The sequence below is a fragment of the Conger conger genome, chromosome 6, assembly GCF_963514075.1.
Source record: "Conger conger chromosome 6, fConCon1.1, whole genome shotgun sequence".
Lineage (NCBI taxonomy): Eukaryota > Metazoa > Chordata > Actinopteri > Anguilliformes > Congridae > Conger > Conger conger.
This window is the reverse complement of record NC_083765.1, coordinates 8,792,224-8,863,719: the sequence shown is the minus strand read 5'-3', so window position 1 is coordinate 8,863,719 and position 71,496 is coordinate 8,792,224. Positions and strand designations below refer to the sequence as shown.

Sequence of the window (71,496 nt, the reverse complement as noted above, 5' to 3'; positions counted from 1 at the left end):
TTTTAGTCTTGTAATGAGACTGAAAATCGTATTAGCTTTAGTTGAAATCGTCCTACACCATTCACAAATCACACATATCACAATTCATATAAATAAGATTTTAAGTCTTAATATAAAACTAATTTTTTTTTTTTTGCAGTGTAAGAAAAAAAAGTTTAATTGTGAAATTTAAGAATTATATTTTCATACACACACACACATGCACATGCACGCACACATGCAGGCACGTATGCACACACACAAGCGCACACATACACACACAGGCACACACACACAGGCAGGCACACACACATACATACACACACACACGCACACACACACAACACATGCACACACACACGTGCGCGCGCACACACACACACACACACACACACACACACACACACTCCCTCTTCAGGTGAGGGCTGGACTGATACATGCATTCCCAGACTAGCTGCAGCTTCCTAGAATTATGGATTCCTCCTCCAGGCTTAAATTCCTAATGGGGTTATTGGCATCTCGGCTTGACTTATGTGCGCTCTGTGACTCAATGTTCCATATTAAAAGAGACATTGCCTTTAAAAAATGGGAGGATGGTGGTGAGCAACTTGTTCTATTTTCTCACGCAGGCATTGCGTTTAGAATTAATTCTGGACATGAAATTGTTGTATAAAGTGTGCAAATCTATTTATAAAATGTTTTACATAATTGTATGGAATTCAGGTGTTTGTGCTGGTTTTATTAAATTAAGGGAACATAAATATTGTATTATTAAAACAGGCCTTCATCATTCACTGCAATAAAACAAAACTTGAGAATGTGCTTTGTGATACGCAATGAATACATAAAGTGCATTAATATGACAAATTAATATTTTATTCAACCTTGCAATTAATTTCTTCTGATAATGCATCCCATTCTAAAGCGGAATAAATTGTATTTTTAAAGAAAAATGAACTAACTAATGCTGCTTACATTAGATTTACCTCCACTGCAATAAAATACATTTTCTGAACTCTGAACATTTTCTTGGATCTGTAATGGCACTGATTGGAGCACATTTACACCAGTCGGTTGTTGAAAGGGGCAACTGTAGACACCAGTTACAGAGCATTGCTGCCACCTAGGGGTATAATAAAGTATTGTTCACCTAGACAGTCGTGGATTAGGGAGAAACTGGGGAGAAAGTGAAAAGTAGAGTGGATGAAGCTTAAATAGCAGTACATGCTGTATATTTATCATATTTACACTATTGTGACCTCACATACTTCACAGTCTGAAGTCCCTTTGGAAAAATATTTTATTCTATGGACATATTTTGAACTAAACTGGCCAGTAAATTCATATTTAACCATTTCAGATGTAAGATCTCAAAATATGTGAGACTTTGACTTTTGATGTTCTGTTTTTTAAACAAAAACTCTCCACAAATACTTTCAAAACCCACCCCAACCCCCTATTTACAAACCATCTCTTCTTCGTCAGCTACCGCACTAACAACAAAAAAACAAAACACACCTTCCAATATTTTCCTCACCACACACACGCAGCCCTGCATCACACCGCATACTATTGGAATTACAACCATATAATGTCCTCTGGGCTTTTGTATCTAGTCTTCCACATGTGGGTTCTATTTCCAAATCAGTGCCAAATGGGGTTACGCACACAACGCAGACTGTTCTTTTTTTCTGTTAACGTAGACTGTTGCCAACTTCTTGAACGAGGAAGTTGCCACTCCCAAAGTCGATTATGGCAGACAAAAAATAGCAGCAATGCTCAATGCTAAATATTTCGCTTATTGACAGAATTTTACAGGAACATACAAGTATAAATATACTTGATTTACTTTGTCAAAGAAAATAAATGAACATGAATGAATTGTATCCGTGGTGGATTTCCTCGTCAAGCAACACGTGCTGGAGTTAAGTCGTAAATACGATCGGACGCGTGCAACGTAGCCTAGTAAACCAATTGAAAGGAAGGTTGGAAAACCTATCGTCCAATCATACAGAAAGGGCGATGCTTGTGAGTAGGCTGCTGAAGAACTTGTAACTAAAAACTGTGGCGAGGATTACGCTAGTTAACGCTAGCCTGCCCACTAAACTACATTCTTGAGATCATGTGATACGTTCATATCACTGTTGAATTTTAGTTAGCTACGTTGTACTGTTGGCAGTTAGTTTTCGTCATAACGAACTAAATTACGATTAAAGTTGAAGTAGTGGACAAATCATGGCTGCGCCTTAAACTAGAAAATTAGCCGGCGGGTTCTGTTGGATCTTCAAGGCAATGATTGATTCTGACGACTTTTTTGTGCCAGGACAAGGCTAAATGTAAGTGTCAAAGCTGTCAGCTAACAGCTGTTTTCTGATTTCAAGTGTTTGAATTGTCTAGTGAAGTTATCGAACAGAAATTACACTGTCTGTGTTAACGGGAGGAATCGTTAGCTCGTTAGTTTGCTGATTACGTTGCTAAGTTAAGTGATCTATGTTACCTATTTGGCAAGTTCAGCATCTATATTAAAAGTGTGGGCGAGGGAGGGAGGGAGAGAGAGTTGGTTTAACTCTCAGTTCTTTATGCAATCGTTTTAAAGACATCGTCTAGCCAAATCCACATTAACCCAGTTTTAATTTAATGTGGCTAGCTATGTTGCGCTTACGCGCTGCATCTACCATTTCTACCAGCGGTTTCTCTGCATTTCAGAATGGCCTGAGGAGCAGCCAGCTGCTGCGCTCGTCCTCCGAACATAGTGTACTGCACAGCATTGCGTTTTTACCTGTTTTTGAAAGAGCTGCTGCCAAAAAACACGGCAAGCGATAAATAACCAGTATATGAATTGTTCATGCCTCCACCCCTCAGTGTGCACCCGTGAACCAAGGCACTGTGAACCAAGGGGACGCCTGACTGCTGGCAGTAACGGCAGTGTGTTGCGGGCAGGGCAGAAATGTCAGCTGCCGTCTCCTCATGGGTCCTGCATTCTGCCAAGAGGAAGGCGCGCCACCTTTTCTCCCCTCGCTGCCAGCACAGACTGCTCCCCACGTGCTGTTGGAGGGTCCCTCTCTGGCCCAAGAGGGCCTGGCTCTCCGGCACCTCCGCCTGCCTCCAGGACTCGTACCGGGGCGGGGGCGTCACGCCCCAGGGCCGGCGGGTCTCGTCGGCCAGCGACGACCCGGACTTCCAGCTGACGGACGCGCAGGTCACTGCCATCCTGAGGGCCAACGAGCAGGCGGTGCGCTTCCCCGAGGGCCCCGCGCTGGGCTTCGAGAGCAACCAGCTGGCCGCCAACGCGCCCATGGAGGACCGGCGCAGCGCGGTCACCTGCCTGCGGACCCGCGGCGCCATGTTCGGCGTGTTCGACGGGCACTGCGGCCACGCCTGCGCGCAGACGGTCGCCGAGCGGCTGCTGTACTACGCCGCCGTGGCCCTGATGCCGCGGCCCGGCCTGGTGGAGCTGGAGGCGGCCATGTCGGACCTCCGGCCCCTGTCGCCCGTCCTGCAGTGGCACAAGCACCACAACGACTACAACTACCGCCAGTCCACCTCGCTGTACCTGCGGCACCTGCGCGCGTTCTGGCGCGAGATTCTGGCGGGCGAGGAGGCGGCGGGCGGGGAGGGGATGAGCCCCCGCGACGCCCTGGATCGCGCCTTCCGCAGGCTGGACTCCGACATCTCGCTGGAGGCCCAGGTTCCGCTGCAGAGCGACCCGCTGCGGAGCTTGGCCCTGGAGGTGGCGTTTTCGGGCTCCACCGCCTGCGTGGCGCACGTGGGCGCGGACGGGGTCCACCTGGCCAATGCCGGGGACTGCCGGGCCGTGGTGGGGGCGCAGGAGGGCCACGGCGGCTGGAGCGCCCTGCCTCTGTCCCGCGACCACAACGCCCTGAACGGGGCGGAGCTGGAGCGGCTCTGGGCCCAGCACCCCGAGGTGGAGCAGGGCACCGTGGTGGAGGACGGCCGGCTGCTGGGCACCCTCATGCCTCTCCGTGCGTTCGGCGACGTGCGCTTCAAGTGGAGCCTGGAGCTGCAGCGGAAGGTTCTGGAGAACAGCCGTGACCTGGACTCCCTCGACATCTACGAGTACACCCCCCCCAATTATCTCACGCCCCCTTACCTGGAGGCCACGCCGGAGCTGACCTATCACAGGCTGAGGCCCGAGGACCGCTTCCTCATCCTGGGCTCTGACGGGCTGTGGGACATGCTGGACGATGAGGGGGCGGTGCGGCTGGTGGCTGAGCACCTGACGGCCATGTACCACCAAGGGGGGCCGTCGCCGCCCGCCCTGGACCCAAACGCCGCCACGCACCTCATCCGACACGCCATTGGGACCAACGATTACGGCGAGATCGACCCCGAGCGCCTGGCTACTATGCTGTCGCTGCCGGAGGAGGTGGCCAGGATGTACCGAGATGACATCACCGTCACTGTCATCTACTTCAACCCGGTCAAACAGCCGGACGTCTAGCCCCAACCGCTGAACTGTGCTGTAGCTGTTGTACTGGGTCTGCAGCAGGTCCTTCGGGTTTTTTAATGCGCACAATATGCAGTGTACTGTAAGTGGGGGGGCTGATCAGCACACTGAATCCATTTTGCCTTGAACTGAATTTTTTAATCCCTGATCTGATTATTTTTTTAAACGAAATCTTTTTTATAAAATCCGATTCATGTGTTAGAGTATATTAACCTTCATGTAAATGTAGCTGTGGGGATGTCCATCAAAGATGAGCATGCACGCTACTCCAAAAGTTTGGTTTGAAAAAAGCAGGTAGGCTAACTATTCCTATTTTTAAAAAAAAAAGGAAAATTTAACAAAGCATTCTGCTCAGCAGAATTTGCATTGTGTAGCCTAAATAGCCAAGCACCTTAGGTCCGGACTGTACAGTGGATACAGTGCAAAAATATTTTCAAAATGTACTATGCCACCCTAAATAATATTCCTGTTGCACCTGTGAGACAAGTTTAGTTCAATTTATTCTTATCAGTATTAATGTGAAATCTGCAGTTAAGGCTCTTAAGTCCATCACAATTCTGTCTTCTGAGACGGATAATTGGCTGTCTCATGTAAGATGGAAGTCCTCAGTACCATTCCATTGTGCCCCATGAATAGGAATGCTTTTCAACTCTATACTGTGAGAGATTACAACCTTTGAGCAGAAGCGCAAAGTTGGTCAGCTAGAGTCGACGGAACTGAGCATTTCCCCGTTGTCGGCTAGGTTACAGTGGAGCGAGGGCATGAGTGTATGGGATGCCGGTAATGATGGAGTAGAGTGGACTGGAGATATGTTGCCTTTTTCTTTTCTTTTTTTCTCTTCATTGATTGTTCTCCAAGGCTTCATGAAGTGGAAGTAAGTTTCTAATATTTAAGATGTTCTTGTCAAATCAAAGTATTACTGCATGTATCTTGTTTGCACTGTGAATTCTACTACCTAACATGACCTGTTCATGGTCATGATGTCAGTGTGGTTGAACAAAGTTAACCCTGCAACCCAACATATAATCTTGGTAACTTGGTAACCAAGATACTGCCTCATAGCTGTCTAGCGAACATTAGCCGGCGATGTTGTGATTGATCAGTTTGAGTGATTTTGCCCACCTGAAGGTAATTTCCCCGCATTGCAACTTGCTGAAGGTTAATTCTATCAGCAGCTAGTGTGCGCACATTGCCACTTAAAGAGAGACATGAGGGGTGCCGAGTTGCGTTAAATGTTCTAAAAAGATCTTCTTTGTTACACAAGCTTGTCAAATGTTGAAAATATGCCATCCTGTGTGCCTTAAGTTTTGTGCAATGTTTTGTTTTCTCTGTGCTGACACGTGTTTGACCTTGCAGGCACCAGTGCTACTGCCAAAATAGTTAAAGTACAACCCTGCCTTTGGCGTGTTCTTACCACAGTGTTTTCTTTTACAAGTTATCCAAAGAACCAGACTTTGTTAGATGACATCACTCTAGTTGAAATGTGTTTCCCTTGCTCCTTTAAGCTTTAAGCAACGCGTAAACAAGTGTTCTTTATGTTTATATAGATTTTCATTGACTCGCATTTTTTGTTGGTCATTTCAAATTATATTGGTCAGCGGATGTTTGTCATTTGTTTATCCATGCACCTTGTCTACTGCACCTTCATTTCTGAGGTGGTAATTGGTACCCCATGATTCAGCACTTATTCAAAATAAATAAACATATTTTTTAATTTAGGGGCGGCCTGTAGTGTAGTGGTTAAGGTACATGACTGGGACCTGCAAGGTCGGTGGTTCGATCTCCGGTGTAGCCACAATAAGATATGCACAGCCGTTGGGCCCTTGAGCAAGGCCCTTAACCCTGCATTGCATTGACACATTTCTTCAAATAACTGTACGTCACTCTGGATAAGAGCATCTGCCAAATGCCATTAATGTAATGTAATGTAATTTTAAGAACAATTACACATTACCGTGAGAATGTATTTTGTATGTGCACATATGCAGCTTTTGATAATGGGAAAGAGTGGCAAGCTGTTTGACATTATTTCACTCATCATTGCTATTCTGTTTAGAGTATTATCAATATTGGACACTCTTTTAAATGTACAACACACCTGACATACACTCACTGAGCACTTTATTACATGGGCCCGCAAATATTTTATCACCCAAATAATGTGGCAGCAACTAAATGCATAAAAGCATGCAGACATGGTCAAGAGGCTCAGCGGTTTTTCAGCATAGGGAAGAAATCTAATCTGAGCGACTTTGAGCATAGAATGATTGTTGGTGTGGAGTGGTTTGAGTATCTCAGAAACTGATCATCTCCTGGGATGTTCATGTACAACAGAGTTTGCAGAGAATGGAGTGAAAAACTAAAAACATCCACCGAGCAGCAGTTCTACAGGCAAAAACAGTTTGTTAATGAGAGCAGTCAGAGGAGAAGGGCTAGACTGCTCCAGAAGAGCATCTCTGAATAAACAACGTGTCAAACCACTTAAGTGGATAGGCTATAGCAGCAGAGGACAAATGTGTCCAATAAATGCATAATTAAGTGCTCATTGAGTGTATATTACTACCTCCTTTCACTCCATATAAGTTCTTTCAATTGTTAGTTTTAAGAGCATAGGTCATTTACAGTTAGGTAGTGCTAGTCTTGTGGAGCATTTCACATCAGCCAGTGTGCATAAGCAATGTGATTATGTAACAAAACCCTATAGACATTCGGAGAGACTATTGTTATTAAATGGTGTTACTTAGTCTTTCAAGCAATTTGCGTCATAACATGTATCACTTACTCGTACAACATTTATAGACTTCTTTGTTTCACTGCTGGTCATGTATGTATTTAGTGCTGAATTTTGTGTCTGGAGCCTTGAATTTGCGAGTGAGTGGATTCGGTGCTGATTATGTGAAATGGACACTTGCTGGGTCCTCTTGTAAAATGAAAATGATGACTAACTGATTTCATTCTCACTTCATCCAGTCATTAAAGAACTACATCAAGCAAACTTTTTTGTTTTGCCTTTAACATCAGTAATTGTGTGTTCACAAACTTTGTTCCTCACAAACCTGCCCCCTACTCTCCCAGGCTGTTGGGGTTAGTATATTCCAGGGGTTAGTATTAGTATGCAGCTGCAGGCTAAAGCACAACCCAACAATAAACACACATGGAAGAAAATGGGACAAATACATTTTACATTTGACATCCCACGCTGTCGTGTTGGGAACCGTGTAGTGTCTACACAGTGCACTGATGTAGGCTGAGGTTCACCAAGGCTGTGGTATTTTAATGTACATGTTCAGAGCATGGAAACCTGCAGGAATCTGTCTCTGTCTGTCGTCCTCTGTCTGTCTCTCTCTGTCTGTTGGTATGTGTGGTTCCACACAATTCATTTTCCTCCACTAGGTGTCATTAAACTCATGGCAATTATAGACTGGGTTAAAATGTTCCCAACATTGCTAACTTCAAAACACTGCAACCACATTCATATTGTTTGTATTCATTTACATTTTTACATTTACATTTTTGTCATTTGGCAGACGCTTTTAATCCAAAGCGACTTACAAGTGCATAGGTTCTTCCATAAGTTAAAGCATCACATCCATAACTAGTAAAATACACATGAAGTGTTGTTCTATACATGTAGTCATCATAAGTGCAAACATTTTTTTTTTTTTTAGGTTAGACAAGAGGGATAGGGATATCAGAAAGGGGGGCGGGGGAAATCAGGAGGGAGGACTAAGGTAAGGTGAAAAGGTGTGTTTTTTGTTTTTAGTCTGTGTCGAAATAGGGGGAGGGATTCTGCTGTCCTGACAGTGGTAGGCAAGTCATTCCACCACTGAGGAACCAGAACGGAAAACAGGCGTGAATGTGCAGCTCGACCGCCAGGTGCTCGTAGAGAGGGAACCGTAAGGCGACCAGAGCTGGCAGACCGGAGTAGTCTAGCTGGGGAGTAGGGAGTGATTAAGGATTGTATGTAAGGTGGGGCAGTCCCCTTAGAAGCCTGAAATGCCAACACTAGGGCCTTGAATCAGATGCGTGTGGCAATAGGAAGCCAGTGGAGGCCAATGAGGAGCGGGGTGACATGAGCCGACCTGGGCTGACTGATGATCAGGCGGGCTGCAGCATTCTGGACCAGTTGGAGGGGCTTGATGGCACAAGCTGGGAGACCGGCTAGGAGGGAGTTGCAGTAATCCAGATGGGAAATGAGCGCCTGGACTAGGAGCTGGGTGGCTTTCTCCGTTAGGAGATGACGGATACGGCGTATATTGTAGAGGAAGAACCTGTAGGAGGATACTTGTGGAGTCAGGGTGAGGCAGTTATCAAGAGTCACCCCAAGATTCTTTGCCGTACGGGAGGAGGAAACTACAAAGTCCTCAACAGTCAGTGAGAGGTCGATTGTCAGAGAGGACTTAGCAGGGATGTAGAGAAGCTCAGTTTTGGCAAGGTTAAGCTTCAGGTGGTGGGAAGTCATCCACACACAGAGATATCAGCCAAGCAGGCAGAGATCAGGCAGGTGATCTGGGTATCGGGGGGGGGAAGAGATAACAGAACCAAGAGACATGGTTTATAGCGAGAAGAGGAGAGGACCAAGAACAGCCCTGCGGGACTCCAGTTTGTAGGGGGTGAGGGTCACAGACCGAGCCCCTCCAAGCCACCTGGTAGGAACGACCAGAGAGGTAGGAGGAAAACCAAGTGACAGCAATGAGAGCAGAATCTCATGGTTGAATGTATCGAAGACAGCTAACAGGTCGAGGAAGATGAGGACAGAGGAGAGGGATTTGGCTTTAGCAGAGTGGAGTGCCTCAGTGACCGCGAGCAGGGCGGTCTCAGTGGAGTGGCCACTCTTGAAGCCGGACTGGTTGGGATCGTGGAGATTGTTCTGGAGAAGATAAGTGGACAGTTGGGAGTGGACCGGCCGTTCCAGAGTTTTAGTGAGAAAGGGAAGAAGAGAGACGGGTCGGTAGTTGTTCAGAGCAGAGGGGTCAAGAGTAGGTTTTTTTGTGCAGGGGAGTGACTCTGGGCCTCTTCATGGAAGAGGGCATGGTGCCGGAAGAGAGGGAGGTGTTGATTAGAGAGGAGAGAAAAGGGAGAATGTCATTAGAGATAGCTTGTAGAAAGGGAGAGGGGATGGGGTCAAGAGGATAGGTGGTCGGGCAGTGGGATGTAAGGAGTTTCAGAGTGTCGGAGTCAGAGAGGGGAGAAAACGAGGCTAGGGAGTTGGGGAAGGTAGGAGGGTCAGCAGGGGGAGAGGGTGGGGAGAAGGAATTGCGAATGGCATCAACCTTCTTTTCAAAGAAGGAGACAAAGTCAGGTGTGAGTAATGAGGGAGGTGGGGGGAGGGGGGGCCAGAAGAGAGGAGAAGGTGGAAAACAGTTTGCGGGGCGTTAATTTTCGAGTGAAAGAAGGAAGATTTAGCTAGAGAGACAGAGGAATGGAAAGATGATAGGAGGGCATGGAAGGAAGGGGAGACAGGACCTTTTCCATTTTCTCTCCGCTGCCCGCAGTTTGGTTCGGACAGCATCAGCGTATCAGAAAGCCAAGGACTGGGGGGGGGGGGGGGATTGTAGATGAGAGGGTGGAGGTAGACAGGTGGATTGTAGATGAGAGGGTGGAGGTAGACAGGTGGCGTAGGTTCCGCCGACAGGTGACAGTGGATGGTGGGAGAGATGGATGGGTGTTAGAGGAGAGTGGAAGAGAAAAAGAGATGAAGGAGTGGTCAGATATATGCAGTGGTGTCACAGAGAGATTGGTTGTTGTGTAGCTCCTTGTGAAGATGAGGTCAAGAAGGTTGCATGCTTTGTGGGTGGGAGGGGAAAGTGTGAGGGTAAGGTCAAAAGAAGAAAAGAGGGAGAGAAAAGTAGACTGGGTGGACTCTGAGTTGAGGTTGAAGTCACCCAGGAGGATCAGGGGAGTGCCATTGACTGGTGAGGAGCTAAGGAGGATGTTCATCTCATCCAAGAAGCTCCCCAGAGGACCCAGGGAGCGATAAACAAGAATAATAAAAAGTAACAGAAACCGTATGAAATTCAAAAGAGGAGAAGGATGAGGAGAAGACACTAGATCTCCATGAGGATGAGATTAGGAGACCTGTGCCACCTCCTCTGCCAGAGGTTCTGGGTGTGTGGGAAAAAGAGAAGGCAGAGGAAAGGGCAGCCGGGGTGGCTGTGTTCTCTGGTGAGAGCCACGTTTCAGTTAAGGCAAGAAAATCAAGGTTGAGGTGGGAGGCATAGGCTGATATGAAGTCTGCTTTCTGGACGGTGGACTGTCGTATGCCAAGGCAAGTAGACGAGGCTGCTGCACCCAGCTGCCGCTGGTGCGCTACACAACTGCTTAAATAACTAGCTGACACTGAATCACAGAAAATGCTACCAACCCACTGGAGAACACTAATGCACACTGAAGTGAGTTAATAATTATACCCTGAACAGGATGCAAACTATTGGCTCCTCCTACAACAAAAGCTGTGGCCTGCCAGCCAGTGAAAACAATAGCCTAACTCAATAGCCTAGCTCACCTGAGAGAAATAAACACACAACCCAGTTTCACTGTAATCTAAATAAACACCACTTGCACTAACTAACAAACAAACAAATAAACAGCAGAACAACACTATAGTGACAACTAAACTTAATTAGAGACAGCTAAATGTTAATTATTCAACACTTCATGCAGGGTTTGTGTGTGTGTGTTGTGTGTGTGTGTGTTTGAGAGAGAGAAAGAGGGTGCAGACAGGGTTGCATTCCTGTGTACTTGTGCATGCATATATTATTTCTGTTGTCACATTAATAATCAGCAATGTATTTCTAAAATCATGTGACAATACAGGACAGATTCTTCTAAAAGGGGCAGTTACCCTGACTGATTTTGCTCTGTCAGTATGCGATCTGCTGCTTGTTTCCGTACAATTTAGCAAATTCAGAAATCAGTAGTGTTTTCTCCACTAGGTGTCAGTGTACCCCAGCCATTAACAGGTTTCCAAGCGTCGAGCAGATCATCGTTGATCAGATTCAGACCACATAAACCACACTAATGTTTTTATTTAACATGTACAATAACTGACATGGAGTGAGTGTGTGTTGGTGTATGCATAGTTACGTACATTACCATACAGTTACTGTATGTGCGAGGTGTACATATTTCCTTATCACCTAGATATAGAGTGGTGTTACAATTCATATCTAAGTGAACAGAAGTGAACCTGACTTCTAATGGTACAAAGTTAAACATGACACATTTCTTCAAATATTAAAGCACGATTACTTTTCTTTAAATTTTTTACAGTTTCAAAAGTTTTTTTCAAAATGAAAAAGGCCCTGTGCAAATGTTTGGGAACCCTCAGTTAGTACTTTGTAACTCCTCTGGCAACTATAACAGCTTTCAAATGCTTCTTGTTGCCAGCTAAGAGTCTTTCAATTCAAAGTCTTGGAATTTTTCCCCATTCTTCCTGGCAAAACACCTGTAGCTGAGAAATATTCTTCATGTACAGCATGTTTGAGATATCTCCATAGATTTTCAATAATATTCAAGTCTGGGGACTGTAATATTTCTTGTGGAGGTTTAACACATGGCTATGGTTTTTGTTGGAAAAGGGTACAGATTTATAGGGCTTTGGGACTCATTTTGCGACAGGGGTGAGCTGTAAAAGCGTTATGGGCTGCACCTGAAACGGAGGGGAACCTTTGCACTGGTTCAGCATATGATTCAGGGAACATAGGATTATTTAAACTAGGGACTTGGGGGGCGTTGAGGATAGTGAAATGGGCAGGGATGCACAGACTGCCCAAACGGAAACGCTAAAATGTCTAATGGTGAGAGGACTAATAAAATCTTTTCAAAGCAAAATTTTAGTAATGGTGGCTTGGGACAGCAGGGAGCGTGGGAACAGGAGAGGATGTATAGAAGCAACAGACTGAGAATGTCTGTTTACTTTATGGGCAGTACAAAATTGGAACGTGCTCAAGTTGAAAAAGGGTAATAGTTGATCAAAGCCTTTCAGGTTCTAGTCAATGTGCGGTAGCAGCAAAAGAGGCCAACAGAATGCTAGGATACATAGCCAAGAGTATTGGGTATAAATCTAAGGAAGTTACACACACCTTATACAATACTCTTGTTAGACTACACTTGTACTGTGTGCAGTTCTGGGGACTGCACTATAAGAAAGATAAAGGTGCTGGAAAAGGTTCAGAGAAGGGCAACCAGATTGATTCCACGTATAAAAGATAAGAGTTATGAGGATAGACTTAAGATGCTTAATCTCCAAAAGCTTAGTAAAAGGAGATATAGGGGGGATTTAATTGATGCTTTTAAATGTAAATTTTTCAGGGTGAGTTCAGTTAGCAGAGCGAGAGGGCATTGCTGGGCTGAAGGGCCTGCTCTCGCCATTATGTTATGTTGCGTTAACTTACTGCATTGTTATGTTACAACTGATATATTGTATTTCTTATACGTCATACGTCAGTTGGTAACTTTTCCTTTGACGTAGAAAATATCTTTTAAGAAGAACAGCTGTCTTTAAGTTTGTTCCAGAGCTGTAAGGGCGGCCTGCAGCATAGTGGTAAAGGTAAATGACTGGGACAGGCAAGGTGGAGGGTTCGAATCCCAGTGTAGCCACAATAAGATCCGCACAGCCATTGGGCCCTTGAGCAAGGCCCTTAACCCTGCATTGTTCCAGGGGAGGATTGTCTCCTGCTTAGTCTAATCAACTGTACATCGCTCTGGATAAGAGCGTCGGCCAAATGCCATTAATGTAATGTAAAGCTTCATGTTCACTTCCATGGACTTGGCCCCGTTCTATGTATGTTGTTATTGTAATTTCCTGGAAGAAGTGCTAATATAAGAAGTGCTAATATCGCCTCTTTTATTTTTTCCCCCACATATTCTATTTGTCAAAAAGAACTAAGAAGTTGCCTATGAATTATGGCTTCAATTTCCTTCTGCCACTGAACAGTCTCTGAAGGTCAGGCTCGAGGCCATGAATCACAGCGGTGCGTCCGCGCCACATCAGCTGGCGCTAGGCTTCGTTACCATGGTTACAAACAAACAACAGAACTCCCACCTTCTATCTTTCTCTGTCTATTTCATCGGGCAGTCCGTCACCGCCACCCCTCAAAAAGCAAAGGATGCCGTCCCGAAATACCTCTCAGGCGGGATGCCAAATATCTCCCCCAAGCATGCAGGCTTTGCGTTGTCTTTCACTGGCAGTTTGCTGGGGATATACATCCCTGGTCCTACAGACATGTGATCGCTCACTCACCATGCCTATTGAGACGGCCTCTATCTGTAACCTTGAGTTGGGCCACACATGGGGCAGGCTGTAATGCTGGGGCCGAGGTATCCACACTATGTTAAATTTTTTGGACCATTTTTCCAACCCCCAATATTTCCACACTTTTTTTTTTTTTGTCCCTATTTGGAAAGTCAAACATTAATGAAAGTGCTCTCAGAGCAGTGTGCTCTGCCTCTTCATAGTGTAAAGCACCAGCTGAGTAGGAGATGAGTAGGGGCAGACTGCAGGCGTCTAACTGTCAAGAGGGGTGACATGGCTCAGGCAGTAAGAGCAGTCGTCTTGCAGTTGGCGGGTTGCCGGTTCGATCCCCCGCCTGGGCTGTGTCGAAGTGTCCCTGAGCAAGACACCTAACCCCTAAATGCTCCTGACGAGCTGGTCGGTGCCTTGCATGGCAGCCAATCGCCGTTGGTGTGTGAGTGTGTGTATGAATGGGTGAATGAGAAGCATCAATTGTACAGCGCTTTGGATAAAGGCGCTATATAAATGCTAACCATTTACCATTCAAGAAGTGCTGCTAGTTCATGATGACCCGAGGATATTCCTCACTACTGAAACACTCCCTCCTTGGACAGTGCCACAGCTGTTTATAGGCTGCCTTGCCGGACAGAATGTCACAGTAAGGTCAATTGCATGGGCAGACCACAGCGCACATCCACACACTAGACCCAAGTACCAGCACAATGAGCTATCCATTTCCCACAGATTGCTGTCACAAATGTGGAACCTAGGGCTCTTCCAGACAATCACTTATTTCTACCTCTCCTCACCTCGTTTCCTTGCTCCTAGTTGCGCCCATTGGAGGAGGCAAGGAACAGAAGCAAGGAAAGGATGCAAGGATGGAGGGATTGAAACATTTATTAGTAAATAAATGGAATGTCATTGCTCTTTCAAGTATCAGTTTGAAGGTACGTCAATTATAGGCACAACAGATGGGGAGAGGTGAATCCACTGACTGATCATTTAAAATCACTCATTCTTTTTTTTTGATCAAATGTTTTTTTATTCAACAAAAATACAAACAGAATATTCTATATTTTGCCTCTGAGCTCATCAGTTTAACAGGATGGAATGTCATTAAAGATGGCAGACCTTGATCAATTACCATATTAGTTGCGGAACGATGAGTCAAAGGAGGATAAAATATGTGATTAGAGTAGAGTAGAGCCCCTTAGAAAGTCCCTTCTGGCCTTTCCCACACTGCCCTCTGTGCATAGTCATGTGACTGCAGTTGTGATGTCACACTCCTATGGATCACCCATTACATTACATTACGTGTCATTTGGCTGATGCTTTTATCCAAGGCAACTTACAGACCCAACAGCTGTGCAGATCTTATTGTGGCTTATTGTGTCCCAGTCATGGACCTCAACCTCTACGCTACAGGCCACCCCGGGGTGGGCTGCTTGGGCACAGGCCCCAGGCATGACCCTTAGGCGCCTTGGCAGCACTCTTCCATGTGTACCAGTTTGTGTCCTTATCAATGCCAGTGTGACTGAAAGTACGCAGTTACAATTGAGCTGCTGGAACATAGCATGAACATAGCATAGCTCCTCTTCTCTCTGTCTCTAAATTCTAGAGACGCAACAATCTTTTCTGGAGAATGCAACCACAAGATTCCCTGTTGGCATGCAGGAGGACTCGAACATCATCATGGCACAAAGTTTGATCTGTATCGCTGTGTTACATGCAGCAGGTTGGATCATTTCATTTTGGTTCTCTTGGCCACCAAATGACTACAATTGTTTTCCAAGTTGTTCAGCCTATGCCCTCAAGACTCAAGATCAAAAAATAGCCCCCTCCTCCTTTAATAATCAAAGTGTTTCTATAAAAAGCCTGTGTCTGACTGCCGGCTACCGCCATGTTGCCCTATCTTTAGCTTTATTTATGTGGCAGTGATGACAGCTCCACTTAGGCTCCTTGCAGTCACCAGTCAATGGGCTACATGCCTGAGAACCCCCCTCTGCTGAAGAGCATGAGGACCCTGGCAGAAAAGGCTTTGCACGTGCCAGGCTAACGGCAACGCCGCTAACCACGGCTGCGGTTGCACCAGTCTCTCTCCCGCATTCTTTCCATCTGGCTCTTCTTTCTTTTGCTGGAGATGGGATGCTAGATTGGATGCTTAAACCCAGCCCCCCCCGGGGTCAAATGGTAAGAGTCTGAGTTATTGAGCTTTACTTTTGAACGTGGAGTGTTTTAATAGCGGCTGAACAAACATTAGTCATACGTTCCGACAGGCGGAAGCCAGATGGGCCCTGGTGTACACTTGGACTGATGAGTGACCGTGCGGAACAAAATAATGCACAATAATTCCTTTGAAGATTTTTTTCATCCCGCCTCTGAACTCGACCCACCGGCAGTCCTCTGGCTTTGCTTTCTTACAGTAGAGTGGAAAGGAAATGGGTCCTCCACTGTGCTCAGTATCAGAGTGCAAACGTGCACGTCCTCTGCCTTTAGAACCAAAGGCTGCGTTGCATCGATGGGATGAGACTACAAGCATACTATAAGGGCGTCTGTACTGTGCAGAGAAAGCCATCTCATGAAGACACATGAATGCATTCCCCTTTCAGATGGTCACAGATTAAACTGACAACTTCTGTCAAAGATTGCAGTGGCAACAGCCCAAACAAACTTTTGAAAGAATGCACAGAAAGAATTTTCTGAACAAATCATGTTCTGGGAAGCAGTGTGTGAATTCGGCCAGTGCCACAGGGTCAAAGTGCACACCCCTGCTGTGATTCATAGAGCCAACTAAATGGAAAATGGTTGGCATTTATATAGTGCCTTTATCCAAAGCGCTGTAAAATTGATGCTTCTCATTCACCAATTCATTCACACTCTCACACACCAATGGCAGTTGGCTGCCATGCAAAGCACCAACCAGCTCATCCAGAGCATTTGGGGGGTTTGGTGCCTTGCCCAGGGACACTTTGACACACCCAGGGCGGGATCGAACTGGCAACCCGCTGACTGCCAGACGACTGCTCTTACCTCCTGAGCCAATGTTGCCCCATCTCTCACAAGTCATCTTTGACAAGCTTATGAATCTATAACCTCCAACAAACCAGCACCTCACCCCCCTCCAAGCTTCCAGGAAATGTGTTTGATAAGGAAAGGGGGTTATTTTGGAGTACTTTGCCAGCTCTGCTCACGTGAGAGAGAAATACCTGCCAGCAGCAGGCCGTGGTTTATCGAGAGTGACACCTCTGCTTTCAAAACAAAACCATGGATTGATAATGCGGTTGGTCTCCATGGTGATAGGGAGAAGGTCAGGCATGCCAGTGCCAGAAAAATGGCGGGAAACACTCGGGACGACAATCCGTTATGCGGAGGTCACAGGTACGCAGCGGACAGGCATGGCGGTTAATGTGGCTACATGCCTAAGATTACGTGCAAATCCAGAGTGTCAAAGTAGCCTAGCTGCTGCAATACAGGTCCAGTTTTCGTGACTGACAGGTATGTGCCCCAACACTTAAGAACTGGATTGAGTGGTGAGGTAAAATTGAGCGGAGTACACTGTGTCATCAGTGTGGTCCGAACATGGAACAGTCACAAGACGTGATCTTCAAAAAACCACGAAAAGCCCTTCGGTATTTACTTTCAATCCGGCCTGCCTCCCCAGCACTATAGGAATAACAAACAAAAAAACTTGAAAGGGAGCAAAAAAGCGTACTGTGCTGGGCAACGTGCCGAACCGCATGCAGAACGCTGTGGACTAAAAATAGAACGTGTCTGAGGGGACAGCTCAGTCATGTGGGCCTTTTATTTTCCCACAGTTTCCCGTAACTGAGGAACAGAGATCAGATGGTTGTCGAGCGGGTAGCCCAAAGCGCTTTCTGGCTGTGTGCATGAGTGGGCCACGTCGTAGCGCATTCAGACTTGATGAGTGAGGTCCATGCATCACTCTGACGGGCAGGGGTTTTAGGCTATGCCGGAGATCTGGGAGATGTGGGTGGAGGCTTTACTGGATGGGGATCTGAGCTGCAGCAGCTGTTGGAGCCACTAGAGAATGGCGTTAATGTAGCCGTTCCTTGGCCTCAGTTCCTGGAAGGGAGCAATCAGATAGAAGGCTCTGATAGCCCTTTTCACGGTGGGAGGTAAAAGGGACGTGCTGGGTTTCAAGTGAAAGAGATGCCCAGACTCTGGCCACCCCTTAATTGAACAGGGGTCATGTGGGGGTGGGTGGAGAGTGGAGGTTGATGCATTTAGGGGGCGGTATAAACGGAATATTACAGTGCAATCACCAGGCAGGCGTTTAAGATGTGGGTTGCGTAAATGGAAAATGTGAGAGTCCGCCTTGGACTGGTTAGCTAGTGACCCACAGTAAAAGATGTTGTCTTGGATATGAAGTGCAGGCTTGTAAAAATCTGGGAGAGCTTTCCGTTGAAATCATGAGTCTTTCCTACATGATTACTTATTTTTGGCTGTAATTCAAGGCATACATGAATTAATTATTTTTCATTATTATTATTTTTTTATATGGGGTCCAGCTTCCCAGCAGTTAGCATGGCCATTGTCACAGGGCGACATGGCTCAGGCAGTAAGAGCAGTCGTCTGGCAGTCGGAGGGTTGCCGGTTTGATCCCCCGCCCGGGCTGTGTCGAAGTGTCCTTGAGCAAGACACCCCAAATGCTCCTGACGAGCTGATCGGCACCTTGCATGGCAGCCAATCGCTGTCGGAGTGTGAGTGTGAGTGTGAGTGTGAGTGTGAGTGTGAGTGTGAGTGTTAGTGTTAGTGTGAGTGTGAGTGTGAGTGTGAGTGTGAGTGTGAGTGTGTATGGGTGAATGAGAAGCATCAATTGTACAGCACTTTGGATAAAGGCGCTATATAAAATGCCAACCATTGTCTGGATTCGATCCGAGACCATGGGTCTCGTCCTTCCAACCGACTGTGGTGCCTTTACCGTATGAGCCACCCAGCAGCCACTGAAATGAACTTTTGTGAAGCATTGCTCGACTGTGAAGTCATCACTCTTCTGTTGAACTCAGGAAAAATGCCATTTTACTGCACAATTAATTTCTATGGAATGATTTTCATGTTTTTTACAGCCATAGCTCACTTTGTCACACGCATACACACACACACACGGACATACGCAATGACACACACAGACATTGTGGATGACTGCATGTGCTGTGTGAAGTAGGCGGTTTTATGTGTGGTGCTGTGGATGGTGCTACAGGCGGCAGAAGGAGGCGTGTGGCGCGCTGCTCACCCACTGCCTTCCCGTAGGAGTGAAACGTGGGCAGATCTCCGTTACTATAGGGACAGCGAGGATGAAATCTTGCCTGCAGTGATATTGAACGGGGCTCTCTGTCTTGGCGTTTTCAAACCGTAGATTTCCCTGTAGATTTACTGGCGTATTTTACGTGAATAGCTTTGAATATTTGAATCTCGAAAAATAGGTTGTGTTTCAAAGAGAAAAATTAATTAATTTCTGTGATGTTATGGTACGTGGGTTTCTCTAGAATAGGCTGAATTTAAGCAATGCAGAGAAGAGAAAAAATAAGATGTTTTAGTGTTCTCTCACTTGATTCAACGGCCACTCAATCCGTCTTGATTGTTCTCCTCCCCATATAGGCTGGAAACAGTGCAGGGAGCTCAAAGGTCCACTGTAAGATTGAATTAAACTCCAGTGTTTCAGACATTTCTTCTCGCTTTCTTGATTAGCACCTTTCAGATTAGGTAGGTGAGTCATACCGCTCTCTCCTGTTAGGCAATCATATTGCTTTTTTTGTATAAAGGTCAAGACAATCTGTTATTCTTTTTTGGATGGGACCGGGGGTGTTATAATTGAATCAGGCATTGTGTAGATTCAAAGCAAGTTTGTCACCGCACTGTCCTTTTTCAGCAAGTGCATATTTACATGAGCATAGTCGCAGCCTTCCTCCAAAACCGCAATTGTCAGAGTGCAACTAATCAAGTAGCACCAGTGACAGTGGAAGTGTTAAAGAGGGAATTGTGGCCATAGCCTCCATTAATGTGTTGTTATCCTAACACTGGCTGATCGCCCAGCAATATGTTTTTTCTTGCCACCTTCTTCTACCCTCCAATAAAGCATAACGACGGCATTTTCCTCTCTTACTGCCAGCCATCTCTAATAGCACTGGGCCTATTCCTGTGAAAGCAGGCCTAATTCTGTTTGAGGAGCTGTGTAGCATTAGCAAAGCACAACGGCTGCAAGAACAGCATAATGCAATAAGAGAAAGGTCTATTCTATTAGCAAAAAGCTATTCATTAGAAGAGTGAGAGCAGGGGATTTTTGCAGGGGCAAGAATCTACTGTCTGACAGTCGGTATGAGGTGCTTCTCCTTGTACTGTATGCATTTCCCTTTTGCCGCCAAACATGTTGATGTTGTATATGGCCAAAAAGCTAGATCTGCTATAGCACTCTTTTCCAGTCATAATTCCAATGATGTTTGGCAAACTCCAGATGCTTGGTTTTGTTTATTGTGCCCAGTAAGGGCTTTCTTCGTGCCACCCTTCCAACGATTTTGTTGGTATGGGGCATGGGGCATGTCTTTTTAGATTTGGTGACCCGAAGATGCAACCAACCTCTGCCATTCGTAAACTGTGATTCTTTATGGCCTCCCTCTTCCTTACCGTCCGTGGGTACAATGTGCACTTTCGCCTTCTTTCTGGAAGGTTCCAAACCATTCCATATGTTTTAAATTATTTAAATTATTACAGTGCTAAGTGGTATGTTTAACCAGATTTATGATGGTCCATCTGTTCCTTTTGAATTGACAGTTCTTTGGCTTTTCCCATGCTGATGGATGACAAAGGGATTTTGCATGCTTGCATTTTTATGCTCTAGTGAAACTAGATCAAGACTAACTAAATCAAGTAAAATGTTATTGCCAATTGACCTTTGTTTTAATTCTATTTACAATAATTGCTTGGGATTTCAATAAGTTCGACACCTACGGCATGGTTTTCAGAAAAATGTAGCTTTCCCATGTGTTTGAACATAACATATAGATTATTAGCTGTGCTTAGTTTTTTCTTAATTTTTATCAAGGGTGCCAATAGTTCTTGAGCTGATTGTACATTGTGTGTGCTTCATGTCTATGAATAAGCATTTTCACTTTCTTTTTCCGATGCTCGGCTGTTATTTCCCAGAAAAGATAAGATACATATAGTGTAAAGTGTAGTCGAGGGAATAGACAGGAGGCTTGAACCAGCACATAACCTCAGCTATTTCCGTTAGTGGAAAAGTGTTTTTGTGCTGCTATACTGGAAGAGAACAGAGGCGTGCTCTCCTATTGTTTCCGGGAGGCTCGGTGCTGTAAAGAGTAGATTAGCACCTTTATTCACTGCCAGTGGAGCATTTGGTCCTCTGGACTCCCCTGGCTCAGCTCGCAGTCACTTGCTGGAAGGCTACCGGATCAGAACATGTCCTTCTGGGAAGACTGTGGCATCATGAGGAGGATAGCCTGGCCTGAGGGTGCGAGCCAATCGGTGCAGTGGCAATAAAACCCGATCCTGCACGGTTAAGTTATGCTGTGACAGCTTGTGCCACATCGGAGTAGATCCAAAAATACTGAACCGAAAATATACACGCCCTTTTTGTTAGTCTAATTTTACATTACATCTCTATTTACAATCATGGATGAAATTAGTATTTCTTACATATGATAAATCCATCAACTCTTTGCACATTTTCTGGGCATTCTAGGGTTGTTTTTCTGAAGTTCATATTTAAGTTCAATTTAGACAGTGATTGATATACTTTACTTGACTATAAATGGCTTAGGGAACGTGGCCCTTAAATACAGTTAAGCACTTCCTGTAATTAAACATTGATTGGCCCAGAGACTTTGTCAGTAATCACAGGCTAAATTTAGCATGAGCAAGCAGCCTTACTAGTGCTAGACATGTGTCGTATCACCTTACGTCTACCCCAGGCACTTGAACAGAGAACTGCTTCCAGGCAACACCAGGGGGCAGCACAATAGTCTTGATATTATTCTGTTGCGCTAGAAATGCAGCATTGAAATAGAGTACAGAAATATGCATCCTTTTCGGGGAAACTTCCCCTGATGGAAAGGGTATCTGGTTGACCCCAACCCTACCGTTCTCTGTTCTAAATCTCACTCACTTTCACTGGGACTGTCTGTCCTGTTTTTGTGTTTTATATATACTGTATATGTATAACAATTTTTTTTTTACCATCTTACTCCTTGGCTAGTTTACTTGCATGACCAGTGTGTTACCAGATCATATCACAAACTAACTTCTCAGGGACTATCTGTACTTTTATCACTACCTTCTGCATATCCAGGTTTCACCTCATTCTACCTTCCTGGCCTTAGTATATCTGTCGGTCTGTCTGCCTATGTGTTTCTAGAGTCTATACATCTCTATACATCATGGGCCATCATGGGCCTCACTCAAGACTCTGTTTGACCCAGATCTCTTTGCCTAATGGTTACCTCAGGATCAACTGAGCCGCCCTCTAATGCTCATGTACCCGTCTGTCTGTCTGTCTCTCTGGTTAGAGCATGGACCATAAAACCCTCCTCCCCTGAAGTTTCATACATGAACGATTCTTTTCACTCAATTTCCTGTTCAAATAGGCCTGGCTTGTGCTCACTTCCTGCCGAGATAAAATCAAATATGCTCAGTAATTCCAGCTGCACCTGGTTCTTCATCTTAGCCAGCATACAAAGTAATACTCACAAATAAACTTGACAAAATAAATTAATAAAGGCCTAAAAATAATATTTGTGCAGGGTATAGCCAACCACATCTCCCTGGGTTTCATTTCCAAACACACAATGGGCTCCAGAATTATTGATAAATATTCACAAAATGTAAACTAAAAAACAAGACATTGGCTTTATTTTCCAACATGTGTAAAGTGGTGTACTTTATTAATGATTCAATGGAATCAAGTCTTTTTCAAAAAAAAATATATTTCCCCAAAAAACAGGTTCCACAATTATTGGCACCTCTGGCTTAATATTTTGTGCAAAGGCCCCTGGCATAGATAACAGCCATGAGTCTTTTCCAATAATTTGCGATAAGGTTAGAAAATCCACTTGGAGGGATTTTTTACCATTCCTCCATGCAGAACTTTGATATCCTTAGGATACCCCCTGTTCATTTTCATTTAAGTCTGGAGACTGAGATAGCCATTGCAGAATGGTTTTTGTTTTTACTTAACCATTTCTGTGTGGATTTTGATGTAAGCTTGAAGTCTACTACTGCTATTTATGACCAAGACTCAGCTTCCTGGCAGAGGCAACCAGATTTTCTGCCAGGTTTTCCTAGTACTTTGTTCAATTCATTGTGCCATTGTTCTTAAATAGTGCCCCTGTACCACTGTCAGCAAAACATTAAAAACATCAATGACCCACCACCATATTTGACAGCAGGTATGAAGCGCTTCTCCTTGTATGCATTCCACTTTGCGACCAAACATGGATGGTGTGTATGGCCAATTTAAATTTTGGTCTTATTTCTAAAGAGTTTTCTGGTATGGAGGTCCCATTTTATGTTTTTTTTTTTACTTGGGGACCCCAAGACACAACCAATCTCTGCAATTCTCAAACTGCGTAACTCCTTGGGTTACTTATGGCCTCCTTTACCATCTTCCTGTGGGGATAATATGCACTTGCATCCTCTTGCTGGTAAGTTTGCAACCATTCTGTATGTCTTTTTTATTGCCCATACAGATCTTAGTGGTATGTATTTATGTATTTTTTTAATGGAATGACACCATATCATTCCTTAAGACTGAGACTGTGTTTGATTTTATCTACAATAATTGTTAGGGCTGCAAATAATTTTGGCACCTGTCGTTTTCAGAAAAGAAAAAATTGATTACTAATTTAAAAACATTGAAATGTGAGAGTAAATATATTTCTATAAAAGTATATGATTTTGTATGTTGTATGTCTGTATGTTTGAACATAAAATATTGATCATTATCCATGTCGTTTATTATATGCAGCCTTTTTTGTACCAATAATTCCAGAGCCCACTGTAGATATTTATTTCCAACATGGATTCACACCCAAACATAGTCTTGGAAGTAATGCTATTGTTTTCGCAGTGACATAATGTTTCAATTGTCTGCTCTGTGGACATAAGCAATGGGGAATCCGCCTTGGGCCTGCATGCTCTGGGGCAATTAGAAGGGTGTAGGTGTGAGGCTGTGAAAGAGCAGGAACTGTGGGAGAATGGATAGAGTGCTAATTCATCAGCACGTAAATATATCCCAAACCTGAAAAAGGTCTTATTTCTCCCATCTGTTGCTAGCTTTTTCCATGTTTCCCATTATTAAGCAAACCCTGCTTTTCACTTCAGGCTAATTTAACCTCCTGAGACCCAGCTGTAATTTTGTACTTTTTAAAAAAGAATTTTAACATAATGCCAGTGTCCTGGATTCAAAAACACGTTACAGTGAAAGTAATTGAAAAAATATTTATGTATTTTATTTTTGCTGAATGTCTCTTAGCATTGTAGAATAAAATACATGGCTCTTCAAATTACATCTAGAGACCTGTCCCCTACAATGGACAAAAATGAATTCCTGGATTTTAGCAGGGTAATGCAGAAGAAGTGCCATCATGACTACAGAAAGAAAAATACAGACCGAGTGTCCCCTCGCAAATACAGGTAGAAACATACTGTACCCTTCAGAAATACAGGCAAAGGTCTACTGTACCCTTTGTGAATACAGGCAGAGACATACTGCACCCTTCAGAAATACAGGCAAAGGCGTACTGTACCCTTTGTGAATACAGGCAGAGACATACTGTACCCTTCAGAAATACAGGCAAAGGCATGCTGTACCCTGTACCAATAAATAAATAAACACAGTAAATAAGGTCATTTTCAAGGTCGAAGCTCAGACCAATAAAGGAGAAATAGCCCCTATGATATGAAGACAGTAAAAATGTATTTATCATCTGCAACGACTTAAATGCATTTTTGTAGATACCCCCCCATTGTTTATTTGATCATGATTGACTCTACATTGGCAGGAAAGGGCTTGCCCGAACACACACACACATACACAAATCACACACACATCATAATGTATGCTACGTCATACTTCATGACAAGGACAGTGAATAAAAAACAAGTTTTTGTATTCACCTGTTTATGTGTCTTGCCATTGTGATATTGTTATTTTGACTGTATATATTAGTCAGGTGTCCCTTAAAAAAAGAGATGCCAATCTCAATGATGTTTTCCCGGCAAAAGTAAAGGACAAATAAATAAAATGATATACAAGCGTGATTTCAATGTGTGAATCTGACCTTTCTGTCGAGTCTATAGTGATCCACCTATGGGTTGCTCACATGCTGAGAGCAGAGGTTCAGTATGGTGTTGCCCATTACTCATTAATTAAATCTGCAAGAACAGATATGATAATTTTCTTTCACAAATTAGTCACTTACACAATTAATCCAAAGCAGACATCAACAGATGATTGGGACAGGCCGCTCATGCTCATAATTAAGGGGTTGGGGGGGGGGGGTGTTTTGCTTATACCACAATGTCAATAGTGCAGGGATGAAGTGGCACCATATGGGTGGGAATTATCTTTAATTTCCCTAATGAGAGACAACAGAGCCAAAGTTGTCCTTTTCCTCCCTGTCTGACTCTGTCGCCAGCTGGACCGTTTGAACCAGAGTGAAGAAATTTAGAGGCGTCTGTGTTCCCCCCCCGGTAGCTCTGGGGCCTGACCCTGACCCTGACGTCATCCTCTCACGCGGTCATCAGCTGCAGCTTTCCTGCTGCTCTAGTTTGGGACATTTTCCATTTCACAGGACACGGCGTGAGCTGACTAAAGTTCCAGTAATGCAGTACGTCTGTTTGATAGGGAATGATATGTCCATTTTCTGAGTCAAACTGTAAATAGAACTCAAGTAGTGTTTTTGTTTTTGTTTGATGTGAATCTACCATAGGAACACACTGCCCATTTTCCATAACCTTTTTTGTTAATGTATTTCGTTTTTTGAGTTTTTGTACTATGTTCATTTGAGCCCGGGAATATCTGAATAGCTATCAGGGGCTTTGATGCAGTTCACCTGCGGCTAATGACCAAATGCGGGGAGACAAATTGGTCCATCTGCTAACCTGCACAGGGAGTCTCTGTATGGAGCCATTGTACGAATGTCCAGACAGAGCTGACAAATGACTGGGGACAAATGCTCACCCTACTCTGCAACCAACCAAAGCTTTGATTAACACAACGGGGACAGCACATGGGTAAACACGATAATACACACCTGGAGCTAACTGTCTATTTTTAGCTGCCTGGAATCATTCAGGGTATCAAGCAGAATATCTATTTATGGAAACATATGCCAATATAGAACCTTTGTTGAATTTCCAGTCATCTGGTAAATAAGTGCGCAATACTAAATTTGATTTGGGCCCGGATGGATAATCCAGTCTGTGCCTTTCAGTATACATTTTAATGGCAGGTGGTTCTCTTGTTTGGAGATAAAGAAATGATTACAGTGATCTTTGAATTCAAAAGGTTTAAAAGCTTTGTGAGTGCGTTTGAAATAAATGACAGTTGAACCTGAATGACTTTCTGAATGAAGCTACTCTTCAGAACTGAACAGGAAAAGTGACTGAACAAAACAGCAGCTTTTTTAACATATAATTTATTATAGATTTGAACAGAATATCTTTATAACATAAATATTATGGATAGAAATAACAGAAGAAACAAGCCACATATATAGTTTAGCACTACTCTGTTTAAATATATTGTCACATTCACACATACAGTAAGGAAATATGATTTTGAGTCTTAATTTTTTCTACTTACTATTCTAAAATAATTAAATTAACATTATGCTGAAGGCATTAGAAAACTACAATGAAAAAAACACAGGAAAATGAAAGCACAAAAAGCAGTTTGACAATGAAGCATTTCTTATATCATCCATGAATGTACTCTATGTCCCAGATGCATACACCTGAAATGAGAAATTAACGCACGTGCAAGGTTACTTAGTGAGACTTGAATTCACTGTGCTGAAAATGTGAATTACAGTCTACAGCTTTTGGCTAATGCTCACAGAAAATGTTCTGAATGTTCTTCCAGGTGGAAAAAAACAATTATACTGGCCCTGTCAAATAAGACATGTTCTGCAAGGGTCTTCCAGTGGCTGTATGAACAAAAAGGCATGTTTTAAAGGTTAGACTGAAGCCTTCAATGGCAATCTCTCCTGGCTGGTTTTGCTTTTTGGCCTTGGATTTTGGTAGGAGAGCCTCACAAAGACGACTGTCAGAATAATGGCTGAAAAATAAAGTCACAAATTAGTCAAAATTAACCGTGAATCATGAGTGATTACAAATCCATACTAAAATGGTGACTGCATTGTACGAGTGAAGAAGTGACAGTCTTTTCCGCTCGTGGTTTGATATAGTCTCTGCCCAAATATTACCCTTGTGTGATGTCAGTAAATTGCAATTTTAATTGTATTGCGCTGTTGACAGAGAACTGTCACAGGGAAAATTGGGCAGAAAGCAGGCCTGAACCAAGCAGTGAGGTTAAAAAACACTCCCTGCTGGGAACAGAAAACAGCCAAACACTGAAATTGGTCTTCCCAATCAATCTGAGCAGGCAAAGGGCGGCCGTTATTCACAAATAAACCAATAGCTTGTTTCAGAGAAAAAACGTGACCGACTTTTCAGGTGTGAAGTTTAAATGTTCTCGCACGAGGGTGGTGTAATCAAATCACGACCAGCTTGACCAGAACCTTCAATGGCAATGTTAAGGTCAGAAATAAAGAATGACTTCAAACGCGGCAAGACGGTCACGGAAAGTTCACACCGAACTACAAGGTGATCTGATAGACCTGCACTCTATCTGTGGGTTGGCTTGGCTGGAATTGTAATGAATCCAATCAATGGATCGCTAATGAAATAAGTGCTCGGCTGACCACTGACGGTTTCTTTCTTTACTAAAAAATAAAACCCCCCTGTTGATGTAGGTGATATCGGTAAAAAGAAATGGAAGGTAGCTCCTGCACTCTGTTTACACACACATGCTGCCAGCGTCCAGCGCTGATTGATAACCCGCACCTAATAGAGAGCGATCGCATCTAAGGAGTCCTCCTAAGCGGGAGGCCAGTAGGAAAATCCGCAGCACTTACCAATGACCCCCAGGGTTCCCAGTAAGATGCCCAGAGTGGACTCCACAGTCGGCATGCCCTGCAGCTGCTTAGCGGCCGTTCTGCAGTTGCCCCTCACGTTACAGGGGCAGACGGTCACTGGCAGCGGGGTCAGACAACAACAAGGGGCACAGCCTCAGGCACGAGCGTTTCCAGGGAAACGCATCACAGCAGCAGCAGCAACAAGATCAACAGCAATAACCGTACCCATCAGGATAATAACTGAAATGCACCTGTTGGACCTGTGACCAGGGTGCAAAATGGGGGGGGAGGGGTTGAGGGGTCTCACCCCTTAATTAAGACTTGCACTTGCTCTTGTGTTTAATTTGCACTTTGTTGTACGTCGCTCTGGATAAGAGCGTCTGCTAAATGCCATTAATGTAATGTAATGTAACTTGAACTCCCCTGAAGGAAGTAAAGCCAAAGGGGAAAGTCAAATCTAATGTGTTTCCCCAGCTGTGTCTCAAGTAAAATTGTAAATACCCCAATGGTGGGTCATAAAAGCCAGAGTGTAATTCAAACCTTGACCAATTTACCATTATTCTCATCAAGGAGCCTTGTGTCTGTCTGTCATCATGGCCAACACTGTGGGGGGCAAAGAACCGTTTGGGGGGGGCAAAGAACCGTTTGGGGGGTGACAATGGCTCAGGTGGTAAGAGCAGTCGTCTGGCAGTCGGAGGGTTGCCGGTTCGAATCCCACCCTGGGTGTGTCGAAGTGTTCCTGAGCAAGACACCTAACCCCCAAGTGCTCCTGACAAGCTGGTTGGTACCTTGCATGGCAGCCAATCGCCGTTGGTGTGTGAGTGTGTGTATGAATGGGTGAATGAGAAGCATCAATTGTACAGCGCATTGGATAAAGGCGCTATATAAATGCCAATGATTTACCATTTAAATTCAAATTTTTACATTTCAGCCAGGAGGTAGAGGTATTTGTGAAATCAGCTGGTTGAGGTAATGGGTAGAAGAAACACATGGCATGACTTTTACTTTCTAAACCCTGGATGTTCCACTTCTTTTTAGAGGGGCATAATATATAAGTGTGAGTATATACTGTATATATATGACCAGTAAAGAGGTTCTAGTGCATTACAGAGAAAAACTCTTTCTTTCTCAAGGCACATGAAGAAACATTGAATTGCAACTTCCCGACAAGCTAATGAGCCACAGCATTTTAACACCAGACTGAACGTATGAATCATCACATCGTAGTGACTCAGAGTCGGCAGAGTCTGTGGGGCTGGCTGAGAGGCAGCCTTCACAGACCCATCGATACAAAAAATATATTCACCAGGCGGTTGACAATATGAGATAATTAGGACCGAGAACCGTGTGATTTCTGAAGACATGCGAGGCACATAAGAGACACATCAAGCAATCATACATTTTTGTTCTTATACTAATGTCCTCGGCGGACAAAACAGCTATACATTTTAAAAATATTGAGCACATACTGATTAGAATTTCAAAACATCCGTAATGCAAAAGGGAATCAGTCAAGCGGATCAGTCAGTCGATCAGCGGAGTGGATGTAGTGTATCTCACTGAGAGCATGAAGGAGCCCCACGGGCATGCCTCTCAGATCTTTTTACATTTACATTTTTGTCATTTAGCAGACGCTTTTAATCCAAAGCGACTTACAAGTGCATAGGTTCTTCCACAAGTTAAAGCATCACATCCGTACCTAGTAAAATACACATGAAGTGTTGTTCTAAACATATTGTCATCATAAGTGGAATTATTATTATTATTATCTTTTTTTTTTTTTGCGGTGGGGGTTAGACAAGAGGGATCGGGATATCAGAAAGGTGGGCGGGGGAAATCAGGAGGGAGGACTAAGGTACAGTTTGAAAAGGTGTGTTTTTAGTCTGCGTCGAAAAAGGGGGAGGGATTCTGCTGTCCTGACAGTGGTAGGCAAGTCTCACCAGGCAGGTTAATGAAGGTGCTCCTAGGGGGGGAACTGCTGTCGGAGATGGTGAAGGGAACCATGTAGACATCCGGGGGCAAGGTCGGAGCATTAAGGGAAAGGTTAGTGTGGGTATCTGGGGACAGAAAGTTATCATTGATTAAATCAGCTTCATTCATACATTTTTGGTTTAAAAATCCACTTTCCTAAAACCGCGTGACAGAAAAATAACAAAACTGCAAACCATGGCCAATCAGTCCCTTTGAAAGTAAAAAGAAAAAAAAAAAATCAATGGGACGTGTGATTGCAGCCACTCTTCACAAAATGGTAGTGTGGGAGACAATATGTAACTGACTTACTGAACTACTTTCAGAAACCTTGGCTAACTTGGCTGCAGGCAATTGTAACAAAATCGCCTCTCAAAAGGCGATCTAGAGTACATATATTTCATTAAGGCTGAAAAGAAAGTGTTGCACAGCCACATTGTCCTTTTGTTGCGATGCCCTCGATGACTACCTTGACTGGCCTTCAGCTCAGAGCTGAACACACCGAAAATGTTATTATCAGTTGGAACATGGCGTTGGGGAGTCTTTTGGAAGAATGTGGTGGACACTCTGGGCTCAGCACCCGACAAAGCGAGAGCAGGCGCTGGCGTGAGTGGATCCACGCTCACACTGCTCAGGTTTAAGAGAGCAGCCTGCGTGTAGCATTGTCCCTTTACTGGAGCGGGGTGAAAAGACGTTACGAAAGAAATGGGGGGTGGGGGGGGGGGGGGGTACTGCCCTGTGAAGACAGATGAGCAGCACAGGAGACACACAGGACAAGAGAGTGAGCTGTGCATGGACAGTGTGCTGACGTCAGATTACGTCAGATTATTTCTTACCCTCTTTCACTGCTCTTGGGGCTGGCATGGTGGGGGGGGGGGGGGGGGGGGGGGCTGAATGACTGTACAGTGTGACAGCGAGAGACGGGATGTTGCCTTCCTGCTGCAGGTGTCATTTAAAGAATAGTCACACTCCGGGGGGGGGGAAATGAGAACCACTTTGTGGCCTTTAGGGCTCTGAGCTCCAGCCATCACATCACGCAACTTGAAGGGAAAATGAAAGGGCTGTGGGGGCTGAGAAGGGGTGGTGGGGGGGGGGGCTTGCGCTTCCATAATTATCTCTGAGCAAATCAATAGAACGACTGCTTCCGTCACAACAGCGAAGTCAACCAGTCTGACGGTATCGGGCTGACATATTACCAGCACTTACGGCGAGGAAGTGGGCTATTATCCACATTACCAGCATTTTCACTCGCTCAGACTGGTTTTAAAAGCGGGGAGAGAGAAAGGGTTGAAAGGACAGGTGCAATTTTCCCCTCCTAACGCTCCAGTCATTTTCAGGAATCTCTGCGTTGCGAGCACGAAAAAACCGAAACGAGGCCTGAAAGGCACGACGCGAGCCGTCTGGCTGCCCTCCGGGGCTTGACTCTTCCATTTCTGTCCGTGATGTCAATGTCAGCGAGCGCTGCCGTGACCTACGGAGCCAGACTTCACGTCATCCCTCCTTCAGGAGAGGACGTTCTGCTCAGTACGAACCGCACCGCTGTAGCAGCCTGCCTCAGCCGCGGAGGCAAACAGAGGAACCGCCAAAAAAAACAACAACATTCTCGATGGAAAAGGCTGAAGGCTGCTGACGACGGTTACTGCAATATCACTGTCTTAAGAAGGAAGTGTGTGTTTCTTTATAAAAATGCTGTTGCAACGTAGCAAGCCCCCTCAGTAGCAAACGAGTGAACCACCGTGATTTTTTTCATCAAGATCCTGTCAAATTGCCCTATAAACAACATTTTTATGACACTAACTCATTTCTTCAAGAATGTCAGTTTGAACCTTACAAGGTTCTCAGGTCTGGAAATACACGTCCACTCCCTGTGAAAATGCGTTTGTTGCGTTCGTGTTTGATTTGCACTTTGTTGTACGTCGCTCTGGATGAGAGCGTCCGCTAAATGCCACGTGATGTAACATAATGTAACATATGTACCGTTGATGGGCGTGAGCTTCCAGTTGCGGCGCACGGTGGCGTCGCTGCGGAGAGAGAAGTTGAGCCTCCCGCCGTGCTGGGGGCCGTCGCTGTCCCGCGACGCCAGCACCACGGCCTGCTCTTCCCAGCGCGGGCTGCACAGGTACTTCCACGAGTAGTCCCCCACCAAAACCGGGCTGTTGTCGTTCACGTCCAGGATGTGCACGGTCACCACTGCCGTGACGGACAGCGAGGAGTTCTCTGGACACACAGTCGATGACAATCGCCCGTTTCAAACATCATACGTGCGTTTACGGTTAAACTGCAGTTACAGTTACAACTTCATTCAAATCCAACTGTTAACAGCCCTGTCCTTTCATTGGAATCAATGGAAACCAAAGGGATTTGAAAATGAAAACCTCAGGTTGGACTACAAAATTAATTAAGTCACAAGACGTGTGATGCTTTTATTAGTCTGCCCCTTTGGATCTCAGTTCAATCATTTCCTTTTAATGAACACACTGAAATTAGCCCTGGGTGAAACAAATGCCAAAAGAATGACCACACGCCTGTATGATTTTAAGGGCAAATTCAAACTCATAAATACAATCAAAATGTATGATCTGTAAAGAATTGCTCATTTTAACTCTGTTGCTCTTCCATATATATAACCACCCCACTCTCTCTTCCCATCAGCACAGTTAATTGATTGGGATCAATTATTTGGTCGATGTCCAGCACCAGTGCTGACAATTCTTTAATTCAGTTTCTTTAATGAATCAAGAAATGCCAATAAAGTTCTATGGGCATTTTCAATTAATTTAATTGAATTTTGTTGAACTGACTCAATTAAGATGGAATTAAACCCATCTCTGGTACCAATGTCATCTTTGGGGTCCGTTTACAGACCCTTCTCCTGTGTGGTGCAGCTGGAAGGAAAAGTTAAGCACAGCGATTCCCAGCACTGATCTTACTCCCATCTACGGCGATAACCTCCATGGTGTAGGTGCTGTTCTCCTCCCTGTCCAGTGACTGCACAGTCCTCAGCTCTCCTGAGTCCTTGTCGATGGTGAAATGGTTCTTAGTGTCTCCTCTCAGTGAGTACCTGTTGGGAATCAAAGAACTGTCACAAAGACACTTTACAGAGTAATTACATGAAATTACATTATATTACATTAATGGCATTTGGCAGACACTCTTGTCCAGAATGTACAGTTTATTAGACTAAGCAGGAGACAATCCTCCCCTCGAGAAATGCAGGGTTAAGGGCCTTGCTCAAGGGCCCAACGGCTGTGCGGATCTTATTGTGGCTACACCGGGATTAGAACCGGTGATGTACCTAAACCACTATGCTACAGGCCGCCCGTCTGGCCCAGTAACAGAAGCTAAACCAGGCCTGGACCCCCAAAAACCAATCAGTGAGGGAAAAAAAAAAATCCACAGTGGGAAGAAACAAAAACCACACAAGCGGTGGCGAGAAACAACTCTGATGGGTAGAAATCTGGGATGGAAGCCGGCAATAGAGCAGTGGTTAAGGTACATATGGGGTGTCCTGTAGCATAGTGGTTAAGGTACATATGGGGGGTCCTGTAGTGTAGTGGTTAAGGTACATATGGGGTGTCCTGTAGTGCAGTGGTTAAGGTACATATGGGGGGTCCTGTAGCTTAGTGGTTAAGGTACATATGGGGTGTCCTGTAGTGTAGTGGTTAAGGTACATATGGGGGGTCCTGTAGCGTAATGGTTAAGGTACATATGGGGTGTCCTGTAGTGTAGTGGTTAAGGTACATATGGGGGGTCCTGTAGCGTAGTGGTTAAGGTACATATGGGGGGTCCTGTAGCGTAGTGGTTAAGGTACATATGGGGGGTCCTGTAGCGTAGTGGTTAAGGTACATATGGGGGGTCCTGTAGCGTAGTGGTTAAGGTACATATGGGGGGTCCTGTAGCGTAGTGGTTAAGGTACATATGGGGGGTCCTGTAGTGTAGTGGTTAAGGTACATATGGGGGGTCCTGTAGCGTAGTGGTTAAGGTACATATGGGGGGTCCTGTAGCGTAGTGGTTAAGGTACATATGGGGGGTCCTGTAGTGTAGCGGTTAAGGTACATAAGGTACATGACTAGGACACAACTGGGACATGCCGCAATAAGATCCGCACAGCCGTTGGGCCCTTGAGCAAGGCCCTAAGGCCATTGCTCCAGGGGAGGATTGTCTCCTGCTTAGTCTAATCAACTGTACGTCGCCAAATGCCATTAATGTAATGTAATGTAATAGAGGGGAGCCTCTCCTCCACTGGCTGGCATGGTGGAAAGTAGAGGAAGAAGCGCTGCATTCAGTTCCGGGTATACGCTCATTAATCTGCACATCTGCAAAGCACCTTTATGATCCACAGTGATGGACAACTCATTACACAAGCGCACAGATGCAGTACAAGTCAGAATACGTAAATCCTGGATTCACCTGATGGTCAAACCGGAAATCTTTCACAAGTCGTGGCTCCAAAGTCACTCCTCCTCTGCGTCAGCCACTTCAGGCCCCAGATTATTACACATTATTACTCATCCCCACACTGATGAAACAGGTGGAGCCAGAGACACACTTACACACACCGTCCGTGTACACCATCACAGCCCACTAGACGGAGAGTGCTATCGGCACAGGCAGCAACGTGACTGATGCCAATTAGCCGGGCTATAATGGAGGTGTTACGCCAGTGGTTGTTACGTGAGCCATTGTGTTAAATGAAGCAGATATCTTACTAATGTCCCAAACCGTCTTTTATAAAGGTTCACATGTGTGATCGCATCGGCAGTTTATCTGCTGTCAGCTGAAACTGGATTCAATGCTGCAATTTAGTTTGCTAATGAGACGTCCTCTCTCAGAATGCTAAGCACAAGGTGAAATGGATATACAGTGAGCACGTCTTGGGACAAAGTCATGCTTTTTCTTGGTTTGACTTTGTTTTCCACAATTTTATATTTGTAATCAAACAATTCACATGTGGCTAAAGGGCAGATTTTGAGGCGCCATAATATTTTGGACAAATAGCTTCACAGGTGTTTCTGATTAGTCAGGTCCCTTCCTTAGTGCAGGTATAAGAGTCCAGTATCTAGCCTTGATTCTACGCTTTTGATTGCCTTTGGAGATATTTACGTTTGTCAACATGAGTACCAGACTTGTGCCAATGAAAGTCGAGGAAGCCATTATAAGGCTTATTATGATGTTCTGTTAGTCTGTTGTCTAATGAATAAAGCCATGGATGAAAATCCCGAATAAAAATGTATATAGCAATAAATATAAAACAACATAAGCATGAAATCGAAGTTATGATGAAAAAAAAGATAAAATAGATGTTTTGCAAATATTGTAACAGACTACAGGGACTCTAAAAAGGAACCAAGAAAGGGTTATTACAGTGATTGTGTTGAGGGCAGACTGCAGACTACATTTCCCAGAGTCCACTCACCTGATAAAATAGCATGGGGGGTCAGTTCCGTAAGCCTGGATGAAGCTTCTGCTGTGCAAAAGAGAAGAAAGAGGGTGGACTACATTTCCCAGAGATCAGCTCACCTGATGGGGTTAGAATCGGGGTCAGACGCCCGGATTGTGGCAATGACCCGCCCTGGCTCCTCTCCTTCCCTCACAGTCACCTCATAGTGACTTTCGGGGAGGCTGGGCCCCTCATTGATGTCATCAATGACGATGGACACTGTTGCCGTGGATGCCGGTCCATATTCCCCATGGACCAGGGCCTCTGGGTTCCGGGCACTGAGAACCAGGGAGTACCCACGCATGTGCTCATAGTCCAGCACCTGCATCAGGGTCATCAGGAACACACATGCTCAGACCATGATGAACACACACACACACACGCTTAGACCATAATGAACATACACACACACACACACGCTCAGACCATGATGAACACACACACACACACGCTCAGACCATAATGAACACAAACACAGCCCATAACAAACACACACATATTCAGCCCATAATGCAGACACACACAGCCCATAATGAACACACACACACACACACGTTCAACCCATAATGAACACATACACACATTCAGGCCACAAAGAACACACACACACTCAGCCCACAACAAACACACACATATTCAGCCCATAATGCAGACACACGCAGCCCATAATGAACACACACTCCCCATTAATGATAAGCCCATTAATGATACATTTAGCTTAGCACAGGCGTACACCACCCTGTGTATGACTAATCTTGAAAAGAGCCGTAAAACCCTGAGCACAAAAGGCAAAAAAGCAGGCTGTGTTCCTTCATCCCCCTCATGCAGTATGGTCACTTATGGCATAACGGCTAACCTTTTTCAGACCAAGGCGGCAGTAAAACCGCCTTCCCCCAGACACCTGGGTCAGTGCACTACCACACACGCCCTCACCCCCGTCACCCCCTCACACTATCATGTCAGAAGGAGATTGCTGGGAAGGGGCCTCACAGTTAGGAGGTGGCCCGTGGTCACAGGCCGTTCTCGCTGTTGAAACACAGGTGGGTACACTGTGGCCCAGAATCAGATTAAGCCAACAACAATACGATCTGAGCTCATTTACCGTCAAGCGGCCGGGTTTATTTGTATTGTGTGCGCGCACGAGCATGCGTGTGTGACAAGGGAAATTTTCTGTATCTTTATAATTCCATTAGTAAATCATAAAAAAAGCATACCCCTGCTGAGAGTATATTTTCTTAGCCTATTCAAACAGTGCTCATGGATTCCTGGTAGGATTATCCATTACCCTAATTTGTGATTAATACGGAATCTCATCTCATGCCTAAAGCGGGTTTTCCCATCAAGGTACGGATGAGTAACTTCGGGGGAAAAAGGAGCCATGTACAGATGTACGGGAACCATATATTATAATTGGGGAAAAACAAGGTTCATGTTACCTGATTTTAAAAAAAGAATAAAGTGAACAGTCTGATGAGTGTGCCACCTTTAATGTTGTCTACATGTTGCTTGTGCACAAACCTTCCCACCAATAAAAACAATGGAGAAAACATAGAAGTACCGTAGCTCATTTTGTTCTCACTCATGTTAAAATGACAGCCTCTTAAATGGAAATTGACAGTTTCTCCAACCATTTCTAACCGATTCTGATTCTGAACATCTCTGTGGCCACCCCACAGCTTGTCTCTTCTTGATTTCTTCTGTTGTTCAACTCATTACTCAACACGTTAATTCACATATCCTTTCATACCGATGCATGCTGCACTGCCTGGATCATTGACAGACATCACTGTATTGTAGTGCTGAACTCTGGAATGTAGGCATCCAAAACAGTGGTTCTCATGCGTGTACCCTTTCAGGATTACCTCCCCCAATATCTCATCACTAGTGTGTGTCAAAGGGTTTAAAAGTGAAAAGATGAAAATCACACACTTCTCTCCATGCAAAGATTTAAACTAATTCTTTGAAAATCACAGACTCATCAGGGTGATGAAGGCATAGTGCCGAAACGTTGGTTATTTTCAAATCGTACATTCACCGATTAGGTATTTATCAGACTAATGTCTTAGACGTCTACTGCTGTAGCCTATTCACTAAGAGTTAGGATGCGTTGTGTGTTCAGAGATGCTCTTCTGCATACCACTGTTGTAATGTGTGTTCAGAGATGCTCTTCTGCATACCACTGTTGTAATGTGTGTTCAGAGATGCTCTTCTGCATACCACTGCTGTAATGTGTGTTCAGAGATGCTCTTCTGCATACCACTGTTGTAATGTGTGTTCAGAGATGCTCTTCTGCACACCACTGTTGTAATGTGTGTTCAGATGTCATCAATGACGATGGACACTGTTGCCGTGGATGCCGGTCCATATTCCCCATGGACCAGGGCCTCTGGGTTCCGGGCACTGAGAACCAGGGAGTACCCACGCATGTGCTCATAGTCCAGCACCTGCATCAGGGTCATCAGGAACACACACGCTCAGACCATAATGAACACACACACACACACACACACGCTCAGACCATGATGAACACACACACACACACACACGCTCAGACCATAATGAACACACACACACACGCTCAGACCATAATGAACACACACACACACACACGCTCAGACCATGATGAACACACACACACACACACACACGCTCAGACCATGATGAACACACACACACACACACACACACACACACACACGCTCAGACCATGATGAACACACACACACACACACTCAGACCATGATGAACACACACACACGCTCAGACCATGATGAACACACACACACACACACGCTCAGACCATGATGAACACACACACACACACACACACACGCTCAGACCATAATGAACACACACACACACACACACACGCTCAGACCATGATGAACACACACACACACACACACACACTCAGACCATAATGAACACACACACACACGCTCAGACCATAATGAACACAAACACAGCCCATAATGAACACACACACACACACACGCATACCACGCATACCACTGTTGTAATGTGTGTTCAGAGATGCTCTTCTGCACACCACTGTTGTAATGTGTGTTCAGAGATGCTCTTCTGCACACCACTGTTGTAATGTGTGTTCAGAGATGCTCTTCTGCATACCACTGTTGTAATGTGTGCTTATTTGAGTTACTGTCCCCTTCCTGTCAGCTTTGACCAGTCTAGCCCTTCTCCTCTGACGTTTCTCATTAACAAGGTGTTTCTGTTTGCAGAACTGCTGCTCACTGGATTTTTTTTTTTTCACCATTCTTTGCAAACTCTAGAGGCTAGTGTGTGTGAAAATCAGCAGTTTCTGAGATACTCAAACCACCCTGTCTGCCACCAACAATCATTCCATGGTGAGTCACTTAGATCACATTTGTTCCCCATTTTGATGGTTTATGTGAACATTAACTGAAGCTCCTGACCCGTATCTACATGATTGTATGCATTGCACTGCTGCCACACAGTTGGCTTGGCATACTGCACTTGAGTTCCGATTAGATAATCGCATGTATAAGTCGGTGTAGTAAAGTAAAAACGTAGTGTGCGATTTTCATCTTTTCACATTAGATTATTGGGGTGCTCATCAGCACCTTTTTTGGGTGTGCGTTCTTACTACTTTTCCATCGTCAATGGGTGTAACCCAGATCAGAGGCTGTGCTGCTGTATTCACCACCGCCATCGATCACTGCATCGATTGCACTTACATGAGCTGTTAGCCATGCGCTATGATTCCATCACACACACCGACGCACAATGCTATCGGCACATTCACTTTGACATCACGCCATCCTGATCTCCATCAGCACTATGTGGTACCACATCGCACGCTAGCTCCAGGCCTATATAACCAACATATACTGTATGACTATTTATCAGAATAGCAATTGTCATCATCAACATTAATTTTTACTGAAGCATTCCATTCCATTACATTAATGGCATTTGGCAGACGCTCTAATCCAGAGCAACGTACAGTTGATTAGACTAAACAGGAGACAATCCTCCCCTGGAGCAATGCAGGGTTAAGGGCCTTGCTCAAGGGCCCAACGGCTGTGCGGATCTTATTGTGGCCATAACGGGGATCGAACCACCGACCTTGCGTGTCCCAGTCATGTACCTTAACCACTACGCTAAAGGCTGCCATAGGCCACTACAGATTCCAGGTTAAGGACCCAAATAGTACAAAGACAGTGTAATGGGAATAAAACCGGCAGACGTTTGGGAACCAGTCCAGTTTCCCGACCATGAATCTACACTGCCACCCTGCAAACCTGCCCATTTGGCAACTGTTTTGGCATAATGCCCCATAACTCAATCCAATGGGAATCCTTTGATAATACGACAAGGGACTTCTGCTTTCGGGTCTCTCATCCTCGTCTCACACATTAGCAAGGGTTTCTTTCGCTTGTAGAGCAACCCTTGTAATCGCGGTTTGGTCGTTTCCACAGCAGCATCTTATTCAAATACGGCACATGGATATTAGTATATTAGTATTATTAGGATATTAGTGTTTGCTCCTGCGGTACAGATTGACAAGCTGGGCTGGGTTTGTTCCGTTGGCCAACTAGACTAAAGGGCTGCTGGCCAACCTTTGTTTTTTTAATTTGTTTTTTTTTTTACCTGGGCCTAATGTAGGCTATACGAGCCCACAGAGAGACAGAAAATAGCAGCGCTCACAGGCTGCCCCAGTTAGACGCCACAGTCCCATGGCACTCAGCCACTAAACAAATCAATGCATTTAGAGAACTCCCTGGCTGTCTACAAACCCTATCTAGTTTGCAGACAGATGGGGACCCTGGTAAAAAAAAGTATGGGCGCAGTGAACACAGGTGTGATTAATCAGCATACTGTACCTGGGTATAGGAGGAATTCAAACACCCTGGGGAAAGGATTGGACTGGGGGGCGGGGGGTGGGGGGGTCACCTTATTCTGAGAAAAGATATCCATTACTATACCCTATTTTTATGACACATGCACTTTAAATAGATTACACTGCTCAGCACTTTTGGAGTACTTCCTCCATCCAGACATTGTCTGTATTACAATGTTGGCATGATTGTTTTTCCTATAGGCTCCTGTTTCACTGTGAATAGAAATGCTGGCCCAGGCAACACTAGCACTGCTTTTGTTATCATGCAGCAGATTATAGTTTTTTCCACCGTGGCAAGTCAGGAAAATATATCCTTCCCAAGGGCATACTGAAACAATCACCAGGGGGGGGGTTGTGCGACCTGAGAAGCTTGCAGCGCAGAGAACCCAATAAATATACCTTTTGCAGGATCACAGAGACTTCATTGGTTTGTCTGTCAGCCTCCAGAGCGAAGAAGTCTTCTTCATTTCCAGACTCCAGTCTGTAGTCCACCAACCAGCTGTCCCTCCCCCTCTCATCCCCATCCCAGGCACACACAGAGGTCACTGTAGTGCCCACCAGAGCATCCTCGGGAAGGTGAAAGGGACCATACTGTGGAGAGAGAGAGAGAGAGAGAGTGAGAGAGAGATGAAAAGAGAGATAGAGGGAAAGGGAGAGATAGAGAGATAGAGAGAGGGATAGAGAGAGATAGATGGAGAGAGAGCGATAGAGGCATAGAGAGAAAAAAGTAGGAGACAAAAAGAAAGTGAGAGATAAAATGAGAGTGAGGGAGAGTGGTAGGAGAGAGAGGCAGAGAAAGAGCTCCGCTCAATCAGTAGCCCACAGGGAAGCGCGGTGATGTTAATTAGTGTTATTCCAGCGTTATTACATTTCTCATCACTCCCGTATTAAGCAGCATGACTGATTATGTGTGAAATGATTGCACAAAATAAGCCAGCCGAGTTTCAAGGATCCTTCAGTAAGGTCATGATTAATGGATTTATTTACAATTAGACCTCACCCCCTGCCTACCCCCAGCCCCCGATCCATAGGCGACCCGCAGAACTAACCCTCTGGTTGTTCTGCATCGCTATCACTCTCACACACCTCCTGTCTGTTTGTCTCTGAGCGCTTTAATCTCCTACTCGTGGTCCCCATCCAAAGTGTCTGGGTACGCTGTGATCTTCCGTACCCTTCTGAGAGGGTCGCAAGAGCCGTCAGCACTGACAGCACACCTCACCCCTCTCCTCTCACGTGTCTCTTAAGCGTGCCCACGGGACCACAGCACATCAAAAGTTTCATCCGTTTCATGATTAATTGTAACTGTTTGCGCACTCAACAGGGAACGCACGGTGATAATGCTATTGCGCTAACGCTAACATACTTTTTCCACGCCTGAAATAGCTTAAAATGCCACCATCAAGGGTGGATCTGTGCGATTGTGCATGTAGAGTCGCATGTGTGGCATACCCGAAGGTGTCACATCTGTTAAAAGTGCACCGGGGTGTATCTTTACAGAACACTGGCTGCAATTAACAGAGGTCATCCCCGCTGTGGCGTGGGTCGAGTCTAAATATAACTCAACGCTGCAAACTTTCCACTATACATGTGCTAAAGGACACAGGGATTTAAAGCTCCGCGTACTGTGAACATATTTTTGTGTGCCCTATTTTCTATCCCTGTGAAACATACAGTGGGCTTTACAGCGTCAGCCCCCTTTCTCAACATTCAATTCAATTTAATTTTTATAGCGCTTTTTACAGGGTAAAAAAACACCAGGCCAGCAAGCACATGAGGTAAAAACTCCCCTGGAGAGAGAAAAAAAAAAACTCCCCAATGGGAAGAAATATCAGGAGGAGCCCAGCTATAGTGGGCGAGCCCTGGTGTAATGTAAATGTAGAATAGAAATCTGGGAGGCAAGGGGCTAAAAAGTGCAAAGCTCTCTAAAGGCTACCACCCTGCGTTGCTGAAGCAGTATTCATGGATTTGTATCGTTTAGCTTGTGATGTTTATCTCCACTGAAGACTGGTCATGACCCCTGCTGCCTCATCTGTCCACTTAAATGGGGTCCATAATTAATTACCACCAGCTCAGAGTCATGAACCCATAAGCCCTGACATCTGCTGAGCATTGAGCTCTCAGAAATGTGTATTTTAGGCAGATGCACTAACGTAAGATCTGTGCTTGGCAGGGGCTTTTCTTTTCCCTGCTTTTTTCCCCTCGTCTTGGCAGATCAAGGGAGGGAGCCCCTAGAGGCAATCTCTGGACAAAATCCAGGGACACGCACGCATTTCTTATGTTGCCAGAACGGCAGTGTATGGTTGTCAGTAAATTATCGAATGAGTACAGTGGAGACAGGCCTGGGACAGTGGAGTACATTGTTGTTTTGAAGCCCCAGTGCAATGGGACTATTTGGTCGACTTTTGGAACATCTAACACTAACACTAATCTGTCAATACGCGTTTTAACTGGTGCTAATCCTTCCCGGAGCTGAGCTTTGTTAAATTACCATGGAAAACAAGAAGGGGACTAAAAGTGTTCTAACATTTGTTTCCCTACTATTTATATCAGCATGAGATTCAGAACCTAATCCGGCCGGTAATGTTTCACTTGGCCCGTCAGATCAGATCTGTGAGCTCGCTCCGGACTTTCCGGCCTCTGGTCCTACACAAGAGAATGGAAACACAACCTAAAGCCCACACTGCAGACAGACACCATTCTGGATACCTCGCTTTGGGAAAAAACAGGTGGGTTGTTGTTCTGATCCAGGATGTCAACAACAACAGTACAGGAACTGTTCAAACCTGAGGAGAGAGGACACCAGAGATCAATTATTTCATTTCTACAACTATGAAGTTGTTACTGTATATGTAAATCCATTCTGGGGTGATTTATGTGGTTTAATTCTATCTTATTTATTTGTGCAACGACATTATATTCACTAAAGCGACACAAAATAAAGGCATCAATACCCTCTCAACACTACAGCATGTGGCAACAGAATCCCTTTAAAGTACAAGACGACAAATGTGATGAGAATGTTCTTCACTAATTCTAGCGCAGATGTGACGATCGTTGCCGGAAATCGAAAGCAATGGCGTTTTGAGGACCTGCTCATGTAAAGCTAGAAGGCCCAGGGAAAGCAAGAGCCCACGCTTGGCCCCAGCCTCCCCTCCCTCACCTTTGGCATCTTCAGCTGTGATGGTGAGTATGTACTGGCGAGCGGCGCCCACCATGTTGTCAGCCTGGACGGAGATGACCCCTGAGTCACGGTCCACCCGGAACAGGGCCCGGGGACTGTCCGGTGTCAGGCCCGCCAGCCGGTAGAAGATCCTCACGTTGTCCGTTTTCGGGTCGTCGTTGTCTGCAGCTTGGACTGTGAGAATTTCGGTCCCTGGGATTCAAACGTGATCGCCCAGTCAGAAATGAATGAGGCATGTGAAAGTGTGGAGGTTAACTGGAAAAAAGTGCTTTTCACTCTTTCATCAAGTGGTACCTATTTACGTAGTCAAATTATTTTTACAATTGCCCTTCATGAAAAAGGGATAATGATAACCCTGGCAATCTGCCCTGTCACAACAAGTGTTTTAATTTACCCTTGTAAAATCTTACTCTTTCTCGCAAATAAAAAATATAAACTTGTTTCAAGCTGCTGTTTGCTTGACAAGCCAAATTTTCTTACCCCATTCGCAAATCTTGAAATTAAGCAAACTACCTCAGCCCATTGGCAATACCTTTGTCTTATTTAGCAAATAAATAATAGAAATAAGATTTTAAGTCTAACTATAAGATTTAAATAAGATTGACTTATTGTTGTATTTGTTTTTGGAGTGTGCTGTTATAAGATAAATATATCCAAACATAAGATAGATAAGATAAAGCTCTCTCACCCTTGCCAGCGAGCTCATTGATCAGCGCGTGGTACTGTGGCTGGGGGAAGGTGGGTCGGTTGTCGTTGGTGTCGCCCACCATCACTCGTAGCTCCACAGGCTTGGCGATCTCCTTGCCGTCTGTCCGCTCCACGACGATGCTTATCACAAACTGCCGGAGGAAGACACCCTCCAACTGTCACCACTACGTTGCCATGACACCAGCCACTGATGCCCAGAAGATTCCAGTAGGCTATGTTCTGTTTCTAGAGAATAGTGTGAATGCTACGGTGCTGCATATTTTGTGTTGCCAGTTTCCGTAGCTTAGCTTTTTTTACAGTGTAGGAGGCTTATCATAAATGTGTTAGACGACAACTTCACTTTTAACTGAGATACTTACGTATGTGGGATTCACTACTAGTTACAGGCAAAGCCATTTCCCTTGTGACCCAGTTTCCATTGGTGTAATAATGACGATTACCTATTTAGTGCATTCATTATCTGTTCAGAGCATGATGTTTACAATATTGTCAGATCTGAGACAGGTCTGGCAACGAGCAAGGCAAGCTGTATCTCTGACCAATGCTGTCACCATGGCAGTAACATGACAAGTGGGCTAATAATGTGTGGTGCAAATTAACAAGGGCGACAAACCCCATTTGCCATATAGGCAGTGCAATTCAATTAGTGGAATGAATTGCTTGCAGTTTCCTGGGAACTGGTGCAATGTAATCAGCCCATGGGCTAGCCTATGTGCATTTACAAATGCCATGTTTTGGTTATGTAATAGATGATTACAAACACATCGAACGCAAACCATTCGGCACTGCATTATGCTTGAAGGGACATCAGTAATGCTACTGATTATTTGGTCAATATTACTGAACTTATTTTAAAGGAATGGGCATCCAAATGGACTTTGTAAGTTAGAATTAGTGACCTATTTTCCTTCTCTCCCAGTTGTGCTCCATGGAAATTGAGCTGTGAAAGTGACTGAAAAAATCAGCTGAACATCAGCAGCCAGATTGATTTATAGACTCGTGTTCTCTTCCAGAGCTGTTAATCATTAATCATGCCCAGGCTGTTCACAAAGCCGGCGTCATGGCCCACAACTCAAACTATCACGAAGAGCACTCTAACAAAGCCCTCCCACGCTCAATCGCACACACAAGCGCTATATCGCCATCGGTGAACTGCTGCAACCGCTGTGTGAAAGGAGGGCCATAATGCACTCTGACTCACGCCATTATGTGGAGGCAACAGAGCTGTAGCAGTGAGCCGCGTAATGATGAGTGCCTCTAAATTATGGGTTGATTTCAGTGCCTCACAACTACGATAAGAAACAAGTAAGACTTGGCAAAGCGCCTGGACAGCCTGGACCAGGTAGGTACTGATAGAGGCTAGGTGTTAAGGTAGCTGCTCACACTCACCTGGTCCTGAGTCTCCCGGTCCAGTGGAGCATTGAGGAAGATTGCCCCCTCTCTGCTGATGGTGAAGAGCATCTCAGGGAACTCACCTTCCAGAGTGTACACTACTGGACTTCCGCTCCACTTAACCTTGGGACAGAAGACCAGAACGAAAAGCTATTAACGTTACATTACATTGCATTATTGGCATACTCTCTTATCCAGAGCGACGTACATTTTGATTAGACTAAGCAGGAGACAGTCCTACCCTGGAGCAATGCAGGGTTAAGGGCCTTGCTCATGGGCCCAACGGCTGTGCGGATCTTATTGTGGACTCTTATCCAGAGCGATGTACATTTTGATTAGACTAAGCAGGAGACAATCCTCCCCTGGAGGAATGCAGGGTAAAGAAATGTAAGACCCCTACAGATTGCTTGTTAGTGAGACCTCATCCAAGTCTGTAGAAATATATCACCGTGGAATATTTATTGATCTGTGAACTGGCTGGACTGTATAAGGACTTTATAAGGCACATGAAACATCTAAAGCTTCAATACAGACATGAATCACTTTCCAAAATTGCTGTGAAAAAGTAAAAACAATGTCCTTCTAGATACAGAGGAGGCACTTCATGCTTTCATGTCAATCATTCACACCGTGTACGCCCTAGTAAGACTCCATTACACTCAGCTCTGTTTTGGAAATCTATCTATCTAGTTGTACCTCCACTATACAGAAGTCACCATCACAAGACTGGAAAGTTTGAATAAAGCAGAAGCATTCCTTTAATCGAGTGTCCATTCTAAAATTGGAACAGTGCAATAAACAGAAGATGACATCATTTGCTTTAGTTTTTTGTTTTTTTACTCTGCAGTGTACTCTGTGTTCTGTGCTGCCCTGTGTTTACAACTAGCATGGAAATCCACTTCAGATCCTTCATCCATGGAGCTTGGGGACTACTTTCACACATCCTCAGATATTTTAGCCCTAAACAGAACGTAACGTTTGGGTTTCTTGTACAATTAGCACATTTTGCAGAACAGTCATCTAAGAATAGTCAGATTTTGGCATAAGCAAACTGGATAAGTTCCAACCCAAAACTAAGCGATGATGCTGGGGATTAATATGGTGAAAAATATTGTCATTTGGAAAAATTAAGTGAAACTTCCAAGATATAACATACCGGCATACACTTTTAACTGTGAGCACTTTATTAGGTATGTATTAGACTTATTTTTGAGACTTCTACTACTGTAGCCTATCCACTTAAGAGTTATGTTGTGTTGTGTGTTCAGAGATGCTCTTCTGCATACCACTGTTGTAATGTGTGGTTATTTGTGTTACTGTCAGAACTGCTTCTCACTGGATTTTTTGTTTTGTTTTTTGCAGCCTTCTTTGCAAACTCTAGAGACTGGTGTGCATGAAAACCACAGGGATCAGCAGTTCCTGAGATACTCAAACCACATTGTCTGGTACCAACAATCATTCCACGGTCAAAGTCACTTAGATCACATTTCTTCCCCAATCTGACATTTGGTCTGAAAAAAAGCTGAACCTCTTGACCAGGTCTGCATGCTTTTATGCATTTAGCCACTGCCACATGGTTGGCTGATTAAATATTTGCATTAACAAGCTGGTGTTCAGGTCTACATAATAAAGTGATCACTGAGTGTATGAGAATAAGCCATTTGTGGTGCACAGAGACTATCACAGACTGCACCTGGACTAAGGCTTCGAGAATAAAACTGAATAAATTTGTATCTGTGGGAATTTGTATAGGCGGCACGGATGGTGCAGTGGGTAGCACTGCCGCCTCACAGCAAGGAGGTCCTGGGTTCGAATCCCCGTCGGCCGGGGCCTCTCTGTGTGGAGTTTGCATGTTCTCCCCGTGTCTGCGTGGGTTTCCTCCGGGTACTCCGGTTTCCTCCCACAGTCCAAAGACATGCAGGTTAGGCTGATTGGAGAGTCTAAATTGCCAATAGGTGTGAGTGTGTGAGTGAATGGTGTGTGTGCCCTGCGATGGACTGGTGACCTGTCCAGGGTGTATTCCTGCCTTTCGCCCAATGTATGCTGGGATAGGCTCCAGCCCCCCTGCGACCCTGTTCAGGATAAGCAGGTTAAGATAATGGATGGATGGATGGATGGGAATTTGTATAATTTCAAACAAAAAACAGCACATGGTGACAGCACATGGCAATATCATAGTAGCAGTTTCAAGATAGAATAGAGTCTGCCTCCTTAAACCGTGTGCATTTATGTGTGTGTACATGTTTGTGCGTGTGTGTGTGTGTGTGTGTGTTTTGAATGGCTTGAGAAGCTCATGTCTTCAACACATTTACAGATCCGAGATTCCACAGTCTTTAATTTACAAACTGTTTCAGGGCTCAGTTAGATACAGTTAGATTTATCCAAATAAAAGATCTGTAACCCCTCAGAGATTAACACTTTCGCTGACCAGCTGGCGAGGAGCTCAAAGTTATGACAGCTGTGTTGCTATATTAGTTGTAGCTGCAAACCACAGAGTACTGTAGTGGTTATTATGGAATTATAATACTCAAGCAGAACTGATCCAAAACAACATCCAGTACCCAGGATAAACATACAGTAATCTGTGTTATTCACACTTGACAAAGTGAATCCTCTCAACCTACGCACAATAATTATACGCATTACTGTATACGTTTGTTTAACCGGACAATTATAAATATTTATACACTCACACAACTGTGATTGATTGATTGAGATATGGTGCACGATGCATCTGCCCTTGAATTACAGACCTGTGCATCTGTGTTTCATAACAGCTGTGGCTCCAGCCGCCAACACAGGTCATGTAACCCCTTTACGTTGCAGTGGGCGTTAAATAGTCTCTTTACATACGGGCACGGATTCCGCAGCGTCAGGGCTGCCATTCTCAGTGGAATGTGACAGATTTACGGTACATGCACATAGGGCCAGTGTAAGAGAATGTGCCCCCGGCAGCCCACCCAATTGACATGCAGACCTGAGATTGTCTAAAACACCATTTTAGTAAAAAGCACCAGTTGAGGGAAAGCATCGTCTTACAAGTTAAGAGAGTTTGCTATTAAGTGAACTTTCCAGAACGTTTGACTATACAGTGACTCAAGGTGTTGTGGTTTTTTTGGACTGGAACAAATGATATTGTTTTATGTTCTTCTCCACTTGTTGATGTTGGAATTAACTAATGATCTATGAAGTGTGGCTTTGTTTTTCATTTGAATAACATTCAACATTCGTGAAAATAAGTTTGGGAGAAGTGTTTGGCAGGACGTTGATTGACAAATAATGAATGCGTCTGCTGTGTACGAGCTATTAACTTGGCGTGGGGATAGATGTGTGTAAATCAGTGGCTTTCTGACATTAAAAACAAAAGGTGGGAGGATCAAAGGGGGGCAGGGGGTATGCCTCTTGCAGAATGTCACAGTAATCTGTCCTGTTTAATAATGAAAGACAAGGAAGGTGCACATCTGTTCAATGAACAACTCACAACATTTGCCGTTCTCACGTTCTACACTATCTAACTGTTAATATGTGTCATTGCGCTGTGTCATGCCAAACAAGCTCAGATGGATTTTGCCAGATTTTATTGGCAGCCTGGTAATCACAATGTGCTGAAATGAACAATTTGTTTTGTGAAATCTGCTCTTGATCCACATTACTGGCTGGGGAATACGCATGCTCCAAGCTGTTTTATCATAATTTGTAAATGTATGCTTCTCGCTGCCTTAAGAAACATGTAAATCAACACGCTTCATCAGTTACATTGGTAAATGGTAAATGGTTGGCATTTATATAGCGCCTTTATCCAAAGCGCTGTACAATTGATGCTTCTCATTCACCCACCCATTCATACACACACTCACACACCGACGGCGATTGGCTGCCATGCAAGGCGCCGACCAGCTCATCAGGAGCATTTGGGGGTTAGGTGTCTTGCTCAGGGACACTTCGACACAGCCCGGGTGGGGGATCGAACCAGCAAAACCCTCCGACTGCCAGACGACTGCTCTTACTGCCTGAGCCATGTCGCCCCCCATTGAACTGGCAGAGGAGTCTATTCTTTTTGCCAGGTCTGTATTTTCGGACAGGAGCAATGGGGAAGGTCCAGAAGGAAAAGGGAGTGAACGGGTCTCACCTGGGAGATGGCGATGGGGTACGGGCCCGGCAGGTTCTCCTGCAGGCGCACGGGGTCTGGGGTGCCCCACGTGTTCCCGGTCACCTCCACGGTCACGGTTCCGGTCGAGTAGAAGGCGGTGGGTTTTCCAGCCATGTCCTTGACTATGACCGTGAGTCGGTACCGACCGCACATCTCCGGGTCCAGTGTGGACGCCCCTGGAACAACCACAGGACCGCACATTTGGAGGGACATTTTGTTTTGTTTTTTAAATAAATGTATTCGAGATTTTTCCCTTTTTTCTCCCAATTTTGTAGCCAATTGTACCCCATCTAATCCAATTAGTGTTAGCTAGGGGATACACCGCCCACACCCCATCCCTCGGCGGCCCGAAGGAGAGCAACACGCCTTCTTCAAGCCGTCTCGTCTCATGCTCATGACCGTGATTCCCAGGTACCCGGGGTGCTGCTGTGCTCGCCGATCTGCTAACCCTGCCAAGTCCCTCCCTCTGGAGCAGCGAGCCAATTATGCCGCCCCACGAGAGCCGGCCAAACTTGGCTTTAAGGACATTTTTTTTTAAACCTCATTTAAATTTTCTGATTTTGTGCAGTTCTTATACATTTAATGCCAGGCTAAGATACATTCAATCAGTATTACCTACAGCATATGGTTTAAATATGGCATATGGTGGATTAAATAACACTTGACACAGGTATAGGTTATTGGTTGTAAAAGAACACAAACCTTAATAGGAAGGTAATCCTAATAAAATAAAACAACTAAATGAACTTCTGGAAACTACTGCATGCTTGTGAATATATATATATATATATATATATATATAGATATAGATATATATATTTTTTGACTGAGTGCAAATTTCATTTTGCTTCATTGCATTAATCAACATGCCCACATAATTATAGGTGACAGGCAGGTCTGCCTTGTGGTTACAGTGAGTCACATATACGTACATTTGGTCTCCTCACATCCACAGAGACTTGGCTGCAGTGCAAGTTTTTCCCTTTCTTAAAAAAAAATCTAAATTCAGTGCCGTTTAAAGACAGGAACGGCGTGATTAATATCCCGGCTAATGAGGCAATCAGAGGTGGCAGGTTCACAGGCTGACTGGGAGGAAGGATTAAAATCAAGGAAGTAATTTGCAGATTTTTGCTGCTAAATAAGAATGGAAGCAGCTATGGGACTGATGTGAATTTAAGCCTTTAATGTGTCTCAGCCCCTACCAAGACCGAAAGGGCACCCGCACATCCAGAAGGTACAGAACTAGCATCAGCTGTGCTTGGACTGTAATGTAATTTTTCCTATTGATTTCTGACTAGGGTGGGGCTGAGGGGGTGTTAGCGTTCAGAAGGCACGTTGCTTGATTTGTCTCCAATTAGCCTGGAAGACAGCATGATCAAATACAATCAACCACACGCTATTGCTCCACAGCGAATCGTCGATTGCTTCAGAACTGGAATGCATATCAGTTTTGTATGATTTGAACGCAACGCCCAAATGGGACTACATGGTGCGACAGCAGTTCAGTCCCTGGTCAGGGTGAGTGTTTAGTGTTTCCGTCTTGTCTTCTCATTGGTAGTCAGTGTCTGCGAAATACCAGCAGTGTTATGGCAGGGGACTGCATTTGTGGTCCTGGAGAGCAAAAGGCTCAGCCCCAACCGTGAAGGGGCAAGGGGTTGCAGGGCTCACCTTCTTCGGTCAGAGAGACGTCTCCCGTGCGTGGGTTGATGAAGAACATTTGGCTAGAGGGGATTCTGGGCGTCTGGTCCAGCTGGCTGTAGCGGAGCTCAGCGTGAAGAGTATTGGGGTCGTCCCGGTCACGCGCCTCCACCTTCATGAAGGGGATCCCTAAGGAGACACACGTCTAACCTTTATCAAAGGCAATCGAAAAACATGTACAGTGCAGTATGCACGGATGTAAACAGCTGATTTACCACATATTGAACACATACAGTCATTTTCCTTACATCAATGAGTGAAGATGGCCAATCAGTGTTTAGTACAGTCCCTAGGAAAGTGATTAAACAGTTTGTGCTAAGCACACAAACAGGCCAATCCAATCCAACCAGATACTCCTCCCTCAAAGAACCACCATAAGTTTATTTTGTCCTGTGTTTACCAGCCTCGTTTCCGAGATGACACACATTGAACATATATTTATTTTTAAGTATGTTTACAGCATTGAATGTAAAATGAGGACTTCAGGATGGAAGCTGAGGATGGATTTTTTGAGCCCCCTCATTTGCGTGTTTAAAGTCAGTGGGCTGAAGGGCAGAAAGGTTCAGAAGCTATCTTCAGAAGAATATCTTCTGAGAGCCTTAAATCTGCTCCTGAAATGACATTCTGTGTTGATTTTCAGCTAAAGAACAGAAAATGAAGATGTTCCATCATCATTCTAATTGTAGTCTTCACCACCATCACCTCAGAACATCCTCATTTATATTTTTAAATTGTGCCTATTTTCTGCCCCTCTCTGGCTTTTATAATCTGACACACCATGCTGTTCATATAAAGACTACTCTGGAGTCAAATTTTCCACACTCCCTTGTGTTTATTGTGATCCATTCTCTCCTGTTAAAATGTAGACGGCAGCCAAATAGCCATATATAATAATAAATATAACACTATAATAATAAATAAAACATCTTGCCTGGCAATGGGTCATTCACACAGATTCACATCAGCCTGATCATCACATCACAATGCACATGGGCGAACCAGCGCACTGATTACATGCATATTCTGGCTGACACTTGTATGAGGGTCGCACTCCAGAGATATCAATTGAAGCTCATTCCCATCTCCATTTCACAAACATGCCATCCTCCATGGCAACAAACAGCAAAGCAGTGATATGACTTCAATCCTGGCTTTGTGTCATTCTGATGCAACACCGTGTCCGGGTCAGACTGAAGGCTATAGGAATAAGGGTATGACTAAGACTTCTTTTTACTCTTACGGTAGAAGACGTAAAGCCAAGTTATAAATAAGCTAGGCCACAAATGAAAAGAAAAGGTCGACACAGTATTTTTAGCTAGTCGTTTACTATTATTCCAAGCTGAATGAAGCAGATGCCATTCTGGGGAGGAGGGGTGAAATCCGATATTATGCATTCCTTGGTCAAATACTATGATGTTAAGTAGGAATCAGTCCATCTACGTCAGCTTATAACAATACTAGAGCAGGCAATAAGTTCCGGAAATGAACTACGTCAGTTTGCAAAAATAGCAGAGCATGCATTATGTTATGGCAATGTTGAGAAGCTTTATTTATCCTATAATATTTAATTAAAATAAACTAATTTGCCATTTGTACTCAGATTTACCAATATTTTATATAAATCTGAATCTGGAGGATATATTGAGTCCGTCTTATTGGATTGGGGTGCATACTGTATATTTCAAACAAAATGTTCTTGACACAGGAGTCTTACGAGAGAGAGCACCATGGCAGGAACTTAAATCATCGCACTGACCTTTAAGCAGTCCAAGCTGCACCACTCCTCGCATGCTCTCCTCAACGAATTCTGGGACGTTGTCATTCTTATCACTTACGCACACCTCCACCGTGAAGCTCTGCGTTACCCCGGCACCGGTGAAAGACACCTGTGAAAGACAGGTGAAATGCATTTCACCCATTTCAGACAGGAAGTAGATGCTCATTTCCTTTGGGTGAAATGTCCCCCAGGACGACTCCGGAACATTCCGCCAACGTCATTGGGACATGGTGAGTCAGGTTTCGCTTGTGGCTATCCTTCCCGTGCGCCCATGAATGGAGCAGGTGGCTGAGTTGATGGAATCACAGGGCAAATAGATTCTTTTCATTGCTGCATACTGCCAAAGCATTTCTCTGCCAACGTATGCGAGTTAATTAAGCTTGTGTAACACAGGCCACTAAAAAAAAAAGTTCTGAGGTCATTGCACTTTATGTCAGACTGCTGATTCAAGGGAGGAACAGGCCATATCCCTGGCATGTATGCAATTCGCAGCTGCTTTTGACACCGGCGACATTACATGACGTCCTATGTTAATTGTGAGGAGCTTGTTAGGACAAAAAGAAGCTGTAAGACTTCAGATCACTGAGACCAGATATCCTCTGAGATTAAGAATGCATCGCAAAATATTGCCACAGAACATCAATAGGAATAACTGTTTCCCCTTTTTGGAGATTACATTACATTACATTAATGGCATTCGGCAGACGCATTGAACTGACTTTTCACCAACCGAGCTCAGTTGTATTGTTTCAGCACAGAGAGGTACCCCAGGATCTGTGATGAATCCTGACCATACCAGCGCCACCTTGAGGCTGGGAGTCTGTTAAGGAGGTACATAGCTTGCCATCGCTCAAAATGGGAGGGGCGATAGATAGATGAATCATTGCATTTAAATAGCACTTTTCTAGACACTGAAAGCACCTTACAGTGATGTGGGGGAAAACTCGGCTCACCCACCACCAATGTGTAGCACCCACCTGGGTGATGCACAGCTGCTATTTTGTACCACACACAGTTGGAGAGGGATTTCCAATTGAGTCAGGGGATGATTAGGTGGCAGGACTGAAAAAGCCAGGCTTGGAATTTAGCCAGGACACTGGGGAACTCCCTAGTCTTTGCAAAGAGTGTCATGAGATCTTTAAGGACCACAGAGAGTCAGGACCTCAGTTTGATGTCTGATCCAAACGACAGCGTCCCCGACATCACAACGTCCCCATCATTGTGCCGGGGTATTGGGGGTAATTCGGCCAGTGGGAAGATCGCCCCCTACCAGCCCACCAACAGCAACAACTTAACTTTACCCAGAAGTCTTCCATCCAAGTACTAACCAAGCCCACTCCCGCTTAGCTTCAGCCGTTCGGCAGGAGAAGGGTACATGATGGTATGACTGCTGATCAAGGGTAGAGACAGAGTAGTCCCTGCCTCATCACACACTGCAACTGTTCAGGCCAATCAGCTACTACCAACCGTACTGCGCCACACGTGGATTGCTAGTACATAATGAAAATGTTTTAACCAATTACACGCAAAATGCAATTTCAAAGAAGCATTTTAAAACCTTTAAAAACATCTTAAGAGCATTGCTCATTGCTTAAACGTGCTTGCCAGTTAGGCAGGGTACAGCCAGTACTTAGTAACAAGACTGGCAGTCATTTCATAATGAGCCCTCCGTGAAAACAGGCCTGAAATCGAATACACAAGGCAGCTGTTTTGAAGGCCTGCAGATTGTTTTGTCAAAACCGGGCCAACGCAATGTCCTTGCGTAACTAAATGTGTTTCTACTGAGTCCATTCTATTAAACAAAGTGCACTGAGGTGGTGCCAGGGTTCAGACTGCTTGGGTTATTTTTTTGACCAACTGTAGGTTGTAGATCCACCAATGTATGGTTCCCTGCTCTCCTCTAGATTCCATTGTCTCAGTCTACATCCACACAAAAAAACACCTGCTTACCTGTAGAGAATATATGGGCTGTTTCTCCCTGTCCAAGGGTTTCAAGGCGTAAAGGAACCCCGAATCGACTCCAAATATGCCCCCATCATCCCCGGTCACAGTGAGATTTCTGTACCCGGCTGGCAGGTTCGGAAGCTGAAATAAGAAGATAACCAGTCACACACACCACGCATGACACTGAATAATTCATACTTAAATCAGACTCTTGAACCGCAACATTTATATTCCTGCACGATTATGGTCGGACACAAAATGAGGATTAAATCTACATCAGGGACTCATCTGAACAGCTCACCTGGATAAGGCACTGTTCTAGGGCATGGATGAGGACCAGCAATCTGAGACTGTGGTCCTACAGGGTGATTCCCAACAGGCAGTGGTGGAGCCCAGGGTTAGGGAGAAATCAGATGTGTGGGATTTGCTCTCTAGCGTCTACTGATTCATCGCCTGCAAGCTGCAGACATCAGTTCCTCCAGAGATCGGTTGTGGAGACGATTGGCCATTTAGAATTGCGGATAAAATGGCAGGGGGTGTTTAATGCAATATCAGCATGGGAGAAATAACCATGGTTCTACCAAGGGCTACCATAACAATGATACTGCATTTAAGTAAAAATGACGGTTTGCACACTTCTGCATTTCATTATTTATTGCAACTGCACAATGTCACTTTAGGAAAACCCTTCATATTTAAGTTATAGCTTAAATGTTCACACTGGATAGACAGGAGGCAAGAGTGATATCAATATATCATCCATCTTCAACCATACATTTCCCTGTTTATTTAAAAAATTGTAACATACACTTTAAAATACTGATTATCTTAATGATACCACTGACTGAGAAGCCTTATACCTAACAGAAAAGTTCCTCCATACCACACACCAGTTAGCAATTATTTTGTTCTTTCCATGCAAAACATAAAGATTTGTGAATCATGTAATTACCCACCCACCAGAAATGCCATTCATATTCACCTGAAGTGCCTTACTTCCGTTTAAATGTGAAATATAAAAGGGACCCGTGGCACATGTGACAGCATACAAAGGCCACCAATTACACTGTCAAAGAAAAATGCAGAGGGAGAGAAGCTTGACAGCCGCGTAAGTGCCCATTTGTGGCTGAAAGAAATATATAAAAATTGGTGACCACTTTGACTGGCCTCCAATTTTAGCCCTTAGAGGAAATCAGGGCATTTCTGTCTTTTCAGAATCACACCTTGTACTCGAGCACTCATGGAAAAGGCACAGGAGGAAAATGTAAGGTGACTACACTTTGGGCACACACTCTTCGGCTGAGAGCTGCCGTGTATGCGGCGGCCTGTAGCGTAGTGGTTAAGGTAAACGACTGGGACACGCAAGGTCTGTGGTTCTAATCCCCGGTGTATCCACAATAAAATCCGCACAGCCCTTAACCTTGCATTGCTCCGGGGGAGGATTGTCTCCTGCTTAGTCTAATCAACTGTACGTCACTCTGGATAAGAGCGTCTGCTAAATGCCAATAATGTAATGTAATGTAATGTAAAATGTCACACCCACCAAGCATGTTCCTCGCAGGGAAAGCAGCGAAGAACACTGTGTTCAAGTGCTCATGCAAAATCCCGTCTCTGTACGCTACCTGCTTCAACGCGGCTTCAGTTGTGTGTATTATTGCGTTTGCTTTGACATTGTGCGTTTTTTCTTTCATCATGTATTTTAACCGCTGGGTTTCTTCATTCATTCATTCATTCATTCATTCATTCATTCATTCATTCATTATCCTGACCCGCTTATCCTGAACAGGGTCGCAGGGGGGCTGGAGCCTATCCCAGCATACATTGGGCGAAAGGCAGGAATACACCCTGGACAGGTCGCCAGTCCATCGCAGGGCACACACACCATTCACTCACACACTCATACTATGGGCAATTTAGACTCTCCAATCGGCCAAACCTGCATGTCTTTGGACTTTGGGAGGAAACCGGAGTACCCGGAGGAAACCCACGCAGACACGGGGAGAACATGCAAACTCCACACAGAGGCCCCGGCCGACGGGGATTCGAACCCAGGACCTCCTGGCTGCGCGCCGGCAGTGCTACCCACTGCGCCATCCGTGCCGCCCCGCTGGGTTTCTTCTTCTACCAAATTTGGCAGAGTGCCCAGTTTGGGAAAAGCCATTTGCATCTGTAGGCCTGAACCATTGCTGCTAGGTCCCCTGCTGACTCCCAGCATGTGTGTCCTCTGAGGTATGTGCAGCCATAGTGGAGATACCGTGTGTGCTGGGGTGGATCAGCTGAGCACTGCCGCCAGTGCCACGGAAAAGCTCTAAATACTGCAGGTGCCTGGCAGACCAGAGGCGTGTGTGTTTATGTGCAGAGTACACTTTACTGTCATTCATCCGCTGGGGGGAATGATGGAAAAATAAGAGACCACACTGGAGCAGCAGCGGTAAATAGAGTTTATCGGCATATGATCCAGTATTCTAAGCCAAATGGCTATGAAAATATTGAAAGTTCATTTCTCCTACCTTTCTGGGGAATCATTTCCTTCGCAATGTTTGGATACAAGTGTATTTCTTTTAAAGACACCACTGGCCCCCTTCCCACAGTATGGCATTTTTCCAGAGGAAGACACATTATTCTTAATTTAGCAAAAGCAGCACACCCTGCATTCCATGTTACCCAAAGGAGACCCCCCCACACACCAACCCAAATGACCCCCTCCCCTCCAGAAAACCACAGGAAAACTGAACTCCTCTTAGTCAAGGCCTCAGCAACAGTGCTTCATTAGCAGTAGTGGCATGACGAGAAGAGACACTCCACGATATCTGTCTGCAGCAGCCTCCTGGAGAAATTTAAATTTCTAAAAGAGGAGAGAGGCCTACCTTTGCCAGGTACCAGGGGAAAATGCCATCATAGTTCTCAGGCACACCGATTTTTAGCGCTTCAGCAAGACATGTCCCCACCGTCTGAAGCAAAGCAGCCTGCAGGGACAAAAATGGACCAGGTCAGCTAGGCCTAACTCCCAATGGTGCCACCACTGGCAGTCACAAAGTACAGCATTAAGTATGAACAATGGGGAAACACCATTAAAAAAAAAATATATATATATATATATATATATATATATATATATATATATATATATATATATATCAGCTCATTGTATATATGTGTATGTCACACCAAACACTTTGTTTGGGGCCAATTCTCAAATTTTCACCAAGTTTCCTTCTGTGGACCTTCTGTGCCATCTTGTTGATATTGCACTTTTGTATTCCTGAGAATAACACTGACTTTCTCCACATGTGTAACTTGCTCTATACAATGCAATACAGTTTTTTTATTTTTGTTTTTCCTGTGAACATTTCAAACCAATTGTAAAAGAGGTTTTCGATTTGACACATACACTTTAAAAGTGTTGAGGTACCTGTAAATGCCAAGGTAAATGCCCTTTACAAGCATTGTGTAAACTAAACTGTTTTCAAACTGACAGATGTGCAGATAACAGTACTTGCTATGGTAAACAGTTCAAACTTACAGTCAGTGCAATGATCCAAGTGGAGACGGATCCTCTCAAAGGCATGTTTTCCTGCTGATACAAAAATAGGATTGAATGCAGGCTATGTAGTGTGGGAAAGAAATATCAAGTACTGCAACTCACATAGTACATCGTCATTAACGTGATTGCTCTGGAGATGGATCTTTGGAACTGCAGAATGAACTTTAACCTTCAACTTGTTCAGAGGGAACTGGAAAGCTACTTCCATCTTCTTCCCCTGCTCCCTCTTTCACACGATGTGTGTCTGTCTGCCGGTCGTCCCTTGGCTTCAGCAGCACTGGCCGCTGTCCAATAGAGAGCAGTTTTTCCATCAACGTTTCTCTGAAATTACCGTCATCAAGTGTAGCTTCAGTTACAAGCACTGTGGAAAGCAGGCTTGACATATTAGCCGGCTTTACATGCATCTGGTGACCCCGCGCTTGACCGGAACAAGAATGCAAAGACCACAGTTAAAATTAGTGGGGAGAAGCATTGCCTGTTGTTCTCTATTCCCCATCTGTTCCCAATCAAATATCCAAACAGTCCACACATTACATTATTGACATTTGGCAGGCACTCTTATCCAGAGCGATGTACAGTTGATTAGACTAAACAGGAGATAATCCTTCCCTAGAGCAATGCAGGGTTACAGGCCTTGCTCAAGGGCCCAACGGCTGTGCTGAACTTATTGTGGCTACACCAGGATTAGAACCACCGACCTTGCGTGTCCCAGTCATTTACCTTAACCACTACGCTACAGGCCGCCCTTGCACACAATGCAGCCTGACAAGCCTTGATGATTCTCAATGAGAAATCGACTGACTGGACGAATGGGACACTTATTTGATTGCTTGGCCCTTTACCTGCACATTCTCTTCGCCTGGAATGTGGTTTTCGCCCAAAGACTTGGCAATGCTGACAAATGGCTGGGCTGTCTGGAGATGACCACCAAGTGTCTGGCTTCATTGCAAATCAAGATCAGTCATTTGACGGAGCGCTGTTCGACGACACAATGGCGCACTGTCTGGCCTACCTGGTCATTTCGGACTTCTAACGGTCAAGAGAGGAATTGCAACAACAGACACCCTCAAACCACAACGCTGTTTATCCCTCTCCCTTCTCTGCGAACGCGTTGACGTTGAACCCCTGCTTTAAATGTGATAGCTACACTGAGTTAGGTAGACCTGCACACCAGCTTGTTAATGCAAATATTTAGTCAGCCAATTATGTGGCAGCAAATAAATGCATAAAAGCATGCAGACATGGTCAAGAGGTTCAGCTCCTTTTCAGACCAAATGACAGAATGGGGAAGAAATGTGATCTAAGTGGCTTTGACCGTAGAATGATTGTTGGTGCCAGACAGGGTAGTGTGTGTATCTCAAAAACTGCTGATCTCCTGGGATTTTCACGCACAACAGTCTCTAGAGTTTGCAGAGAATGGTGCGAAAAACCAAAAACATCCAGTGAGCAGCAGTTCAACGGGCAGAAACGCGTTGATGAGAGAAGTCAGAGAAGGGCCAGGCTGGTTGAAGCTGACTGAAAACTCTAAGTGGATAGGCTACAACAGTAGAAGTAGAAAAATAAGTCTAAGAAGTACATAGTAAGTGCTCACTGAGTGTATCTTATTCAAATTCTAAGTTGTAAACCAACTAACAAAACAACCATTCGCTATTAAGGAAAACAAGAAACGCGTCCCCCAGCTGTTCTAAAACATTTTTCTCGTTAGCATTTTAAATAAATATTCATGGAGCACAACTGAGTCAGCGATTTGTCATTTAAACAGACCTTGGTAAACGACGGTAACCATGCTATATACTATTTGGTACATTTACTTGCAAGAACAAATGTTTCCACTACACAAAGTAAGTTAAAAATAAACTCAGGAGCTACAAGCCAAATTAAAGGAAAATCACGTAAAACAACTGAGGTGGGAGGAGGGGGGCAGTTAGCTACGTGCAACGGGAGAAGAGAGCAGCGCGCGGATGTACTTTTCTCATTTTAAGCGCATTTGTTTAAACCACCCGACGTAAATAATAAAACTGCATTTTATAAACGGATTACACGTGGAGATTTTTCATTCGCGACTGCAATTGCACCACCGGATAAAGAGCTGTCACTCACGCGAGGGAAGGCAAGTTCGACCACAGTATGCTCCATTACTTCTACTTTACGTGTTCACTTTATTTCAAGCAAAGCAGCCTGCAGGGTACATGTTTTAATTCAAATTTAAAAACGCATCAGAATGTTTATGAAAAACAATGCTTTCCCCAAGGGCAGGAAAAGCACAGCACCCAAAAGCACCTAGCTATAATGAACCCCTGAAGTCAAAGACCATTAGCTACAGCTGCATAAATTGGTTTGGATGAGTGCCTGCGCAAATTTGGACATAACACAGGCTGCAAGGCTATCACGGCACTTCAGTGCTAATGCCTGCTAAATTAAGTGATTTCATGTATTTCTATTCACTTTTGACCAGCAGTGTGAGTCACTGCTAAATTAATAAGATAAATAATGCTACTCCACATCGGAAAAAAATAAACGCTCCCACTATGTTTGACACAAACCCCCTTCCATTCTTTATCTGAACAATAGTTATGATTCATCATTCTATGCAGACTGTTGTGATAAGACACGTTATGTAAAAAAAATATTCGTTTCGTCTTACCTCTCTAAATTCGATGCAGTGTTCCCCTCTGGCGAGTGAGAGTGAATGAAAATGCCTGGCACAGCAAGGGCTTGAACACCTCTGTAGCTTAATGTTTAACACTTTGAAAATGACTCCTGAACCTTTCAGCACCTTTAACCATGTGCGTTGGCCCACACATCTCAATCGTGTCCATAAATGAATAATTACAGTTAAAGAGACATCTTGCGTCCGTGAAATGGTTCAACTTCTGAATTAGGTGAATAATGAAAACATCAGCCAGATTTACAGTATATTTTTTTAATTATAAAATATCAATGTAAACATATAACAAAATTCTTAGTTGAGTAAATTGATGTGCAGTTCAACCTACTGAAACAATGTTAAATTCACAACACAAGTCAAATGTATTGCTCCATTTCATTCATTCACACACTCTTTCAGACTTGGGAGTACAAATGCCAGGGCATCGAAGAATATGTCACCAAAAGTACGAACCAGCATACTTAAGTTTCAAGTAAATATAATTTAAAAATGTCAGATCAATGGTTAAAATCACATACAGTATTTACTGTAATATTTCAGACATTGGTGCACCCCCTGTTGCTAAGCCATCATTGTATACAGTACCTGTACTCTCAACATACAGTCTACCAATAAAATACCAGTAGTTACATACTGCTTCTGCGGACAAGGGTGTCCAGCAGCAAGGTCAACTCACTGACAAGACAAACCGACACAAGTAGGATTCAACAGTTGCAGTTTTAAGGCAGAGTTGTTGTTTTTTAAACTGATTAAAAACAAGAGCTACATGCAGATTTGTCATCAATCTGTACTTTCCAATTGTTTTGTTTTTTTTATAATTCCCTCAGTTCAGAGTTTTACAAAAGTTGTAAATACATATATTTACAAATCTATAAGTCCACAGTTTTGGTGTGGGAAAAACACAAGCCGGTGACACACAGCGTCTGGGTCTAGGTGTGTGAAGAAAAAAACAAAAAAAAACAAAAAAACACGGAGGACACCGGAGGCTTCAGAGGACTGAGAGGTCGTGGCAGGACTTGGACTTCTGCCTGAAGGCCATTTTCTTGTTCTTCCGGGCCACGATGCGACCCAGGAAGCGCTTGGCCTTCTTGCCCACGCTCTCGCGGCGCTTGCTGCTGGCCAGACGGCGCGCGTTCTCCTCCTTGCTGTCCCGACGCAGGCGGATCTGCCGGACGATGCCCTCGAAGAGCTCCCGCACGTTGTGGTGGAGGGAGGCCGACGTCTCGATGAACTTGCAGTCGAACACCACGGCGCAAGCGCTGCCCTCTACAGGTGGGAGGAGACACGGCGGTAGGTACGGGTTAAAAGGCGTGCGTCTCGTTCGCCGCGCATAGCATTTACAACAAACTGTTTCTGATTCCTTTGTTTCTTTTCCCCCTCTGTGCGTCCTCTAGGTACTAGTCTTTCTCTGATTCCCTACATAATGCTCTGAGTTCTTGTTTTTTCTCGTTCTCTGAATAATGACGGCCTGTAGCATAGTAGTTAAGGTAAATGACTGGGACATGCAAGGTCGGTGGTTCTAATCCCGATGTAGCCACAATAAGATCCACACAGCCGTTAGGCCCTTGAGCAAGGCCCTTAACCCTGCATTGCTCCAGGGGAGGATTGTCTCCTGCTTAGTCTAATCAACTGCACGTCGCTCTGGATAAGAGCGTATGCCAATAATGTAATGTAATGACCAAACATTGGACACACATGACAGAAACAGTGTTTGGCTGTTTCTCTTTTCTCCGCACAGTGGACAGGTAGAGGAAACGAGAGGAAGCGTCAGGGGCTCACCGTCCATGGAGACTTCTCTGGACCGCACCAGGTCGCTTTTGTTGCCCACGAGGATTATGGGAATATTCTCGGACTGTCTGGCCCTCCGCAGCTGGATGCGCAGTTCCGACGCCTTCTCGAAGCTGGCCTTGTCCGTCACCGAGTAGACGATGACGTAGGCGTCGCCCATGCGCATACTCTGCTCCCTCAGCCATTGGCTGTGGTCCTGTTGAGTCACAGGAGGGACATGGATTTGTCAGTTGTACTGCCAATCCCGCATACCGATTCACATTTTTCAGCCGTACAAAATGAATGCAGTTGTTTTTGCAATATATTGACAATGTACAATCTCTCGAATTTAGGATCTGTTAAAGGGTCACTTCTGACTCTTTTATGACTGTGCTGAAAGCAACCTGCTCACCTGTTCCCATATGTCATAGAGGAGGATGGAAGCTTCTTCATCATCGACAGCGATGGACCGGTCATAGGTGTTTCCTGAAGAGCAAGATCAGCGAGTGATGAGCACATTTTAACAGTGACCTGGACCCTCGCACTGAACTCATCAATATTCTGCCTGGCGCCTGTGCACCTGTTGCACAACTGACAGCATTAGTCCCCGCCACATACGACAGGCATACATTTCAGACCTCTGTAGGCTACGGCCTTTCTTACTGTTTTCCATTGGTGTCCCTGACAACGGTTAAATATACCATGATACCGTTAGTAAATAGGTGGTAAAGTAGCTGGTTGGAATTCGTTGGAAATGAATGTTCTCTCTATACACTAAATAAATGCCTCCACTAGGCCTACATATAATTGTTCTATAGCGCAATTATAACATCCAGTTGATAGAAACCACTGCTGAAATACCGTTCTGATAAATTATTTCGTTTTAAAAGTTAACGTTTGAATCATTGACTTCAAACTAAGTAGGTTACACATAATATTGACATAGCCTACAGGCAGCAATCCGGAACTTACCGGGCTCATCGCAGTCGTAGCCGTCTTCTACGCCGCCAAATATCCGCGCCAGACTGGACTTTCCAACACCGTGGTCACCCAGGATGACCACCTTGTAAACCTGCCCCTCGGCGTCGCTGCCGGAAGAGATGACGGAGTCTGACGAGTCAGACACGCAGCTGTCTCTGTGCTGGTCGCCGGGTGTGTAGGATGTGCAGCGAGTGAGATTCGACAGCTCTACCGTCTGCGCCGTCGAACGGAGCTCGCGGTCGTCAACGGGCATGCTTCTCCTGTGCAGGTTCTGCAGGTGGACGGGGAACGGCATACTTCCTCGTCTCTTGTCCCCTTTGTTGAGAGTCATGATTCCAAGTATCTGTAAGGTACAGCCGTGCGTTGATAAACAGTGGATTACAATGAAGAGCCTACCTAGACGTGACATATTAACCTGTAAATTAATTGGTTTGTTGTCTTATGGGAAAGGTCGCCTATATTCCTGATAGTTTTTCCATTTTAAAAATTAGCAAAAGCCATATTAAATGAAGCGCCACATCACTGGCATAGTAGCCTACTACAAATCATGTTGATGTGTTTTAGTGTTCATCATAGCAATATAGGCTTACAATTTGGCGAATGTAAAACCAAGTAAGCACAACTAGCCTATAGCAATCTATATGATGAAAACGATTAGATAATAGTTATCAGAAAAAGACGACAAAGAAAATACTACATTTATCAAACAAAACGAATATTTCACACAGCAAACCTACATTTCGTTTTGTCCAAGTATTTTCTGAATCCGGTCTTCGCTGAAGTAATCCCTTTAGGCTTGTTGGGTCCTTTCGTGTTCGATAATGCCTTGAAAACTCCTGACACAAAAGTGCTCCTTGCCGCTTGTACAGCTCTCGCTTTTCCTCCGCTAGCTCGATCTAATGCAAGAGGGGAGACCGTCTCCTACTTATGTACCAGGCGAGATACTGACGTCAGCTCGAGGTAAGGCCACCCGGGAGAATCATGCCGCTCTTTATAGTAGTAACATCATGCGGGGGCGCTGCCAGCGCGGAATCTCCGTCAGCTTCGTGAGACGTGATTCAAAAAACCGAGCACGGGCGACTAAAGGGGGGTCTCCGCCGCCCTCCACCGCAGGTGGGACTGATGTAATGCACGTTGTAGCCTAATTAGCTGAAGCGCTTGTCAAATATTGGATGATGGTCAGCGTCTCGCGAAAATAGTAGCTTCTGCTGAGTGTCAACTGGTAAATTAGGTTGCAGAGCAGGAATAAAGCATTGAGTTCTGGTTAAAAAAATTAAATTTAAAAAATCATTCATGAATCCACTGAGAAATTAAGCAGAATATTATTTTCTGTTACTTTGCAGGTTGAATAAATTAATATGGCGTTATAAATAGTTTATAATCAATAAATGGCCCACAGATCAAAATAGCATTAGGTTGATACATTTTCTCATTTGCCTTTTTATTATGGTTATTATTATTAAGGGCAAGGAGACTCACCTCATTGTTATGGTTTAATTTAGTTTGCCTAAACACCTCATGGAACACTGAAGCTTGGAGATGGTCTTTGTTTTTACATTATTGCCATTTGGCAAGAGCGACGTACAGTTGATTAGACTACGCAGGAGACAATCCTCCCCTGGAGCAATGCAGGGTTAAGGGCCCAACGGCTGTGCGGATCTTATTGGCTACACCACAATAGCCACACCAGACCTTGCGTGTCCCAGTCATTTACCTTAACCACTATGCTAACACTGCCCTACAGAATCAGTAAATCAATTAGGCCTACAACAGCTACCTTACTGCCCACTGAGTCAAGGGTCACTGAGTGGACACCCAATGGTCATGACCATGTAAAATGGCGTATTCGAAACATTGTGTCTGGACTAAATATATAAAATATAGCATAATGCTAATATTCATTGGTGGCTACTAGACTGATGCCAATAAGCTCTGGGAACATACTTGCCACAGACATTGCCTTGAATTCCCCTTCATTTCACACTTGTATATGACTGTGCTGTGCCAGACAGGAAAGACCATAATTAGCACTAGGACTACGCTTTAACAAACACCACAGGCGTTGAAGCCAATGGCATCAAATATATAACAATATCGCCATCTGGTGGCTACACAATGAAGCATAATTCTGAACTCCAGGTCAAAAATGTGGTAAGATAAGATGGTAACTGATCCGTTCATGAGGTTAGATTGGCACCACATTACGAAATCCATAATTGTAATTTTTTTAAAGGATTTTTAGAAAATTTAGAAAATAGAAAACTCATTCACTCACTCAAAACAATGAAAATGATCACAGTCCCAATACTGTTACATTTGACTGTAAGTGTACATTTTCAGAGTATATCAGTTTTATAAATGTGGACTCATACTAACTCATTTTGACTATTAAAGCTGAACTGACTGATTATTGTACTGTGTAAGAAGCCAACACGTAATTGTTTAAGTCATAAACTGTAGTCAGAACAGCAAATGAAACAAGTGAATCAAAACCCTCAGGTTTATGGGAACATGACGCACTAACCAGTGACTCGGTCACTCAGTCCCATGTAATTTCTAGTCCCTTTTTTTTTCTTCCTGTCTCTCTAAGACAAGCACATCAGAGAAATATACACTACAGTACATTTTTCCAGAAAAAAGACAGGCTGTCCGTTGACGAAAAGACAGGAAAATACATGTGGGCCATTACACTTGCTGTCCTGCTTGAAGAGGCTGACCCTTCCACATGCAGCTTAATTAGATATGAGCCATTTGGATATTTATTTTAGCGCTGTGGCGTTGTGTCATCATTGTCATCATCAATGGCAAACTTAGGAATAGTTGCTTCTCATTTATTTGATATGTTTCATGTGTGCAACCTCTTCCCTGGTTGCTTTAGAAATAAACATGTCAGCTAACTGCTCGTACTGCCTGAGCCATGTCACCCCCTAGAAAAACTTCTAGAAAATGATGTACATCAGAGCACAGTAAACCTTTGAATATAGTTAGCAGGATATACCTGAAATGGCTTGTTAAAACAGACAAGAAATCTAGTTCAAAACTCATCTGAACTGCTGGTTGCTGCAGTCAGTAATGAGTGTACCAGTAAATTGGAAGCGTTCCAGGGGCATTCGTGGGAGCAGTTTGCTGGGGAGCAATACTGCCCTCTGCTGGCCATTCAGACAAAATAATGATTTTTCCTTTCCCATGAGTGTTGATGAAAGGCTAGCTTCAGCCAATAAAACAAATGCAAATTTTGTCTCTTTCTACAGTGTATTTATGAGATATGAACATCAGCAGATATTTTAGATATTGGCCCCAACACTGCGCTGGGGCATTGGGAATAATTTAACCAGAGGGAAGATCGCCCCCTGAGGACAGGGATTGTGGATTGTGCAGCAATGTTTTTCACATTTTTCAAAATCCTAACACTTTCTGTTTATTTTCATCATTTTCATCATCATTCATCACCCAGATTTTCAGTGAGGTCTCAGACTTTCGGACCCCGCTGTATATATATGTCAGTGGGGTCTTTTATTATGTAAGACTTTGGTTGATTCCATTGAATCATTAATTAAGCACACTACACATGTTGGAAAATAAAACTATTAATAACACATTTTTTTAGTTGACTGTATTTTTAGCACATATTTATCAAGGGTGCTAATAATTTTGGAGCCCACTATAGAGGTTTACCATCTTTTCATTTCCCCACTAGTGATCTCATTACCTTTTTACCAAGACAATACACTGAATTAGAAAGCTTAATGTTTTATTTGGATTGGTGCGTTTCGGTTTTGTTTTGATTTCCCCTTATTCTGATATTCTTATGTCATTCTCTCCCAGCTTGTGACATCACGATTTGGTGGGACACATAATGCTGCTACAATTACAAACCTTATTTTGGCATGGAAGTTACTCCGGTTTGTTGGAGCACACATGATTTGATTATATTGTATTGTGTTAAATGCTATTTGGGTCATATATTTGTTATACAGTCAGTGAACACTTTATTAGGTAGACAGGTACACCCGCTTGTTAATGCAAATATTTAATCAGCCCATCATGTGGCAGCAACAAAATGCATAAAAGCATGCAGACATGGTCAAGAGGTTCAGCTTTTTTCAGACCAAATATCAGAATGGGGAAGAAATGATGATGATCTAAGTGACTTTGACCATGGAATGATTGTTGGTACCAGACAGGGTTGTTTGAATATCCCCAACACTACTGATCTCCTGGGATTTTCATTCACAGCAGTCTCTAGTTTGTAAAGAATGGTGTGTGGGGGGGGGGGGGGGGGAATCCAGTGAGTAGCAGTTATACAGGCAGAAACACATTGTTAATGGGAGAGGTCAGAGGAGAAGGGTCAGACTGGTCGAAGCTGACAGGAAGGTGACAGTAATGCAGATAACCACATATTACAGCAGTGGTATGCAGAAGAGCAGCTCTGAACACACATCGCGTCAAACCTCTAAGTGGATAGGCTACAGCAGCAGAAGTAAAAATATATATATATATATAATAAAAACCTAATAAAGTGCTCATTGAGTGTATAATAATTGAAGCCACTGTGATATGAACTGCTGTCCTTCGTGTGACTGTAATTTTACTCCTGGCATGTTTTGAGTCCACCACTCTCTGCCTCTGGTTTTTCCCACTGTAGATGCAATTCCGCTCTTGCAGAGGGATGCCTCGTATTGTTTTTGAGTGCAACCTAAATGGATGATTCCTGAAGCGAACGAGAGGGGACTGAGCTGAAAGATCAGCCGGGTAATATCCCTGTTCGACAGAGTTCCAATTATTACCCTACGTTATCGCTGATCTTGACCCAAAACAGTTAGAATATGACTGAATATGTCGTGAATATGTCTGTGCGCATAAAACAGAAGAAACGTGGACTAGGCGGAGTGTTAAGATCATAGGGGTGTGCCTTACACATGATTGGTTAGCTGTATCCTCATTTGTCGGATTTGGGCGCGGCCACATAACGGTATAAGAACTGTGGGCGTGACAGTGGGCCGAGCGAACGCAAAGGCATGGACCTACCATAACTCACTTTCAACAGACTCCTCTTGCTAGGGAAACTGAAAGAGCGGAGAAATGGATTCCGGTTTTGGATAACAGAAGAATTAAATTGTGAAATAAGACACAGAAACGACACCAGGCAGGCCTTGGTCATTGTTATTGTCTATCGTGCTATTTTAATGGAGGCATAGGAAAAAGGTCCAAATTTTAACAGGAATGTAGCTACGACCCATAAATCACGTTCACTTGAGGCTTGCAAAAGAAATAGTATTTGCGTTTTACTTCAGTTTTCATCGCATTTGTTATTGTGATACTGGGTACAATCCTCCTCTATGGAGCGACAGGACGGACAAACGGAAAACCCGACAGACTGACAAGAGTTGTGCGCCGCCTTGGCTTCTATTATTGACAGAAGAACCCGCTTTGACAAGGACCCAAAGCAACTGGTGATTATGCTCGATTATGTAGGCTATTCAACAGTAGAGTGTGCATTTGTATTCGATGATTTTTTTTCTAGCGATGCATGGTAAGCCTAGTCTATCTTACTAAAAGCAAAATCATTTGAGATCAAAGATTGATACATTTAAAATACTATACGGATTTCTATGCATTGCTACTTGCGCGAAGACGTTCCGTCACTGTAACGCACAGCACAAACGCACGTTCTGGTACAGTGGTTGGTCCGCCTCTGTCCTCAGAACTGAACACGGTAGGCTATGGTAGTTCGTTGCATGCATGGTTTTGACATAATATCGACAAAAACTTCAGAGAATGGTTACCGAATTCTTCGCTTCTGTTTGCATAGCCTACCTTGGTTTATTTTCTTTTGTAGCCTACATGTAACCTCGTCCTATTGTGTCGAGTTTCAGTAGTAGGCTAGGCTATGCATTAGAAGCACCGCAAACATAGCCCACGGTCTATGCGAAAAACATTACTCCATTTTAGGATTGTGTCACCATAACAATTTAGTTGAAAGACATTCATATGTAGAACCGCGGTAGGCCCAAGTTCATGTCATATACCGTGGAACCAATTGTGGTCAAGACAGTAGGGTCCGGTGCAAGTCTGTCTGCAAGAAATAACTGCTACGTCAAACATTTCCAAAGCCACCCAGCCACTGTGGCTCGCCAAATATCGAAGATTTATTCGGATAGAGATCCGTACAGAATCATTCGTCAAGCCGGCTTCACCAGTTTCTTTTGTGGAAGACTTGAATGAGTCCGGTAGTAGCGATACCTGTCGTGGTGTCGAGTTACACTGTTATGTGCTCGCTACTACAACACACATATTGTCCTACACGGCGAGGTTGCGCTGTCCTAAATTTACCTGTGGGTTACCCGATTTGGGAAAAAAAGGAGAAATAAAATAACGATTATAAAAAACCGGAATTATAAATAACAGTCAATAAGATAGCATAAACGTCAAAGAAAATGACATTAAGTGTTTAAGTATAGGCTAGGCCATCCGAAAGCCTATATTTAAATTCTTAAGTTGTCCAACAGGTACGACTTAGGTTTACGTTTTCTTAAAATGTTGCTGTAACGTTGCTATTTGCCTTTGTGTTAAATGGGTGTCGGTGAACCACAAACTTTGTTTACTTTTTGCGTAAAGTTGGCATAATTACGGGATTTGAATTGCTCTTTAATAATTTCTAAATATTGTTTATAGCCTCGCCTTCCCAAGTAGAAAAACTAGCTAAACTGGAGAGATTTATTCCCGAGAGCTATGCAAATATCGTCATTCGTAGGCTATACATGGACATGGAAAAGAAGGTAAAAAGAAACGCTGACAGACTTGTGAATAACCAGTGCTCTCTTTCCCCCCTAAGGGATTCGATGTTGCTGGCGTCCGCCGTAGTCGTGTGGGAATGGCTAAACGAACATGGGCGCTGGCGGCCTTACAGCCCGGTCGTGTCGCACCACATCGAGGCGGTGATTCGGAGCGACCCGCGAGGTGGCAGCGTCGTATTAGGCCAAGTCGACAGCCGCCTCTCGCCTTACATCATAGACCTGCATTCCATGCATCAGTTTAGGCAAGATACAGGTAAGCCGGAAATAACTCATTGCCGTTTGTGTGTGTGTGTGTGATGGAAACGATGTCATGCTAGTGTTGACTAGGATATGATGAGGTGTTACATCGGTCTAATCTTATGTGAAGCTAACGTTGCCTCTCCAACGGTGCCTCTCCAATGATGCTATCTTTTTACATTTAAACTTGCAGCTGCCCCTTTTCTTGATTGCCCCAAATATGCTATTTCTCGTTTATTCCACGTTCAGTAGACTATCTTTGTCTTTTAATCATCGGTAATATCAGCGATTTCTTTGTGCCCATATGAACTCATGAGGCAATGGTGTTTGCTATAAGACCGGGGCTCCCGTCATAGCATATTCAAAGTTTGATACTCGCTACGGGTTTGGTTTAAGCTGCAGGTCAGTGTGATGTTATGGAGCAGCTGGGCTTTATTTTCCTGTTACTGACAGAATTGTGGATGCAGCTGTTGTTTTGGACAGAATTTGGTTGCAAGGAGAGGTGGTGG

General features: G+C 44.4%; 5 protein-coding genes across 8 annotated transcripts in view; 3 read left to right on the top strand and 2 right to left on the bottom strand.

Moving 5' to 3' along the window:
* The window catches only part of LOC133130701 (carbonic anhydrase 7-like), a 13,183-nt gene extending 12,182 nt beyond the window's left edge, over positions 1–1,001 (top strand). Inside the window, exon 7 of the mRNA XM_061245478.1 lies at positions 1–1,001. This exon is cut by the window's left edge and continues 1,173 nt beyond it. The gene's annotated coding sequence lies outside the window, so the exon portion shown is untranslated.
* Positions 1,002–1,996: 995 nt separating this feature from the next.
* On the top strand, positions 1,997–7,442 carry LOC133130787 (pyruvate dehydrogenase [acetyl-transferring]-phosphatase 2, mitochondrial-like). Of its 2 annotated transcripts, none has more exons than XM_061245625.1 (2): positions 1,997–2,315; positions 2,842–7,442. In XM_061245625.1, the coding sequence occupies exon 2, from the start codon at positions 2,927–2,929 to the stop codon at positions 4,439–4,441; it is 1,515 nt and encodes a 504-aa protein (XP_061101609.1). In that variant the 5' UTR covers positions 1,997–2,315; positions 2,842–2,926; the 3' UTR covers positions 4,442–7,442. The 2 variants fall into 2 exon arrangements, with proteins under 2 accessions (XP_061101609.1, XP_061101610.1); XM_061245626.1 differs by having other exon boundaries at positions 2,686–7,442.
* An 18,895-nt stretch (positions 7,443–26,337) lies between these two features.
* Positions 26,338–61,202, bottom strand: cdh16 (cadherin 16, KSP-cadherin). The gene is made up of 18 exons (XM_061246802.1): positions 61,182–61,202; positions 58,517–58,570; positions 57,861–57,959; positions 55,000–55,134; positions 53,029–53,158; positions 51,243–51,401; positions 49,554–49,750; positions 45,422–45,547; positions 44,013–44,163; positions 43,304–43,516; positions 42,850–42,926; positions 40,543–40,734; positions 35,342–35,583; positions 32,752–32,882; positions 31,799–32,038; positions 29,794–29,910; positions 27,854–27,970; positions 26,338–26,994 (listed from the first exon to the last, which is right to left on the bottom strand). Exons 2-18 carry the CDS (start codon positions 58,559–58,561, stop codon positions 26,894–26,896), a joined length of 2,472 nt encoding a protein of 823 aa, XP_061102786.1. The 5' UTR covers positions 58,562–58,570; positions 61,182–61,202; the 3' UTR covers positions 26,338–26,893.
* A 242-nt stretch (positions 61,203–61,444) lies between these two features.
* LOC133131050 (GTP-binding protein RAD-like) lies at positions 61,445–64,873 on the bottom strand. The gene is made up of 5 exons (XM_061246142.1): positions 64,691–64,873; positions 63,945–64,296; positions 63,385–63,458; positions 62,985–63,189; positions 61,445–62,471 (listed from the first exon to the last, which is right to left on the bottom strand). The coding sequence occupies exons 2-5, from the start codon at positions 64,282–64,284 to the stop codon at positions 62,194–62,196; spliced, it is 897 nt and encodes a 298-aa protein (XP_061102126.1). The 5' UTR covers positions 64,285–64,296; positions 64,691–64,873; the 3' UTR covers positions 61,445–62,193.
* Positions 64,874–68,968: 4,095 nt separating this feature from the next.
* Positions 68,969–71,496, top strand: part of LOC133130715 (E3 ubiquitin-protein ligase DTX4-like) — an 18,229-nt gene continuing 15,701 nt past the window's right edge. The window contains exons 1-2 of one of the 3 annotated variants that reach the window (XM_061245501.1): positions 68,969–69,406; positions 70,789–71,003. In XM_061245501.1, the coding sequence (XP_061101485.1) occupies positions 70,796–71,003 (208 nt within the window). In that variant the 5' untranslated portion in view covers positions 68,969–69,406; positions 70,789–70,795. Of the gene's footprint in view, positions 69,407–69,556; positions 69,670–70,226; positions 70,463–70,788; positions 71,004–71,496 lie in introns of those variants that run through there. The other 2 variants (XM_061245502.1, XM_061245503.1) reach the window with 2 other exon arrangements.

Bases quoted from the DNA above. Each gene is read 5' to 3' on its own strand.
- LOC133130787 (XM_061245625.1), top strand. From the start codon at position 2,927: ATGTCAGCTGCCGTCTCCTCATGGGTCCTGCATTCTGCCAAGAGGAAG.
- cdh16 (XM_061246802.1), bottom strand. From the start codon at position 58,561: ATGCCTTTGAGAGGATCCGTCTCCACTTGGATCATTGCACTGACT. The intron at 49,751-51,242 runs GTGAGCCCTGCA...TGGTTGTTCCAG, and splicing joins CGTCTCTCTGACCGAAGAAG to GGGCGTCCACACTGGACCCG. The intron at 40,735-42,849 runs GTATCCAGAATG...CTCTCTCCACAG, and splicing joins CTGTTTTTTCCCAAAGCGAG to TATGGTCCCTTTCACCTTCC.
- LOC133131050 (XM_061246142.1), bottom strand. From the start codon at position 64,284: ATGACTCTCAACAAAGGGGACAAGAGACGAGGAAGTATGCCGTTCCCC. The intron at 63,459-63,944 runs GTAAGTTCCGGA...CTTGCTCTTCAG, and splicing joins CTACGACTGCGATGAGCCCG to GAAACACCTATGACCGGTCC. The intron at 63,190-63,384 runs GTGAGCAGGTTG...GTGACTCAACAG, and splicing joins TCTATGACATATGGGAACAG to GACCACAGCCAATGGCTGAG.